The sequence below is a fragment of the Eurytemora carolleeae genome, unplaced genomic scaffold (genome assembly GCF_000591075.1).
Source record: "Eurytemora carolleeae unplaced genomic scaffold, Eaff_2.0 scaffold2, whole genome shotgun sequence".
NCBI classification, from domain to species: Eukaryota; Metazoa; Arthropoda; class Copepoda; order Calanoida; family Temoridae; genus Eurytemora; species Eurytemora carolleeae.
In genome coordinates this window covers 202,818-270,917 of record NW_019396051.1, presented here as the reverse complement: position 1 = coordinate 270,917, position 68,100 = coordinate 202,818, and the positions used below count along the sequence as shown (strand labels likewise).

At 34.2% G+C, this 68,100-nt stretch overlaps 5 protein-coding genes across 7 annotated transcripts; 3 read left to right on the top strand and 2 right to left on the bottom strand.

The window, feature by feature from the left end:
• The first annotated feature begins 19,722 nt into the window (after window positions 1-19,722).
• On the top strand, window positions 19,723-20,791 carry LOC111705422 (uncharacterized). The gene has a single exon (XM_023477971.1). It carries the CDS (start codon window positions 19,754-19,756, stop codon window positions 20,780-20,782), a length of 1,029 nt encoding a protein of 342 aa, XP_023333739.1. The 5' UTR covers window positions 19,723-19,753; the 3' UTR covers window positions 20,783-20,791.
• Window positions 20,792-22,274: 1,483 nt separating this feature from the next.
• On the top strand, window positions 22,275-26,197 carry LOC111705063 (uncharacterized). The gene is made up of 10 exons (XM_023477501.1): window positions 22,275-22,514; window positions 22,947-23,094; window positions 23,164-23,208; window positions 23,682-23,784; window positions 23,905-23,975; window positions 24,318-24,562; window positions 24,996-25,099; window positions 25,431-25,596; window positions 25,799-25,868; window positions 26,095-26,197. The coding sequence occupies exons 1-10, from the start codon at window positions 22,472-22,474 to the stop codon at window positions 26,177-26,179; spliced, it is 1,080 nt and encodes a 359-aa protein (XP_023333269.1). The 5' UTR covers window positions 22,275-22,471; the 3' UTR covers window positions 26,180-26,197.
• Window positions 26,198-27,786: 1,589 nt separating this feature from the next.
• Window positions 27,787-34,170, bottom strand: LOC111705074 (uncharacterized). Of its 2 annotated transcripts, XM_023477516.1 has the most exons (6): window positions 32,665-34,170; window positions 32,288-32,603; window positions 30,900-31,180; window positions 30,171-30,327; window positions 29,044-29,270; window positions 27,787-28,008 (listed from the first exon to the last, which is right to left on the bottom strand). In XM_023477516.1, exons 2-6 carry the CDS (start codon window positions 32,589-32,591, stop codon window positions 27,946-27,948), a joined length of 1,032 nt encoding a protein of 343 aa, XP_023333284.1. In that variant the 5' UTR covers window positions 32,592-32,603; window positions 32,665-34,170; the 3' UTR covers window positions 27,787-27,945. The 2 variants fall into 2 exon arrangements, with proteins under 2 accessions (XP_023333284.1, XP_023333279.1); XM_023477511.1 differs by having other exon boundaries at window positions 32,288-34,170.
• A 109-nt stretch (window positions 34,171-34,279) lies between these two features.
• On the top strand, window positions 34,280-51,856 carry LOC111705266 (uridine phosphorylase 1). Its single transcript, XM_023477775.1, has 9 exons — window positions 34,280-34,386; window positions 37,683-37,805; window positions 38,092-38,214; window positions 42,718-42,835; window positions 46,585-46,666; window positions 47,375-47,436; window positions 48,757-48,945; window positions 49,621-49,682; window positions 51,610-51,856. Exons 1-9 carry the CDS (start codon window positions 34,364-34,366, stop codon window positions 51,728-51,730), a joined length of 903 nt encoding a protein of 300 aa, XP_023333543.1. The 5' UTR covers window positions 34,280-34,363; the 3' UTR covers window positions 51,731-51,856.
• A 3,136-nt stretch (window positions 51,857-54,992) lies between these two features.
• LOC111704600 (SEC14-like protein 1) lies at window positions 54,993-67,917 on the bottom strand. Of its 2 annotated transcripts, none has more exons than XM_023476898.1 (9): window positions 67,823-67,917; window positions 65,789-66,071; window positions 63,775-64,244; window positions 63,111-63,455; window positions 62,702-62,942; window positions 61,046-61,348; window positions 59,857-59,987; window positions 57,366-57,644; window positions 54,993-56,498 (listed from the first exon to the last, which is right to left on the bottom strand). In XM_023476898.1, exons 2-9 carry the CDS (start codon window positions 65,913-65,915, stop codon window positions 56,190-56,192), a joined length of 2,205 nt encoding a protein of 734 aa, XP_023332666.1. In that variant the 5' UTR covers window positions 65,916-66,071; window positions 67,823-67,917; the 3' UTR covers window positions 54,993-56,189. The 2 variants fall into 2 exon arrangements, with proteins under 2 accessions (XP_023332666.1, XP_023332657.1); XM_023476889.1 differs by having other exon boundaries at window positions 67,803-67,903.
• Between the last annotated feature and the right edge of the window lie 183 nt (window positions 67,918-68,100).

Genomic DNA, 68,100 nt, shown 5'->3' with positions numbered 1-68,100 from the left:
CCCCCCCCCCTCTTCCCTTTAGATATTCCCTCTAGGCCCTGATGCTTTATAGGAAATTTAATGGTAGAATGCTACGGGTTTAAATCAATTTAAGATAAGTTCTACAGAATTCTTTAATGTAAATATATATAATATATATATACATGTTCAATATGTGATTGTTTAGTGTGCTTTTATAATACGGACATGTACATTGTAAACACTCTATCTAAACAAAAACATGTGCACTAGTGTTGGCTTGTATTATTAAAATGTCCCTAGCCATCAACTTGCTTTTTACCGGTGAGCCAGTGTATTTTGCATAATTTAGCACTAGAGTATTAGCATATTAAACTTTTATGCTTTGCTACTTTTATATTTTTAAATTCAACTTTTGTTTTATTAATGAAAAGTAAAAGAATGAAATAATATTTTCTTTTACAGAATATCTTTCAAATTTTCAAAAAAAAATTTGTCTCAATCTAAATATTTTTAGATCGTAAATATATCAAGTTTACATGTTTATAACGAATTCAATTCAAAAAACAAATTAAAAAAAAATAACCAGTATAATTATTTAAATTGGCCATAACACAATTTTGTCACATTTAAACTAATCATGGCTATTTTTTTCTCAATTTTTTTTAATTCGACGGGCAACGCCGGGCCCTTCAGCTAGTTATTTATGAATAGTTAAATGTACAGATCTAGTTTAGAGATGATGAAATGTACAGATCTAGTGTATAAATAAAGAAATGTATAGATCTAGTGTATAGATGATGAAATGTACAGATCTAGTGTATAGATGATGAAATGTACAGATCTAGTGTATAAATAAAGAAATGTATAGATCTAGTGTATAGATGATGAAATGTACAGAACTAGTGTATAGATGATGANTCTCCTGGTATTCTCCTAGTATTCTCCTGGTATTCTCCTGGTATTCTCCTAGTATTCTCCTGGTATTCTCCTGGTATTCTCCTAGTATTCTCCTGGTATTCTCCTGGTATTCTCCTAGTATTCTCCTGGTATTCTCCTGGTATTCTCCTAGTATTCTCCTGGTATTCTCCTGGTATTCTCCTAGTATTCTCCTGGTATTCTCCTGGTATTCTCCTAGTATTCTCCTGGTATTCTCCTGGTATTGTCCAGGTGTTCTCCTGTTTTTCTCCTGGCATTCTGCTGGTATTCTCTTTCGCAACCTTTTTATTCTTTTTCATATTTTATTTCATATTTTTCAATCAAAAAATATCTGCATGAGTAAGGTTTGCTTTATCATCTATCATTCCCATCTCATTATTTAATCCATATCTCCAACCCCCGTCGTTCAAAACTAATTATCCCTGAAGTCCCCCCCCCTCCACTCTTCCATTCATCCCTCCTCTTCATTGTTTTGGTTTGCATCTGTACCTAAAACAATGGAACTTTCCGTTTCAATACCTACTCAGTACTCATCTATATACTGGAACCTAGGATCCAGGACGCATTGATCATGGAGTGTTTGATATAGGAGATATGAGCCCAGAATTAGGGAGCCTGGAAGTATGGGAATTATGAATCTTTGAGGTATGAAGTTTAAAATCATGTATCCTGTAATAATTGATCAGAGGTTTATGTATCCTCGAGTTATTGATCCTAGGATTGTGATACAGGAGGTAATTTTTTAGATTTTTGGATCCTTGAAGTATTATTGATTCTGAAGTTATTTGTTCTAGAATTATGAATCCTCAAGATATTAATCTTATATTTTGGATCCTTGAGGTATTTGTCTTGGAATTATGGATCCAGGAGTAATTGGTCCTAGAATTATGGATCCTGGAGTTATCAATCCTAGAATTATGGATCCTGGAGTTATTGATTCTATAAATATGGTTCCTGGAGGTAATAATCCTAGAATTATGGTTCCTGAGTAAGGTGTATAAAGTATACTATGCTTGTAACATCCTGAGATAGGTTTGGTTAGGAGTAGGATAGAACAGGGTGTATAAAGAATACTATGTCTGTAACACCCTGAGATAGGTTTGGTTAGGAGTATGATAGAACAGGATGTATAAAATATACTATGCCTTTAACACCCTGAGATAGGTTTGGTTAGGAGTAGGAACAGGGTGTATAAAGTATACTATGCTTGTAGCAACCTGGGATAGGTTTGGTTAGGAGTAGGATATAACAGGGTGTATAAAGTATACTATGCTTGTAGCACCCTGAGATAGGTTTGGTTAGGAGTAGGAACAGGGTGTATAAAGTATACTATGCTTGTAACATCCTGAGATAGGTTTGGTTAGGAGTTGGATAAAAGAGGTGTATAAAGTATACTATGCTTGTAGCAACCTGAGATAGGTTTAGTTAGGAGTAGGATATAACAGGGTGTATAAAGTATACTATGCTTGTAGCACCCTGAGATAGGTTTGGTTGGGAGTAGGATAAAACAGGGTGTATAAAGTATACAATACTTGTATGGTCATTTGCTCTAGTTCCATTTGATCTATCAAGTCATTTGCTCTATACGTCATTTGCTCTATATTCAATCTGCTCTATACCTCATTTGCTCTATGACTAAACACGTCATTTGCTCTATAACCTAAAAATACACTATAAAATAGCTTTTATTGGAATTCCTAAGCGTAACTTGACTATGAGATGCGGGAATTTTTTTATGGAAAATTCGTAAATTGCAGTTTTAATCAGTTCTTCAAAGTTCATCATGACAGCGAGACTGCTCAATAATCAGAGGGGTAAAAAAACCTAATATGTGGTGAAAACTATATTTAGCCTGGTCTCACACTATGCACAAATACCAGACAAACAGGAAGTTGGCGGAATAATGAAACTGTAGGAAGAACTGTAAAATGTAAAATTGTAAAAATATAGTTTTCATATGATTAGATATTTGTAAAATATGTTTATAGAGCAAATGACGTGATTACTCATAGAGCAAATGTTGAGTAGAGACTGGTTCCTCGCTCTAAGTATAACCAATAGTACTGGTTTTACCTTGGAAATCTTTTTACGTCGGTTTTCATTTTAGTTGTTTTCTCATGAAGTTGTGTAATTTTCCTCCATTTAATTGCTATATATATATATATATCTGTTTATATCGTTAGGTTTATTATAGAAGTATATTTACAAGCATACAACATGAATAAAACTTAATGAAAAGAATCTGAGAAACATTTCCTTTTCTAATCTGACTCAGCTACAGGTTCATTACCCCCGGAGCTGAATAATTAAATTTCAGACTTTTATTTTAGAAAACTTTCCGACCTTGAACTTGGAAAAATCTAATTAAATATCTTCAAGTTTCAATTAATTTATGCAGAACAGAGTTAACAGAGAGAGAGTGATAAGAATAAATTTTCTTAATTTGAAATATTTGTTGAATTTTGATTTGTAATTGTAAGGATAGTACCTTGTATTGGTTCCAGGTTTTGCCGCCAAGAATAGGAAACTAGACGCGGTAAACATCTGGTTTCATTTTAGGAAGATACATCTTCATATTTTCATTGAAATTTTTTATTTTTGGTAAACTTTTTGTAAATGATGGATGCTATTATTGTAAAAATGTACAATCAACTATGTCGTAACGTGTACGTACAATCTTTTTAGTCTTTTCCTTATCCGCAAAATAATCCAAAATCACAAAACGGCTGAGCCGAATTGCCAATGTTCAGTAGGAAGCAATAAAGTGTGCATCTAGAAGAGATTTTTTTAAATATCTCAAAAAAATTTGCTAACCTAGTATGAAGAACATATTTCTTTGATGGACAGGCGCAAAGCGTCCTGTTGCACTCTAATTTAATTCAAATTTTGATTAATATTTTAGGTTTTAATAGAGTTAGATATTATCAACCCTGCTTCACCCTGATTATGGTCAGTTGGGGTAAAAAACTGCAAACTAGGACAGTTGAATAGAGAAGTGAGACCAGTTATCATTGGATCAAAAGGATTAACCCTAAACCTCGCTCATTCAGAGAAAAATTGCACCAGAACCCGGAGTAAGGTTGGATTTTTTTCCTATTTAATATTCACAACAGACAGTCATTTGAATATGAGTAGGGGTGGGAGGGGGGGGGGGGGGCAAAAACTAAATGCAGATCATTTTTTGCACTTCAAATATGCAAATCTAGTTTTTCTACATCACTTAATTACAGGGCATCTGCGAGGAAAGCTTATGTATAATTCTCTTTGTATAATTAAAAGAATAAATTTAAGTTTGGAGACTGAAATCCTGGTTCTTGATGCACCAGCTTCAACCTTGAACTTGAATTTTAATTTGTTGCCGAGAAATTTAATTCTGGGGAAATTAATTCAGACTTAGTGGGTGAAGGTCTCTCCCCCCCCCCTCCACCCCCTCGTTCTACAAACTTTCAAGATTTTTCATTCATCGTTTCAACATGAAAGAGAAACGGTGAATCTTGGTAAAATATGGAGAATCTAGAGGAGTTAGGGATATACAATCCGTTCTAGAGAAGTATCGAGATTAACCATGGATACAATCCGCTCTAGAAGAGTGTTTTATAGAGTAACCATGGATACAATCCGTTCTAGAGAAGTATCGAGATTAACCATGGATACAATCCGTTTAGAAGAGTATCTAGAGTAACCCTGGATACAATCCGTTCTAGAACAGTGTCTAGAGTAACCCTGGATAAAATCCATTCTGTAAAAGTGTGTAGATGAACCCTTGATACAATTCGCTCTAGAAAAGTGTCTAGAGAATAACTCTGGATACAATCTGTTTAGAAGAGTGTCTAGAGTAACCCTGGATAAAATCCGTTCTAGAACAGTGTCTAGAGTAACCCTGGATACAATCCGTTTCAAAAGAGTGTCTAGAGTAACCCTGGAAACAATCAGTTCTAGAAGAGTGTCTAGATGAACCCTGGATACAATATGTTCTAGAAGAGTGTTTAAAGTAACCGTGGATACAATCCGTTCTAGAAGAGTGTCTAGAGTAACCCTGGAAACAATCAGTTCTAGAAGAGTGTCTAGAGTAACCCTGGATAAAATTTGTTCTAGAAGAGTGTCTATAGTAACCCTGGAAACAATCTGTTCTAGAAGAGTGTCTATAGTAAACCTGGAAACAATATAATCCGTTCTAGAAGAATATCTATAAAAACTCTTGCTGCAATTTGTTCTTGAAGAGTATCTAAAGAAACACTGGATACAATCACTTCTAGAAGAGCATCTAAGGTAACCCTGGATATTAAATACGTTCTAGAAAAGTATCTATAGTAATCCTGGATATTAAATACGTTCTAGAAGAGTATCTATAGTAATCCTGGATATTAAATACGTTCTAGAAGAGTATCTATAGTAATCCTGGATATTAAATACGCTCTGATCTAGGAGAGTATTTAGAGTAATCCTGGATATTAAATACGCCCTGGAAGCGTATATAGAGTAATCCTTGATATTAAATACGCTCTGGAAGCGTATATAGAGTAATCCTGGATATTAAATACGCTCTAGAAGCGTATTTAGAGTAATTTCTTGATATTAAATACGCTCTGGAAGTATATATAGAGTAATCCTGGATATTAAATACGCCCTGGAAGCGTATATAGAGTAATCCTTGATATTAAATACGCTCAGGAAGAGTATATAGAGCAATCCTGGATATTAAATATGCTCTGGCAGAGTATATAGAGCAATCCTGGATATTAAATACGCCCTGGAAGCGTATATAGAGTAATCCTTGATATTAAATACGCTCTAGAAGAGTATATAGAGTAATCCTTGATATTAAATACGCTCTGGAAGTATATATAGAGTAATCCTGGATATTAAGTACGCCCTGGAAGCGTATATAGAGTAATCCTTGATATTAAATACGGTCTAGAAGAGTATATAGAGTAAACCTTGATATTAAATACGCTCTAGAAGAGTATATAGAGTAACCCTGGATATTAAATACGTTCTGGAAGAGTATATAGAGCAATCCTGGATATTAAATATGCTCTGGAAGAGTATATAGAGCAATCCTGGATATTAAATATGCTCTGTAAGAGTATATAGAGCAATCCTGGATATTAAATACGTTCTGGAAGCGTATATGAGCAATCCTGGATATTAAATACGCTCTGGAACGTATATAGAGCAATCCTGGATATTAAATACGCTCTGGAACGTATATAGAGTAATCCTTGATATTAAATACGTTCTGGAAGAGTATATAGAGCAATTCTGGATATTAAATACGCTCTGGAAGAGTATATGAGCAATCCTGGATATTAAATACGCTCTGGAAGAGTATATAGAGCAATCCTGGATATTAAATAGGCTCTGGGAGAGTATATAGAGTAACCGCTGATATTAAGCACGCTCTGGAAGAGTATCTAGAGTGACCGCTGATACTAAATACGTTCTGGAAGAGTATACATAGACACTGGATATAAAATTTGCTCTAGAAGAGTATATAGAGTAATCCTAGACATACAGTTCGCTCTAGAAGAGTACATAGAGTAACCCTTGATATATTCTCCATTGTAGAACCTAAATGAACCCTCCTGATGTATATATATATACTCCGTTCTAGAAGATCGTACCTAAATGAACCCTCTGGATGTATATATACTCCGTTCTAGAAAATGTATATATATATATATAATATTCCAGGGGGGATAAATGATGATCATTAAAAGTTTCTCGATTTTTCTCTGGACAGAAAATTATTTTAGATATGTAGAGGTTCTAGCTAGCGAGCTAGAACTAGAAGTTTAATATTTGTTTTATAGAATAGTATAAAGGTTTAGTTTATGTTAGTATTCTCTAGGTGTACGGAGGAAAGGGGGGGGAGTGGGCTTCATGGAGAGAAGGGTTTGGGGGAGCGAGTGTCTAGCAGAGAGAGCTGTATACCCCCGGGGAATTCTGTTAGAGTTGTGGAAGTGTTTGTGATTGGTTCGTGTGGTCAGTCTCGCACCTGTTGGATTGGCTATCCTCTATCACGTGACTCTCCCATTGGTCAGATGGCGAGATATTTTCCTATTGGTGTATTCTGATCACGTGACCAACCTGGCCGAGACGTTCAATTTGAAATCCCCTTGGAATTCCCCACCAGACACAAACTGAATTTATGCAAATAGAGTTTAGGGCAGGAGAGGGAAACTGAATGGTTGGAATACTTGCTCTATCCTTGTTTTCATCTTGAAATATCAGCTAAACTCCTTTATATACATTCTCATTTAGGGTTCTCTTACTTTCAGGATAATCAGCTCTACAGTTATTGATTAGGATAATCAGCTTTACAGTTCTTATTTTTGGATAATCAGCTCTTACTTTAACTTAGTATAATCCACTCTACGAGATATTTAGTTTTAAGCTTATAGTTTAAGCTCAGGATAATCAGCTCTACAGTTCTTATTTTTTGGAAAATCGGCTTTTACTTTAACTTAGGATAATCCGCTCTACTAGATCTTTAGTTTTAAGCTTTTCAAGTTCTTACTTTTGCTCAGGATAATCAGTTCTTCTAGTTCTTACTTTAGGGTAATCAGCTCTTCTAATTCCTACTTTAGCTCAGAATAATCAACTCGATAATCAACTCTTCTAGTTCCTACTTTAGCTCAGGATAATCAGCACTTCAAGTTCTTACTTTAGCTTGGGATAATCAACTCTTCTAGTTCCTACTTTAGCTCGGGATATTCAACTCTTCTAGTTCCTACTTTAGCTCGGGATAATTAACTCTTCTAGTTCCTACGTTAGCTCGGGATAATCAACTCTTCTAGTTCCTACTTTATCTCAGAATAATCAACTCTTCTAGTTCCTACTTTAACTCAGGATAATTAACTCTTCTAGTTCCTACTTTAGCTCAGGATAATCAGCTCTTCTAGTTCCTACTTTAGCTCAGGATAATCAACTCTTCTAGTTCCTACTTTAGCTCAGGATAATCAACTCTTCTAGTTCCTATTTTAGCTCGGGATAATCAACTCTTCTAGTTCCTACTTTAGCTCAGGATAATCAACTCTTCTCGTTCCTACTTTAGCTCAGGATAATCAACTCTTCTAGTTCCTATTTTAGCTCGGGATAATTAACTCTTCTAGTTCCTACTTTAGCTCGGGATAATTAACTCTTCTAGTTCCTACTTTAGCTCGGGATAATTAGCTCTTCTAGTTCCTACTTTAGCTCGGGATAATCAACTCTTCTAGTTCCTACTTTAGCTCAGGATAATCAGCACTTCAAGTTCTTACTGTAGCTCAAAATAATCAGATTTTTTTATTTCTTAGCTTAGGATAATTACTTCTTCTAGTTTTTACTTTAGCTTAGAATTCTCAGCTCATCTACTCCTTACTTTATCGCTAACTTTTACTTACTTACTTATTAACTATTGAGCATGAGTTAATGCAAAATGAACAATATGCAAAATGAACATGAGCATAGAATGAACATGAGTACAGAATGAACATGAGTATAGAATGAACATAAGTATATATTGAACATGAGTATAGAATGAACATGAGTATATATTGAACATAAGTACAGAATGAACATGAGTATAGAATGAAAATGAGTATAGAATGAACATGAGAATAGAATGAACATGAGTATAAAATGAACATGAGTATAAAATGAACATGAGCATGGAATGAACATGAGTATGGAATGAACATGAGTATAGAATGAACATGAGTATAGAATGAACATGAGTATAGAATGAACATGAGTATGGAATGAACATGCGTATGGAATGAACATGAGCCTAGAATGAACATGAGTATGGAATGAACATGAGTATGGAATGAACATGAGTATGGAATGAACATGAGTATAGAATGAACATGAGTATAAAATGAACGTGAGCATGGAATGAACATGAGTATAGAATGAACATGAGTATAGGATGAATATGAGTATAGAATGAACATGAGCATGGAATGAACATGAGTACAGAATGAACATGAGTATAGAATAGGGGAGGTATTCAAATATAATAGAAATGAATGGGGAGAGGAGGGGGGTTAAAGGATGATCCATGGCCTTGCAAAATAATCAATTTGATAACATCAAGTTTTTACAGTTAGAAATTTTAATTAAATTTGAGAAAATATTTAAAATATCGGCTTAAATAATTAAAATTGTATTCTTATCTTCGATTACACCGTTGTTTGGCATGTGTTTAAGAAAAATATTGTTCTGCTACGTATTGGATTAGTTACAATATAACAGATGCAGGAAAGAACAATACGTTCTAAAAGCTCCAAACGTTGCTATTTTTAAACCGGTGCTAGCATAGAAATGGGATTGCAAGTGGGGAGGGGGCTGGGGGGGGGTTTGTAGATTTTTAACATCCATCTTTTAAATTGTTAAGGATAGAAGCTCAGACGACTAACTCTTCTCTTCTCTTCTCTTCTCTTCTCTTCTCTTCTCTCCTCTTCTCTTCTCTTCTCTTTCTACTCTTCTCTTCTTGCCTCTACTCTTCTTTCCTCTTCTCTTCTCTTCCTTCCTCTCTCCTTTTCTCTTCTCTTCTCTCTCTTATCTTCTCTTCTCTTTCAACTCTTCCCTTCTCTTCTCTTCTCTCCTTTTCTCTTCTCTTCTCTTCTCTACTCTTTCTACTCTTCTCTTCTCTTTTTTTCCTATTCTAATGTCTTCTTTTCTCCCGTCTTGTCTTTTCTTATTTTCTCTCCTATTCTCGCTTTTCCTATTATATATCGGCGTGTGAAAAATGTATAATAGGAACCCAACAGAACTAAATATTCTTGTGAATAATATTTAAATAAAGTTTTTACTATTGTTTACATTGCACGTAGATTTTGCAGTTTTTCAACCAAACTTTTTACCGGACCCAGGGGGGGGGGTACAGGGGGGTGCCAGGGATGGAGGGGATTTACCAAGCCCCCGGGGGGTGGGGAAGAGGGTTTAGCCAACGGTTAGAATTTTTAGCTCGGATTTCAATCATTTTATGTTCCTCAGTATTTAGTTTATTTAACAAGATTAAAAAATCAATATTTAAAAAGATTTGTTAGATATTGCTGGGTGAGCAAAACAGTTTTGCTAGTAAAGAATATTGGAAAAAGTTTTTCAAATCTTATTTTACTCTTTTTTTATTTTGCAGGAAGAGTTTTGTATTAAAAAGGTTTTTTTTTGATTTATGCTAAACATTTAGTCAGTGATGGGATCTGTCAAACTGAGGAAAAACGTAATAAAGAATTTATTCATATATTTTATTTTATCTGGTAGCTATTGGATAGGTACTGGAGATAGCTTGTACGTTTCAATCCTGTTGATCTTCTTATTTCTTGCTGGGGGATAAAACCTCACTCTATCGATCCGCCAACCAGACCCGTCTCCACCAATCAGAGAGCAGGACGGGGAATCTGACCAATGATAGGGGAGTAGGTCCATCAGGAACCAATGGGAAACCGGGACCAGGAAATTGAATCTATTTGCTGCTAAATTGGATTTGCTGAAGGTTTGGCAGAACTGACAGGAAATTGGGAAAATTGTTAGGAACCAGGTTTTCTCTATCTAACCTCTCTTCTACATCATGTATCTATCTATCTTTATAACTACCTTTCTATCTTTCTATCTAAATTATATATGTTTCTATCTATAATTATCTATCTTTCTATCTAACTATCTATATTTCTATCTATCTCTTTAATTTAATAAATTGCCTACCATGAGATTTGTATTTACTCCTTTTGTTTTTGAAATAATTGTCCATACAAAGAAACCTTTTAATTTTTTCATTAGCATTTTGTAAAGTATTAAGAGTTTTTTTAAGCTTTAATTTTATCTTTTCAGAAACATAACTAAAGAAAAATTCAAAAAACTCTTTTTTAAAAATGTTAATAAAAAAATATTCATAAATGTATGTCTAAAAATATATATGTTTGTATGTAATAAATACATTGGCATATCCCATAGTAACCTAGATAAATTACGTTGTACATTGGTCCAAAAATCTAAATGTGCTTATCAGTAAATACGCAAATCTTGTATTTCGATTAACCTAACCTAGATATGTATATAACTCCGTTGAACCCATATTGGGATTAGCTTGACTACGTTTGAATATAACAACGCAAAATTTGTAATTATGTCTATTAACCTGCAATCTAGAATCCTAAATATACTCAGTTGAAACAGACTCTTGAACGATCACAAAGCAAGAGTAATTGTTCCTCATTTAGCAAACAAGAAACCCCTAAGATAACGTCCGAGTTGAGATATTGATAGTGTATAAGATTGTTTCCAAGTTGAGGCATTGATAGTTTACAAGATCGTGTCCAAATTGAGGCATTGATAGTTTATGAGATTGTGTCCAAGTTGAGGCATTGATAGTTTATGAGATCATGTTCAAGTTGAGGCATTGATAGTTTATGAGATCGTGTCCGAGTTGAGGCATTGATAGTTTATGAGATCGTGTCCAAGTTGAGGCATTGATAGTTTATGAGATCATGTTCAAGTTGAGGCATTGATAGTTTATGAGATCATGTCCAAGTTGAGGCATTGATAGTCCAGAGTTCAGAGATTGTGTCCAAGTTGAGACATTGGTAGTTCCTGGTAAAGATAGATATTGTCTGGTTTGACATTGATAGTAAAGTGACATTGAGTTATGCCTGGATTGATTTGGGCTTGAGAAACCTTTATGGAGTAAGGAATTTACTACAAAGTTGTAGCAGCCGGGAATATCAAAGAACTCTAGTTAAATGCCAAGAACTCTAAGGAAGAAAAATCAAGTGAGTAACTGGTTTAAAAGAGTACTGAGAGAAACAAGACGAGGAGATATTTGCAACAGCAACACTGGACACTGGTGAATCATTGTTTCCTAGGATTGAGTCATGCAATTAAACATGATGGAAAAACGAGCTTTAGAGGCAGTAGTTGGAGCAGTGCAAAAAGACGTAGAAGTAAAGAGGAAGAAAGTAAAAGAATCATTTTTGCAGACATGAGAAAGTAATGCTGCACCTGAGAGTAATAGCAATGCTAGAGAAACCCAAGCTTGTTGATGCACAACAGAAAAGTAAGGATATCCTGGATGCAAAGGTTATAGATGGGTCAGCAACAGAGGATACCTATGAGGAACTATGCATATATGAGACTACTCTAAGAAAAGAATACTGCAGGCTTTCATAGAAAAGGCTCTGAAATAAGGCGGAAATCCAAAAGGAGTGTTCAACTGGTGTGAGAAATAAGAAAACCATTTGTCCAACCATGAATGGAAAACAATCCCAAACAACACAGTAAAAAATATGTTATTGTTATGTATCACAGGAGGGACTAGACAGGTGATAGTGCTGCTGCAGCCTACAGGAACAGGATTAGCATTTGTTAACTATGAAACAAGAGAGTTCTTTTCTGGGCTCTTGAAGAAATTCTTATAAGAAAAAGACAAGGAAAGCGGAAACAGGAATACATCAACAGGAGACAGGCAAGAAACAAAGCTCCCAGGAAATATTACACTGACAAATTAAGGCTATGGACACAACCTTATGCACCAGCCAAGAGAACACTGTCAGAGTTTAAGAATGCAATGATTTTGAATTTGTACCATTGTGAACTGCGGAGAACATGTCTACAGTTTATGCCTAAAGTACTGCAATATGAGAGCAAGGTCATGGCAATACTGGATCATCAGCTGGTCAACCTGAGAACAATCAACACAGACCCCGCGGCTACTTCACATGAGTTGGCTGGGTTGAAAAGCTAATATAATTTTACAAGAAAGGATGAAATGTGGAAAACAGGGCAAGTTCTAATGGAGGTAAACGCAATGCCTGGGTTAATATCAGATGAATCAGAAAGAGAAGAAAGTTATGAAAATGTAATCGCAATGCAGTCTGGAGATTTTTGTTTCTTCTGCAAATTTAGTGGACATCTGAAGAAAGATTGTAGGAAGTTCAAAGAATGGAGGAATAAGAATCTAGCTGATGTTTCCTGTTACACTTGTGGAAAACAGGCCATTACTCAAGAAATTGCAAAGAGAAACCAAGGAAACAGTGGAGGCTGAGGAGGCGACAGGAATAGAGGAGGCGGAACTGGAGAAAAAAGTGGCATACATGCAAGAGATGTTTTAGTAACATATGCAGAACACAGTTTTTCCGTATAGAGTTCCTTCCAACAGTGGACACCTGGCAACTCTAGAGATGAAGAAACCCAATTAAGAGAAAAATAATAATGATGAATTAATAAACGTTTCAAATCTTGTAAATGTCCAACATAATAATGATGAGTTAACCAAGAACTTAAAGCCTCAGAGTGGAATAGTTAAAGGAAGACAACCATCAAACCCCATATGTGAAATATAAGTTATTCAAGCGTGAAATTCATGGTTTAGCATTAGTCACTACTGGAAATCTAGTGACGAGTACTTTAGTGTCCAAAGAATTTTGGGAGATGATAAAGGGAGAAATATCAGGGACAAGCAACGTTCGTGTAGGAACAATAGAAAAAGGACGAAAAGGACTTATAGTATTTCGGATATAGACGGATTGGACCAAGAGTTTGTAGTTGAACATGAGATCATATAAGGGAATGAGTTAAGAAAACAACAGGAAGCTGATAAATTCTTTAAGGAAGTTATCAAAGTAAGAATTAAGAGGCCAAGTGCAAGGAGTAATGAAGATGAGACAGATTTTCAATCCTATGCTATTCATAATGCATTATGGTGTTTCATGCCAAAAAGCACATGTATCCAACAAACCATATAATGCTCTTAATATATAATGAACTTTTATTTGTTGACAGTGCAAGACCGATTCACAAGATTTGTCAGTGCTTATCCGATTTGCAACTCGGATAATGGCAGGGAGCTCCTAAACCAGTTATGGAAAGAGTTATTTCAAGAGTTGAAGATATTAGATACCAAGACACCACTATACAATCCATCATAAAATATCATGGAGAGATGGCATTGAACAAAAGTGGGTATTTTTATAGCCATGGGAAGGGAGATGTAAGATGAATGGGATCTGGGTGTAAAAGCAGCCTGTCTAGCTTACAATGCCACTGTGCATTCTAGCACAGGTCAGACCCATTCTTTGCCATGTTTGGACGGGAAAGCTACACTTCCTGTGAATTGGATATATCCCGTACTTAAAGCTGACAGGGATGTGGAGTTATCAGACTGGACAGAAGTAATGCAAGAAAGGTTCCAAAGGGCTTATGCTAGTATGAGAGAGAATCAACAAGCCACAGTATGCCAAAATGCTCCATACTACAAACCAATCTTGTCATGGTTTGATCTTTGAGAGTGGGTTTAAGTTTTTGATTCGAAGATTATTCCTGGAAGCTGTGACAAGCTAAGATCATATTGGGCTGGAACGTAGAAGATTATCAGGAAAATACCTACAGCTTTAGCAGAAGTGCATGATGGATGTGTATGTGAAAGGAAAACCCAGGCTGGTCAGCATAGATGTATTAAAAGAGTTCAGATCCATCACATTCTGCAATATTGGAAATTGATGACATGAGAGAAGTTCCAAATATCATGCCAATGTCAACAGCTGTGCATGGTGGTCCAACAGCTGTAATTAGCACAGGAACTGGCACATCTTCATACAATGAAGATAATGGAGAAGTTAATCCCCTTCCTGAAAACCAATCAGACAGTGATAGTAGATTTATGGAGAACAACACATATGGAGAAGTAGAAGCACCCCCTTCCCACCCTATCTGAAGATGAAGATGTAGATATGGAAACGCAGAATAAGTTCATGGAAACCCAAGACGTAGATGGAATCAAACCGTCAATTTGAATTCAAAATTATAATATCACTCTGGAACTAGACATAAACTTGGACACATCAGCTGTTACGGGTGGTACACAGAAACGACAGAGATATCAGCAACATGGAGAATCAAAGTGGTGACACAAGGAAGGGATCAAAAGAAGTCAAAGCGATATCCCTATTGTATCCTACGAAGAACTAGAGGATGACCTGGATGACTCAGATCAGCCTAAATGTTGTAGATACGGAGCCAATTGCATATTAGGGCAGTGCAACTGTATTGAAAAGAGAGGGGAACAAATTACTGTTATCCAGTCCCTGGTGATACATACAAATGATGAAACAAGACAGTCAGAGGATCACATGAAACCTGGTCTGTTCGAAATAAGGAATTTCATGAACTCTCGGTTTGCAGCTGAGAAAACAGACTGGAAACAAAACAAGAAAAGATGTGGCTGAATTGTAGAAAATAAGGGATAGATATCCCTAATTTTCAACATTCCTTCCCCCCCCCCCCNATTGTAATAAAAACAGTGGCATATCCCATAATAACCTAGATAAATTACATTGTACTATGGATGTAATGCAAGGAAAGTTATTTCAGAAGTGTACACATCTTTTGTACTGCAGTTTACTCTCTCTGGGCGGTAATGTAAACACAAAACGGATGTCAAAGCCTGACATGGGATCTATCTTTCACATATATACTCAGTTAAAAAGACTAATTGAACGATTACCAAGCAAAAGTAATTGTTCCTCATTTAGCAAACAAGAAACCCCTGAGATTGTGTCCGAGGCATTGATACTTTACAAGATTGTGTCCAAGGTTGAGGCATTGATAGTTTATAAGATTGTGTCCGAGTTGAGGCATTTATGAGATCGCGTCCAAGTTGAGGCATTGATATTTTATGAGATCATGTTCAAGTTGAACCATTGATAGTCCACAGTTCAGAGATCCTGTCCTGGTAAAGATAGATCGTGTCCAGTTTGACATTAATTGCAAAGTGACATTGAGTTATACCTGGATTAGTACGGGTTTGAGAAACCGTTATGGAGTAGGGCATTTACTACATGTATAGATATTTGTAGACTTACAATAATGTAGCTGCAGCAACGGAAACTGAAGATTTTAAATTGTTAAATCTTGTATCATCAGAAGTTGTAGAGAAAGACGGTTGGTTGATAGTAGATAGTAGATAGGTAGAGAGTAGATTGTATAGTAGATTAGATAGAAGATACAGGATTAGACTTCAGAGAATTTATACTCTGTATATAACTTTAAACTTCTTTCTTTAAATCATTGAATAAGTCATTGCAAGACCATATTTAAGGCAAAAGACTTCATTTAAACTTGAGATCGTCATATTTGAAGAATTTTATATAATCTTTACAGTCTTATCCTTTGTTAGTTCCCTTGAAGTAAATTAGTGAGCTGAGATAAAAAAGAATCAAGGTTTTGTAAAAATTGAAAACAAGTTTTTTCATAGAAAGGTTTTCAAATAGATTTAATTTGTTAACATGTACCTAATTATATGATTAGGGATCCTAGAATATTAGAAGTATGAGGAACCTTCTCTTTAAATCCAATATAAATAATATTGTTCGATGGAGGACGCTAAAACTTAGAAAGGACTCCTAAACACTTTTCTAGGGGGATTAACTTCCCCCCTCTTTATCAAAGGCAAAGAGGATTTAGATATCATTAATATGAATCCTGAAGATTGAATACATATTTCTAACCTGATCCAACCTTATCCAACCTGATCCAACCTTATTCAATCTTATCCAATCTTATTCAACCTTATCCAACCTTATGCAATCTTATCCAAACTGATCCAACCTTATCCAACCTGATCCAACCTTAGCCAACCTTATGCAACCTAATCCAACCATACTTTATTAAACCTTATCCAACCTTATCCAACCTTATTCAACCGAATTTAAAGAATTTTTGCCGTGGCTTAAATATAGTTCGTTCCATATAAAAATGTAATCAATGTTTCAAGATTTAAGTCGGCGCTCAATTGAAACCGGTTTTTGGAAGATTTGAGACGCGGGTCAATTTCATTAAGTTCGGACTCTGATCCAACCTTATTCAACCTTATCCATCCCTATCCAGCCTGAGCCAACCTTATCCAACCTAATCCAACCTGAGCCAACCTGGTCCAACCTGATTCAACCTGATCCAACCTGATCCAACCGTATCTAAACTTATACAAACTTATCCAACCTTATCCAACCTGATCCAACCTTATCCAACCTGATCCAACCTTATCTAACCTTATCCAACCTTATCCAACCTGATCCAACCTGATTCAACCTGATTCAACCTAATCCAACCTAATCCAACCTGATCCAACCTTATCCAACCTGATCCAGCTTGATCCAACCTGATCCAACCTTATTCAACCTAATCCAACCTAATCCAACCTGATCCAACCTTATTCAACCTAATCCAACCTAATCCAACCTGAGCCAACCTTATCCAACCTTTTCCAAATATACCTAATCTATCTAAGCCTGATCCAACTATATCAAAATATTAAACCAGATTTAACCATATTCGAAAATTAAACCTGATCCAACCATATCCAAATATTAAAGTTGATCCAACCATATCCAAATATTAAACTTAATCCAACCATATCCAAATATTATACTTCCAACCATATCCAATTTTACAAATATTAAACTTAATCCAACTATATCCAACCGGATGCAATCTGACAGGATGATGGAACTCTAGTCTTACAACCTTCAAGATTCGATCATCCTTACTCTCAGATTTAAACTGAAATTTATTCCATGAAGTGAATGTTCACGGTTTAAAACATGGGTTTCATTATAAATTAACATCTAATACCCCAAAAGAATTAAGGCTTTGCAACAAACTTCTGAATTTCTCATCCCTATATCTTTGCAACCCATCAATGTCGTAGACCTTAGATATTTCAGACTATTAATTCTGTTTATTAATGTTAGGATTAAAGGATTCAGAACATTGAATTCAATTCAATTTAAATTGTAGAAAGCAGAAGCAGAATAAAGTTGTGGAGTGTAAAGGTTTGTTTAGAATGTAGAATATCGAATTGAAAAGATGAAATATAGATTGGAGAGTCTACACATGGTGTTTGGAAGTTATAATTATAAAATAGTAAGCTAGTGAGAAGTAAAATGTAAAATACCAGGCCGCACCCATCTTCTATTTCAAATGTTAATATTTTTTTTTTGTATACAAGGTAAAGCGAAACCAAACAAAAAGTTAATGGATTTTCTAAAAAAAAATCGTGGATTTCAAAATTTAATAAAAATTGAATTTTGTTGTGGTTAATTTTTAAAATTTTTTGGTCATCCATATACCTTTGTCACAAACTCCAATTTTTTAATCCCTACATCTTTGTAATTAGTTGGTGTAAAACTTTAATATTTCAAACCTAGATTATTTGATCTAACAAAATTGTTAATTTGAAATATCTAAAGTCTACGATAGAAAATCAGAGTTTTTGGCAAAGACCGAATTCCTTTGAATCATATAATATAATAAATTTATTACGGCTGCATAAGATGCATAGGATGCATAGATGCATAGACTTGTATAGGAAAATATATACAAGTTTATATACGGCTGCATAGGATGCATAACTCGTTTTTAACTCCAATGGTCTCATATCGTGCTGGTATCTATTTACAAACTAGTTTGGGAACCCAGCTTTGCCTACACAAGTTAGCCTTCTTAACATAGAACTTTTTAAATTTGAGGAAAATCTGTAAAGGGGGTGCCTGAGTTATGATCAGATTCTTTTAGCCAAATTTTCTGCTTATTAAACCATCTTCAGGCATAAATGACATTCAAAATAAGTCACTTGAATAATAGGTATTTTTAAATTAAAAATAGGTCACTTGAATAATAGGTATTTTTAAATTCAAAATAAGTCACTTGAATAATAGGTATTTTTAAATTCAAAATAAGTCACTTGAATAATAGGTATTTTTAAATTAAAAATAGTTAAAGGATTGATTAACAATATATAAGAAATAAATAAACACTATTCAAGAACTATCCCATATTCACTCTCGAACAAGGATAAAGTACATCAAGTTTGAGTTTTGTAATTGATTGTGTGGGGGTATTCAAATATGTGTTCTGCAAATGTAGATAGATAGATACTAGAGTCCCATGATATTTCTACTGTATATGAGTTTTAAACAAATTGACGTCAGCCAATGACGGCTCATGTTATCTCTTATTTGTATTTCGAATATAACTTGGATGTAAATGATATAAAAAGTATTTACAACAGTTCAACTAACCTTGGGATTGAGAAAAATAATTATTTGTCAAAAAGTAAAGAAAAATTTCAAATAAAGTTTTCTTTTTCCAGCAAACAGAAGCTATTTCTTTTCAATATTATTATATTGGGTGACAACATCGATTCTACAGGATGTTTTTTTAAATGTCAATTTTCAAACGTTAATAACTCCGTAATTTTTAAAGATATCTAAGTTATCTAACAAGCTAATTAAACATGAGATGGGCAATTTAAATAATAAATAAAGAGATTGTTTTAGAATTCCTCTGATTGACTTCGGTCCTGCAGCCTGCAGCCACCTAGAAGTAAAAAACCAAGGGGTTCAAGTCCGGACTCTTAGCACACGCCGGACTAACCAGATTGAGCAGCATTCGGTTTCTTCTATTTGAGATCAAACGTATTTTGTTCTATAATTCAACAATTTTTACCTTACGGATTTGTTTATTCTATACTTTTTCATTCAAAATGCATTTGTCGACAAAAAAGTAGTTAAGAAAAAAGGCCAAAAAATATGTTTAATGGGTCAAATTATGATAGAAAGTCACAGCTTTCTTCAATATTGACAGAACCATTAAATCCACGTGAGCAGGCCGACTGATTCGAAATAACTCATCCGTTAAACTTTTATAATATATTATTTAAAGTGGCAATCTTATCTTTAATTATCTTTTACGAGAGCTTAGATCTTTAAAAATGATGGAGTTATTAGTGTTTGAAAATTAATACTTCACCCTGTTTATAACATTATACTTTACTCTTATCTTCCGTCATATTCAGATTTAGATTAGTTCCTAGAAAACAATGAGAAGAACAGGACTCCTAGTTCTCCTGTTTACTCTGCAGGTTGGAGAGATCTTCTCCCAATGCAACTCCTTACCTGATGGTTCATCCTGCCAAGGCCAGGATGATAATATGTATGAAGATCCTGAAGAATGCAGTAACTACTATCAATGTAAGAACGGATGCGCTATTCTTAAAACATGTGAGCGAGAATTTTTATTTGATTCCTTCTATGGTTACTGTAACTATCCCTTTGATGTAAACTGTGGAACCCGACCTTGTGAAAATCAAGGTCACTGTTTTACCACAACTAAACGCCCAACCACAACCACAACAGCAGACTGTGGACACTGGGCTGAATGTTCTGAGCTGGGAGAAGGAGACGGATATTTCCCAGATCCTTACAACTGTAGGAAATACTGGCACTGCTATGACAATGAACCTGAGCATATCACATGTGCTGATGGTCTGGTATTTGACGAGGTTAATATCTGGTGTGATGAACCTGGTCGTGTTAACTGCGGTGACAGACCTATCTGTGACGACTGTGACTTGAACTGCTACGAACCGAGCACTCCTAAACCTGACTGTGGTCACCAACTGGACTGTAGTAAGCTGGAGGATGGTTATTATGCTGATGATTATAACTGTAGAAGATACTGGCAGTGTACTGGAGGTCATGGTATCCACAACTCCTGCGATGGAGATCTCCTTTATGATCCTGATCATGTGTGGTGTGAAACCAGTGACAAGGTGACCTGTGGTGACCGACCTATCTGCGGTGAATGTGAGGAGGACTGTGCTCCTCAACCTACTGGACCTCCAGACTGCGGGCATATCATGGATTGTACTGGAGTACCTACAGGATACTACCCAGACCCGTTCAACTGTAGGAAATTCTGGATCTGTGACCAGGATATAGGAACCCATGTCACCTGTGATAAGAACTATCTGTATGATGAGAAAAATATAGCGTGTGATCTTCCCGATAGAGTTAACTGTGGAGGGAGGCCTGTTTGTGATGAATGTGATGAAAACTGTGAAAATTAAAATGATTTCATATGATTTTTATAAGTTTAAATAACAATAAAACATTTATAAGAATATATTTATATGTATGTGCCTAGAGAGTGTGAAATTGTAGAAAATGAAAGTGAGAGAAAAAGTAATGAAAGTAAGCAGTTCATCCGAATCCTTCTTTAGGTTCGGTTCAGGTCTCCAGGTTCTCCAAAGTAAAACTGAATGAAAATCTCCGTATCTTTTAACTTAGTTTGAGTTCTTTTCAATTTTAATTTCCTGTCACGTCTTTTATTTCCACAACTTTTTCCAGACATTCCTGCAATATTTTATCTTGAATTTCAATCTAACAAACCTAACTCATATTTCTAGTTCTTCCTTCATCAAACTCCACTCCTATATATCTTCTCTAACCTAGCTCTACTCCTATATATCTTCTCTAACCTAGCTCTACTCATGTATATCTCCATCTTGTCCTTCTCCTTTAACATAGCTCATCTTCTATCCTTCTCCTTCAAGCTAGCTTCTCCCCTTCCATCTCCTTTAACCTAGATCCAATCCTATCCTTTCCTTTAACCTAGCTCCCCTCCTATCCTTCTTCTTTAACCTTGCTCCCCTCCTAACCTTCTCCTTTAACCCAGCTCCACTACTATTCTTCCCCTAAAACCTAGCTCGACTCCTATCCTTCCCCTTCAACCTAGCTCCCCTCCTATCCTTCTCCTTTAACCTAGCTTCACTCCTATCCTTCTTCTTTAATCAAGCTCCACTCCTATTCTTCTCCTTCAACCTAGCTCCTTTCCTATCCTTATCCTTTAATCTAGCTCCACTCCTATCCTTCTCCTTCAACCTATCTCCCCTCCTATCCTTCTCCTTTAACCTAGCACCACTCCTATCCTTCCCTTCAACCTAGCTCCTCTCCTATCCTTCTCCTTTAACCTAGATCCTCTTCTATCCTTCTCCTTCAACCTAGCTCCTTACCTATCCTTCTCCTTTAACCTAGCTCCACTCCTATCCTTCTCCTTCAACCTAGCTCCTTTCCTATCCTTCTCCTTTAACCTAGCTCCTCTCCTATTCTTCTCCTTCAACCTAGCTCCTTACCTATCCTTCTCCTTTAACCTAGCTCCACTCCTATCCTTCTCCTTCAACCTAGCTCCTTTCCTATCCTTCTCCTTTAACCTAGCTCCTCTCCTATCCTTCTCCTTCAACCTAGCTCCTCTCCTATCCTTCTCCTTCAACCTAGCTCCTCTCCAATCCTTTCCTTCAACCTAGCTCCTTTCCTATCCTTCTCCTTTAACCTAGCTCCTCTCCTTTCCTTTTCCTTCAACCTAGATCCTCTCCTGTCCTTTTCCTTCAACCTAGCTCCTTTCCTATCCTTATACTTTATTTTAGCTCTACTTCTATCCTTCTCCTTCAGCATAATTCCACTCCTATCTTCTTCATATCACTTCTAACCTTCCCTCTCTCAACTCCACCAAACAGTATATCTACTGTCTTTTATTTTAATTATTTACATTTTCAGAATTGTTAGACATGTTAGTTTGTAATATTAATTTTTAATTATTTCATTTTAGATTATTTAGTGTCCATTGAATATTGAGAAACGCTCTTTTTAAATTCGACAGTATCCGTTTAGCCGTTCATTTTCTCCGTTCCTTCTTTTCATATTGTTTCTTGTACAGCTGTAGTGGATTGCGTTTTTATCTTTTTCTAACCTTGATCAATATGATTCTCATCCTACTGTTCATCGGCCTAGGATGCATCTCAGGTGGGAAAATGTTCTTTAGTACAGGGTGTCCCAAAAAACATGGGAATTCAGTGACGAATTCGATATCGTCTTTTCAAATAATTCTTTGATTTAGTATAGTGATACCTACTGAAATTCGTCACTGAATTCCCATGTTTTTTGGGACACCCTGTATGTTAGCCTCCTAAAGCTTTGTGTTAAGACGTCTATACATATAGAGATTGTAGCACAATTTCTAATTCTAACTAAAAGCTCTGCGTGTGTTTGTAGTAGTATTGCGTGTTTGATAAACCTGGTCAAGTAAGTATTTCTATTTTTAACGGTTATCTTTGTTTGATACTAAATATTTTGTGGCTAAAGTATGTAAACAAGCACAGAGAATTTCTACTTTTAATCAATTAAAAAAAATGTAGTATTTCTACGTGGAAAAAAAACAAAGATCATCTCAATTAGGATTTGAAATAGCTGGACTGGATCCTGACTGTTGCAAAGTTATCCTGCTCCAGGTCCCGGAATCCACTTATAAAATAAGAACGGAGAGGTTTGGAGTTTACAATATATCCGGTGAGCTAAACAATAGGCCTGTATACAAACATGTTAGGTAAGAAAGATAACCTATCTAACGAAGATAAAATCATAATAATGTAAACTAATAATATCATACTTTAAGTGAGGAGAAATATGTTTATTACTGGGCTTTTGAGAAAACAAATAGGTATGTATTGTTTTTTTTGTAAAATGTCTTTGGAGAAACAAAAATTAGAATTTGGATTAAAAATGATAAGATATAAAACCTTGATGGAGGATTTAGATACAAGAGGGGAATTGACAAGGATATCTTGTAGAAGAAGGTGGGAGACGAGGGGGAATCCTTTTTGGAGAGAGATCTTGGTAGAAGAGAGGAGGGGGACTAAATTGCTGCGTAAGGGGAATAGAAGAGGGAATATTAGGGGAGGTGGCCAAGGACCAAGGACCAAGGATATGAGGAAGAGGGGGGAAGAAGAGGAGAAGAGAAGGGGGTGGTGACCATAGACCAAGGACCAAGGGTATGAAAGAGAGGGTGGGAGGACTATGTGAATTGAAAAGACAGGTTAGAAGGGTTCTTTTTAATTAACTCTTATTTAAATATTCTAACAATTTATAATCCTAGATTAAAGATTACAGTAGGATTATATTCTATTTATCCAGGTGGGTAGGAGGGTACAACCCAACCTCACCACTTCATTATCTAGAGGCAGGGAGGGATAATACTGGACCATGCTTCGAACCTCAGAAATCTGAACCATTCAAGGTGAGTTCTATTCAACAATTGAAGTTAGAATGAAAATAGGAAGGGTCATTCCAGCTAAAATTTATACCAGACAAAATTCTGTATCTAAGTGTATAATCTTACCAAAATATGAATTTGAAGATATGGAACGGAGAAAAGTGGATAAAAGATGAAACTATAAAAGTGTCTTGTATAGAGGAGAAATATAAAAGGTAACAAATTAGTTTAATTCAATTTATTCAAAGTTTTCACCCAACAACTAAGTAAAAACTTATGAATAGTTAAATCGTAGTAAAAATCTGAATTTCTTTTGAAATGTTAATGGGATGGTTAATAGTAGCATGCGCCGGATCCGCCCCTTACTCCAGATACTGACCAGAGCTTAATTCTATCTCGGAGCTCGTGGGAACCTAAACTCAAGCTAGAGTAAACATCAAACAGAGAAGGAAACAGGGTGGTTTTATGGGTTCTTAATAACAGGGGTATTTTAAAATTTCTTCCTTACAGTTTCAAATTATTACTTTATTAATTGAAACTATTAAAATGTACTCCAGGTTCCCGGAGATAGATCCTGGATTTACTTCCAAGAGTAATTTTAATCAAGAGTTTGTTCTCCCAGTATCTCCGACTGTGCCTGAACCTTCTCCGATATTAATCAGTAATCCTAGCCTGTCTCCAATCAGTCCATTAATCCCAACGGATTTAGCTCCAGTATCCCTAACTAAACCTGGAGACTGTTGTGCTGAACTATTGGTATCTAGCTCCGGACACGGGGTAGAGTTTCAACCAGGAAAACTAGGTTTGATAATATTTTCTAAAAAATAAATTTATCTGACATTTTTAAATTTTCAAAATATGGTTTTACTGTTCCACGGCCCGGGGGGAGAGAATAATTCTTCGCTATGTTTACACAATCATCATACAGCCAACCTAGACTTTAAAAATGTATTATTGAAAGATTGAACTATCCGAAATAAATGCTAAAAATCTCACATAAGTGGAGAAAGGATAAACACTTAAACCACACTAATATCCTATTCAATACTGGGACAAACTTAATTTACTTTCATTGAATTTTAAGAAGAAATTTAACTTTAAAACTTGAGAATAAATCAGAAATTAAGTTGTTCTTTCAAACGTCATATTTAAAAACATGTCACTTAGTCACAATCACAAAGGAAATTGCTCTTTAAAAGTTATATTTAAATAAATTCTAAAATACCATGTATCAGGTGTGTACAGGTGGGGTGGAGAGAAACCATCAATGAACCAGTTTCCAGTTTACTACGGAGACAATAGTCAGATCCTGTATTTATGGGATTGGGGTCCAGGACAGGTTTATTTTAGTTAGGATCAGGGTTTCCTATTTATCACCAGCTGGGAAATTGTGAATGGATTTAATGCGTTAAATCCATTCTCGCCTCGCCAGAAGATCATCTCATTTATTCAAAAGTTTTGACCTAAGAGGGATAGGATGGAATGATTCAAATTTTCAATTTAAAATTGTTCGTCTTAAATTTCAAATTTACATATCAAATGAAAAAACTACGCGTTTTTCAGTGACATATTATTTTTTTTCAATGCAGTTTAATTATAACGTAGATTCTGGGAGAAATGAGTAAGTTTCATAATAAAGAGTTGTTAATATTCAAAACGATCTTTTGTAGGGGATGAATTGGTTTATTGGATCAGAGCTGGGTCCAGCTCGAGGAGTCGAATCTCCGAATCTAGAGAAGGTTAAAGACAGGTGTCCTGAGAAGATTAACAAGAGTCAGATTCCATTCCAGGTTTATACTCAAGCCCGTCCCTCCTCTCTTCTCTCCAGGGTTACAGGTTCTCTATCTAGGTCTTTTAGGGGCGTTGAGTCGGAATATGAATAAATAATATTATCAATTGTCAAGAATTTTAAAGAATTTAAACAAAAACTCATAATCCTATTTCTCATCATTAGCTAGATGAATGATAGATTTTGAAATAAAAAATGGAAAAATAAATTGAACTTTTTTCACTTTGATAATGAAACGAAAATGTGCAGGATGGCAACCTGACCCTGCACTCAGAGTTGAATGTTTCCAGACAGCTAGAAACAGTTCCTGCTGTGACAGGTGCAAAATATAACGACTTTTGCTGAAGAACGTAGCGTCCATAAAAATTCAGAAAGTTGCAACATTCAACTCGGATTGTAAAAAAATCAATTAAACAGTTAATCAAAACTATTGTGTTATGTCTGATTTACAACGTTACCCCTGAATTTTAATTAATAATTTTTATATAACGCGTCCCAGCTTGACAGAAAAATATTTTGAATTATTTTGTAAACTTTATTTGAAGGTTGGAGCTGATATCGGAGCAAGGGAAAATCTGGCAACCTGAAAAACTTGGAATCTACAGGAACCAATCAAGCTGTTGTTTATAAAAGAATTGAGTCTTTGCAAAAAAACTCATATTTTTCCCTATATCTTTGCAACATTAGAATATTTAATCTGACAGAATTTATGGTGTAAAATATCAAAGGTCTACAACATCGTGTTGCAAAGATATAGGGATTATAAAACCAGTGTTTGTGGTAAAAACTCAATTCTTTTCCAATCCAAACATTAACATTTTTTAGCTTTCCATTTATTCAAAATACATGAATGGGGTTACAGGTGAAAAAGGTGGGGGAAGACGACTCCCCATAAAACTGTGGAAGACGACATTTAATCAATTTTCCGAATAGTTGATGTTGATTTACATAAAATGGTTTAATCAGTAGTTTGAAAATCAACTTATTCAGTGTCTGTGTACAATCGCGTTACTTGATGCTCTTTAAACTTTATTCTAACAGTCGTCGTCCTTCTATTCCATATTGTTATGGGTATCACTGTATTAGTCTTTATTAACGAATTTGTTTAGCTTGAACGGAACGTTGAACGGGAGAAAGGTTTGGAGACATGAATCCCGTCAGGTTTACATATACTTCTGGAACTGGGGAGTAAACTCAGGACAGGAATGGATGGTCGGACACAGCCCTGGATCCGCGGTTCGTGGGATCAGGGATCATAGAGAAACCAAAATAAAGGCATTTAAAACCATCCAGGAGTGTATACATGGCGGGGGGGGGGGGGGCTATCGGGGCTAGAGAAGCGAAATCTTTGATTCCCTGTTATTTCAAAAACGCGTTAATACGTTGAATACGCTCATGAAACCCGCTGAAATTGATTGAAACAAAAACAAGATGATTTAAAATATAATTCTGGTTTTCTTGATTAAGGAGTAATAACCTAGAGAATGCCCGGAGTACAGAGTGTGTACTAGACCGAGAAAATAAAGGGAATGTGTGATTATTAAACAAAAAATTCAATTTTGCAGCTTTCAATTCAGTACAGTGATAACCAGAAAACTCTGGAATAGGTTAGGGAATTTTCAGACTCAATTAATGACTCTAAATGACAATGAACAAGAGACAACACAATTGTGCGTTATAAAAAGGCCCAAATGACTTAACAACTGATTTTAAAATTTACTTGAAAAACTATTTACTTAGTACTATTTATTATTGCTTTTAATGTCGTCTTCCTGTTCTGAAGTTTTCTGGTTATCATAAAAATATCATAAAAGACATAAAATTACCATGACAGCCTTCCCAAAATCCTATGAAACTTGAAACAAATACATTGACCGATTTTAAAGTTATTAGAGAATAGTTAAGAATAACCTTTTAAACCTAAGATGCTATAATATAAGTGTGCAAACACAGTGAGTACACCTTAGTACTACAAGGACCCAATCTAAGTGTACCCCTAATATATTAAAAATACACACTTCCTTTACAGATTGGAGTCTCTACACAGAAGATAATATTTGGATAAAAGATCCAACCTTTAAGCTTGTCTGTATTCAATAAATAAATAAATTTATTACAATTTAACAATCAAGATGTAAACAACAAATTATTCAGAAATTCAATTAATTAAATCTAATCTTAACATGAAATATTTTGAGTTTCTTTTTGTTTAAGAATTCATAATCAATTCCTTTCTATAATTTTTAAAATATTTTATTTAATGAAATTTTTCATAACTTTTAAAGAACTATGTACATCTTCTTCACATATTACTGCAGATTCAGATAAAATAAATTGTATACACGGCGTGAGGTATCCCCAGTAGAATGAAAACCACGAGTACACAATTAAATATTCTATTCCAATATTTCCTCTGCATTCCAGTTGTATTTTCTTAGTTTGGCAGGAAATTCTTGAAGCTGAAAAATGTTTGTTATTTTAAATGTTTTCAATGTTTAGTTTCTACATATATACTTTATTTGTTTGCGCTTTGCGTAAAAACGACTGAAAAATTTGCCCAGAATTTTTTTTTGAAAATGCACCAATTAAAACAAAAAAAATCCGCGAACATTTGAGAACCATTGATAATGGTGATGTCAGAGTTTAAAACCTAGTTATCTGAAAAAACGAATTCGGAATTTTCAGTGAAATCTATTATTACTACTAATTATATCGTCTTTGATAAACTGAACCTTTAATAAACGTTTTAATAAATTATGGGAATCAAATGACGGATTTGAAATGCTGTTTATCAAGAATTAATGCTGTATAATGCCTATTTCGACGGCCAAGTTACGCCTGCTAGAGTAAATTTTATGTAAACGGGAAAAAGGTTTTTTTACTCTTCAAAACATTGTATATGATGTATCCGTAACATTCTGCAAAATGAACATTAAAGAGAAACCGCTGCAGTACCTTAATTGATTGTAAACAGGAATTTTTTTATTTTACTAAGGATAACCTAAAGCAATCAAAATATAATAAAACAAAATCTAAACTCGAGAAAATTGTTCTAAGGATTACAGGTTTCCTAGCATTAAACACTGTTTATTAGGACACCCTATACGATCTCGTTAATACAATTACAACGAAAACTTTCCCAAATATGGTGTGTCGTTTTTTCCCTTAAAATTGACGTTGAAATGTAATGAAAGAAATTGAGTTTTTGCTACCAGTTCTAATATTCTAATCCCTATATCGTTGCAACATGATGATGTAAACCATTGATATTTTAAACTTATTATATTTGATCTAACAGAATTCGTAAATAGAAATATTAAACGACATCGGGTTGCAAAGATATAACGATTATGAAATCTGTAATATTTTCATCAATCTTTAAAGGGAGTGTTCGCGAAAAGATACCTCTTTTGGAGAGTTCATAAAGCATACAATATCAAGGTCGTCTCTAAATTACTATATTTCTGGGACATCTTGTGCAGTGTACAACCTACCTGGATAGGACAGGACTGGAGTAGAGGATAATCAGGTTGGTTTGGTGAGGTTCTACTGTGTACTCCAGCCTCTCTCCAGTTGTTGACGAGAACCTCCCTGCTCCCTAGGTTTAGGTACAGGGTGAACAGATTCTCTTTGTTACTATGGAACACGTGCCACTGCTCCCAGGTCATGTGACGCCTGCCCTGTCTGGTGTGGATGTGCAACCAATCCGAGGTTATTAAACCTAGAAATCATTTTTTCATAAACCTTATGAATATATATGCGTGAATAAAATAATATAATAAAATGTCTAAAATATTCTGAGGTTGTGGATTAAACATGTTATGAAATCCAAAAAAGTGATTTTCCATTTGGATAATTTGGAGCTTTTTGAAAAGTATCTTTAATCTTTTAAACCTTTCCAGAAGTCAGAACTTTTGTGTTAATCAAGATTTAATCCATCCATTCAATTTGAACCATCCTATATTATGCAGATCTACGGATTCATTTCATTTCTCTTCGATATTCTGATATTCTGTGATGGTCAGTGCCCCTGGATATCAAGATCAAGTGTTAAACATTACAAATATCCACACAAAAAAAAACAACCCTTAACAATTTAACAAGCCCGTTGCGGTGACAATTAGCATCAGAGATTTTACCCTTCAAGGTTATTGTAGATAAAAGCTCGTGATCTAAAGGAGTTGATTCTTTGCCACAAACTTTGATTTTTAAATACCTATGTCTTTGGAACACAATGTCGTAAACCTTTGATATTTCAAACTTATATTATTTGATCTAACAGAAGTCATAGTTTGAAATGTAACAGGTCTACGACATTGGAATCCCGAGATATAGGGATTAGAAAATCAGAGTTGGTGGCAAGGACTCAATTCCTTTTTAAGTACGAAATCTCTTGACGTATCTTTGTAACACAATGGTATACAGAGCTATGCAAATTATTTAGATCGGATCAATTTTAAAATGTCGGCAGTCCTCGACTTTTGATTCTATTTTTCTTTCTTTTTTAAGTTTTGAATGAGTATTTGGTAAAATTCCCATAGATTTTTGCGCCAAAATGTTTAAAAGTTTTTAAGATTTAAAACTCATTTACAAATTAGTTTTGAAATAATCAATTTCTTACCTGGAACGTATGGATCGAATGTCTCCGAGTCCAATGAGTTGAACCAGGTGAGGAGCTGAACCCAGCGTGCAGGATGAGGAGAGAATCCCCAGGTTCCAACCAACCTGTAGAGGAAAGGAACTCCGTCGTTCTCTATCTCGAAATCTCTGTCTGGCTTCTGAAATATCAATCAATCAATGAAATCTTGAAAGAAGTCTTCAGTGGTCATAAAATGTACAAAAAGTAGTTTCATACATGTGATATATCTTAAAACAGAAAAACAAGAATTAAACATGTATTTTGTAATTGTATAGGAATTGAGTCTTTGCCTCAAACTCGGATTTTCCAATCTTTATATTCTTGCCAACCGATAATTCACAGACCTTAGATATTTAAAACTGTAAATTCTGTTAGATCAAATTATCCAAGTTTTAAATATTAAAGGTTTACACAATAAGGTTGCAGAAATATTGGGATTTTAAAATTTGAGTTTGTGGCAAAGACTCAATTCCTTTGACTGAAAATAGGTTTAACAGACAGAGTGTACATATCCCAGTCTTGGGATTTTCTACTGAAGAATATGTAGCAGGATAAAAGGATGGCCATTGTGGAAATATTTGTCAGAAATCATTTAAATATGATTTTAAGCCTAGTCCTGTTCTCAGGAGAGATGTATTCCCTGAAAATGATATTTCACATCACATTTAAGATCGTCTTTGAATTATCGTTCTTATTGTGTGTACACTGTACCTGTACAACCATATACTGTCTTGAGAGAGCTATCCCTGCCAAATCCGTCCTGTGTCTGTAGGTTAACCAACTTCTCCGCAACCAGGAGAACCAGAGAGGAGAAACCTCAAGGTCGTCTTCTATGATGATTGCATGGTCGGAGATAGAGTTAGGAGTCCAGCTCTCGAACCAGGCAGCTCTTAAGCCGTGGTTTTTAGAAAATATTTTTGGTTTTACTGTTCCACGGCCCGGGGGGAGAGAATAATTCTTCGCTATGTTTACACAATCATCATAAAACCAACCTAGACTTTAAAAATGTATTATTGAAAGATTAAAATATCCGAAATAAATCTTTTCAAGTTTCAGAAACAGTAAAAGGAAAACTAACCAAAGGCTGTATTAGTGACATTTGGAAACTGGGGTAATCCATTAAAGGGACTATAAGCGTAATTTCAAGTGACCCTCCATGCAAAGATGGCAAGGCCCGATTTACAACGGCACCCTTAAAAGCTTTGTCTTGTCAAGTATTGAAAAGCAATGGAGAAAGTCACAGAAATAAAGCTTTTTTGAGTCGAAAAAAAACTTCGTTATCTTCCATAGTTTTGATCAGTTTAAGGTTTCAAGGTTACCGATATAAAAAGGGCATTTCATCTTTGCATGGTGGCTTAATTAAAATCATATACTTACTGCAGTCCCTTTTAGAAGCATAAGGAATTTAACACACCCAGACTGATAAAACTACAGCTACAGGGTTACCCACAAAAGATGAAGCGTCAGAAACGATCGTGCAGAATTAATTTCTTCTTTTTCTAGCATTCTCGGTTCCCAGCAAGGTTGTTTAATAATAAGGTTGGTTAAGCTCTCGATGCGCTCCAATTTACGGAAAATGTCGTCTTCTAAGATAGATAGATAAATACCTAATATGACTTCACTGATTATAGAGACGAGAGTGACATCATATTAGGTTTTTATCCAGCTATCTTAGAAGACGACATTTTCCCTACATTAGAGCGCATCGAGAGGAACCCGACTTATTATACAACCTTGGTTCCCAGTACCTGTTTCTATCTTTGCCTGATCACTTAATGTCACTAAAAAACTTAATTTAGCCAAAAAGTCAAAATTAAATTATTAAACCTTCTTTTATACATATTAAATATGGCCAGGTTTAATTCATTTTGTCCTGTGTTGGTATCCCTGTACTAAAGGTTTTATTTTGTTCAAGACGACATTTAAAACCATAACTAAATGCTTTTGCCACTGATTATTTGAAAACTATCTATAAATATCTAATGCTAATAAACACAAAAGGGTAAATAGTCAAAAGTCCTGGAAGTAATAAAACTTCGACAGCGCTTGGGATAATCTATGATTTAATAAGGAAATAAAGAAATTAATAATTATATAACCTTGAGACTTATCCACATGTATCTCCAGGTTGAGTTTATCCTCAGAAAACTCGAAAAAGGTTTTATCAATGCTATCCAGCAACCTTCGGAGAGACTCAGGACGATTCATTGTTAAGATTATCACAGTCAGGTTAAACCTAGAGCTTCTCTCCAGTTGAGAGAGCTGAGACAGGTTCCTCCAGGGAACCTCATCGTTTAATAAAGTATTGTCTCCGTTCCAGGTCAACAAATCCGTAGTTCCAGGACTTATCTCCAGGTTCAGAATAAATAATAATGTAAACACAGTAGTATCCCGGAGCACCATATCAAACCGACACTGAGAGTTTGTAGTATGTTTAGAGGTAAAGATATAGATATAGATAGATAGATAAACTTACCTGAACCTTACGTGGTAGACTTGAATTGTGTGCAAAGAGCGAAACCAGGTTCAGGAGTCGGAACGCGTCTTTGCAATAAGAGCAGAGATTCAGAAGTAAATGGGAAATCGAGAGTTAAATTGATTAAGTAAGTGTAAGGAGTGGAATAGATTGGATGCGAAAATTTCACTTAAAAGTAACAAATGCATATTATATACTCCTTTCTTCATAACCTAACTGATAACTTAAAGTTAAAATGATTTCTACAATTTGTTTCCCATTTCGCAGTGTAAACCATTACTTCGACCAGGGGCGTATATAAGCCCCAAATGTGTCCCCTGAAAAGGTAATTAAGGTTAAGGCCTCCTGGAAAAAATCCTAGGTATACGCCTCTGACGTCAAATGTCTGAAGCCGGAAATTTAAGAATTGATGAATTAAACACAGTTTGGGAAACCATTAGTTTGTACATTGCCACATGTTTCTTCGAAATAGAAAATCAAAGAATATTAAACGAAATATTTTACATGAATATTATACATAATGCGGAGCTGGAAACGGCAGGATAATTAGGACAAAAGATAACTGGGAAATAAAGGATTAGAAGGATTAGAAGGAATTGTTTAAAGGAGGATAAGGATAATAAGTAGATTAAGGGGAGAACCAGTGGGGAAAAGGGAAGATGAATAAGGATAAAAAAAACGGATTAGCCAGATGAGTAGCATAGGTAGGACAAGGAGAAAGATGAGTGAATGTTGGATGAGTAGCATAATGGGAAATGAGAATAATAAGATGCGGAGAGGAGAAGGATGATCCGGGTACAATGGTTTATAATGACGAGAAGAATTATTATGAGAATGATTAGGATTGAGAAGGTTGTGAAGGAAGGAGGTTGAGAACTGATTAATGAGTAGGTTGAGGAAGATGTCTTATTAAAGGTGAGGTGGGTAGGATGAGAAGGATGAGGTTGGAGAATGAGGAAAATAAGGATTATAAGTCGAGAATGAGGTGGGTAGAATGAGAAGGATGAGGTTGGAGAATGAGGAAGATGAGGAATGTAAGTCGAGGATTAGGTGGTTAAGTTAAGACGGATGAGGTTGGATTTTCCCAATTAAGTGGCAACTTCCCAAGTGTGCACTTTCCCAAGCGGCAACTTCGCAAGTCTGGCCTAGCTGCAGTGCTCGGCCCCAGCCTGTTCTATCGGTGGGTAGGATAAGGAGAATGAGGAAGATGAGAATTATATGGAGCATGAAAAGATCGAAGAGGGTAGGAACAGGAAGATCAGGGGATGAGGAGGATAAACTGGGTGGGATGAGTAGGAGTAGTCTCTGCTTGATTAAAAAGATTGATATAATTAATGTTGCCAAACCTTGGAATTTAAGACGTGAAAGCTGGCTGGCGTTTGCATAAATATACTGCAAAAAATTTGCATATCAGATAGCATACATTGCGTAATTTCACAACAGCAACACAGAAAAAATATTATCTTCAATAATTTACAGATTTTGTGAATGACTTCAATCTTGTAAAAATGTTTAGGGTTGAAATTTGGTAGAGCCTGTGTGGTGGATTTCTAAAGATTATCCTCCTTACTTGATGTTTATTATGCCAGGCTCTATAGCTGATATAAAAACTGGTCTTTGGTATATATATCTGTCGGATAGATGGAAACCTGATCTGTCAGTTTCATATTGGATTCCACAGGGAGAAGTAATATAAGAAATGGCTGCCAAGGGTAGAACTATGTAAGCTCGGATCTAACCTTCTTCATCCGCACAGACCCCCCGGCCCTCCTCACCACTCCGGCATAAACCCCTTTATCAGCAACAAAATCAATTTGAATCCTATTTCAGTTCTCTTACCCACAACAATTCTTAATTTTTTTCTACATATTTTTCAATACTTTGTCCGACCAAACCCTCACCTCGGTTCACACAGTTTTGAAAACAAATTATTTAGATCGCGCCAAGTGTAAAGTGTATCAAGAATATAGTTTAGACCTAAGCATCCTTCACTGTTATTTTTTAATCCTTGCTTTGACGATTACAAAGCTTCAAAGCGCATGATGATTGAGATTGAAGAATTAAGTTTAAAGTGGCATACATTTTTTTAAATATTTTATAATGATGTTTTCATGTTTGTCTTTCTCTTTGGCCTCATTCAAATCTTTCCTTAAACCATAATTCAATTATCATCCTTCTCTCTAAACTCTGTGATAAAAATTCTGATGTCTTAATCTTCTTTTCCATAATGAATTTTAACATTAACATTCTTAAAAATATTTCCCATTTGGATTATACTGTGAAATCATGTATGATTATGAATAGTAAAGAATTCGTGGCTACAATCCTCGAGATTTGAACCCTTTTTCAAAATCTAAATATCTGGCCTTATTTTTGATGTTCTAAAATTTACAACTCCAAGCTCTCAGTTTAGCGCAATAAAAACGCATTCCAGGCGTGGAATACCTCAAACTATTCCGAACTATGAAAACATTTAATTTTATCGAAAACGAAAAAATTGTTTCACAGGGTATCGACGTAAAAAAGACTTCAATTTTTAAATTTATTAAAGGATGAGCTAAAGAGCTAGTTCAGACGAGAACATGAGAATGTGAAGCAGACGTTAAAGTTTTGTGACTTTTCTTTACATCTTTACCACGATAATCTAAAACACGGGACAATTTGTTCCTATATTTGCAAAAGTCAGGGGTGCACAAAAGAGATGGGGGGGGGGGGTACTTTCCTATATGGATAAGTAAAAACTATGGTCACGGCGGCTTAGTCCCTTCTGGAAATTCTTAACAAAGGTTTCCCCCCCCCCCTCCCCCCCGGACAAATTACTGCATACGCACGCCCCACTATCCTGCCCTGCTGTTATAAATGACAAAAAAAAATCAAGAAAATTAAGATTCTTATCATATATCTCCACATTTATGTAAATTAAAGGAGAACATATTATTTACAGGCCAAAGTGAATATTATTTCATTTTAAATAATATTTCTACTCAATATTCTTTTCTGAAGATTGTTTCTTTAAACTTTTTTCAATTTCTTTCGAGAAGTTTTTCTATTGATCTCAGAATTTTACCTTTTATTCTTTTTTTCAAGGAATTTTTTCAGTTTCAAGCAATATTTTCTGCAAACAACAAGTTTTCAAACTCTCAGGGTTTTGTTCATCATACTTTTATGTATTTTAATTTAAATATTTATATATGCAGAGCTGAAAACTTTAGAATTTTTTTAAAATCTCCATATTAAATAATGCTTGTTATCCTCTTGTTATTAATCTTCAGATTAATTAACCGATCGGGATTAAGGATATTTCATTCTAAAGTTTTCAGCTCTGGTTTCTTACTTTTCTTTGTTTATTCTAGTAAAAATTATAAATAGATACATAGATAATCACTTCTAATCTTAATAGGGTTAAAAACCTAGGCTTAAAACCCTCCATTTTAAAAGTGCTGTCAATAATTTTCTTTTAACCTTGATCATTTGAATGCTTGAATGTGAAAAACAGTTGATTTATTTGATTTGAACAAGATTACGAGGTTTCCTTCAAGCGATCAACATTTAAATCATGTAGTCAATTAAATATATTTTACAAGTAAAGAGTACAGCTCAGTTTCTTTTTAGGAGAAACGTAAACAAAGTTTAACCTACAGATATATATAAACATTAACTAAAAGGGAATGTGAGCGTAATTTATTGTGACCTTCCATTTAAAATGACAGACTTTCCCGATTTATTGTAACTACAGAAATGGTAAATTGTAACTGATGTGTTCCAAGCTGTTTTATATTCAAGGAATAAATAAAATATTTACTTTTACAGAATATAGATATTGGACATTGATTTTTTTAGATTTTCCAGGAATAAATGTAACGTCATCCGTGTTGAGTTCACACAGTGCATTAGCGTACACTCCAATTTTACGGCGATAAATTTGTGCTCCTACCAGGAACTGCAGTACACGTTATTTGTAAACATAGATATTGAAAGTTCTTGGTATATTCATATGTCAAAGCTATTCCCACAGACTACACAGACTGCTCATACACGACATACGCTCTACCTGGATAGGCTGAACAGACCTATAGTGTCCCGGCACGCTATGCTATGGTTCCATGTAATGTTTTTTTGACTAACATTTCTCGGCCAATTGTTGCATTCAGGGGTTAAGTTTTACAACTTTTAAAGAAATACTTCAACTTAAAACATAAAACATAAAGTTTATGAATATTGTTAATTTTTAAAGATTTTCCATTTCCTATTCAAAATATCCCTGAATACAGATGTCCTCTGATTGTCGTGTACAGTACTTGTACACAATAGAACATGCTGTGTAAAATATCGCATATTATAGGTGTTAATCAATCTCTGTAACTCTCTTATCTCTGTCTATTCCACAAAGGCCGGTTGTTAACTACTAAGAATGAGACTGGAGAGACGACCCAGAATTCCAAAAACTATGACGATTTGAAACTTGATTTTTTGTTTCTGCATTCAATAGAGTATTTTAATGATTTGCTAAATAATTAATCACAGAAATAAGCCGGTTTTGGCCATCAGGAAACCCTGAATGCAAGAAAACGGACCAAACAAATTCCGTACAATCGTCTCTGAAGTCTCATCCTCACCCTGTATATTATAACCATACGCAATTGTTCCTATGTAAAGTTTAGTACGAATTGTTTGCAGATGTACACAATATCATGATATCCCATGACGCATTTATTAAAATCTTAATTCTGCCCCGCCCCCCCTCAATTGACATAAAGATTTATAGAACCTTAACCTGATAAATAATCCTGTTTTTAAACAGCGTAATCCAGATTGTATCATATAATCAAATGAAGTCTTATTTGAAAAAAATACCGTAGGATAAAAAATGGGTAATTTGTTTTTGTAAAAAAATCCTATTTTTCAATTTTACGATTTCCCCTGTATTCCTGTCTCCACCTTTAAGTTCTAACTGAGATACCATGTCCAGTCTAGAATAGGACCCGGAGAGTAACCATGAATAAACCCGAATCTTGTAGAAGTGAGAGGGAGGGAGTAAAGCTGATGAACCCACATATCCAGGAGATGGAGGAGGATGTTCTTTATCATCTTGCTCTAGGATCAGGTTCTCATGATCTCAGGCAGATGTTCGGAGATGTTAGGTAAACAAATAATAATAATAATAATAATAATAATAATAATAATAATAATAATAATAATGATAATAATAATAATATTAATAATAATGATGATAATAATAGATATAAGAATAAGAATAATAATAATAATAATAATGTTTTCTTCTTCGTCTTTATATAAAGTTTTTGTTTGTTGTCTCACTCTTGTGTATAAAATAGAAACTAGAGGAGTGACAAAGTTGCAAAGTTGTAACTGTAATTCCACGTAAAATAAACGTCTGTATTGCTAAGCTTTAAGTGTTTACTCCAGGTTTGTTTGTATGGGAGGAACCCCGCATAGGATGCAGAGCTTTGCTGAATATATGGTCAAGGAATTAGGATATATTCTTCCAACAGGAACGGATCTAGTGGACATCAGTGCTAGATCACACAGGTTATAAAACACATCAAACACAACAAACGTGGAAACTGGTTAAAAACACAACAAACAGGTTTACAAACATGGAAACTGGTAACCTGGTAACAAATACAACAAAAATGTAAACTGGTTAACAAATACAACAGAAATGTAAACTGGTAACAAACACAACAAACATTGATACTGGTAACAAACACAACAAATATTGAAACTGGTAACAAAAGCAGCATACATTGAAACTAGTAACAAAAGCAACATACATTGAAACTGGTAACAAAAGCAACATACATTGAAATTAGTGACAAAAAGCAACATCCATAGAAACTAGTAACAAACACAACAAACATTGAAACTAGTAACAAAAGCAACATACATTTAAACTAGTAACAAAAGCAACATTCATTGAAACTAGTAACAAACACAACAAACATTGAAACTGGTAACAAAAGCAACATACATTGAAACTAGTAACAAAAGCAACATACATTGAAACTAGTAACAAAAGCAACATACATTGAAACTAGTAACAAAAGCAACATACATTGAAACTGGTAACAAAAGCAACATACATTGAAACTGGTAACAAAAGCAACATACATTGAAACTAGTAACAAGAGCAACATACATTTAAACTAGTAACAAAAGCAATATCCATTGAAACTAGTAACAAACACAACAAACATTGAAACTGGTAACAAACACAACAAACATTGAAACTAGTAATAAACACAAAAAAATGGGCAGTGTTAACAAGTAAACAATAAACAATACACAATACTCAGTACACAGTTCACAGATTTACAGAACACAGAAAATTCTTTGAAATTTATTTCCAAATGTCCCAAAAGATTGTAAAAAATACTATTATTTATCAAAATGTTGAATGTTCCCTTATTTAATCTATATATATAAAGTAGTAATCTCTGTTTGTCTGTCTATCTGTTTGTTTGTGTGTCCGATCATAACCCAGGAACTTCTTGACCGATTTGCCTCAAATTTTGATTGGGAAACTAGGTAGAACCACGGAAATGTAAGCTCGGTTTAAAAATTCTAAATTAAAGGGATTGAACTTTGCAGAGAAAGGTTAGTTTATAATGTATAACGATAGCTGGCTTGAAAAACAAATATTAAACATTTAAATTGGTAATTATTTTCAAAATAAAGCTGAAACCATTTAGATAAAGAAATGTTTTGAATGAATTTAACCATGACAGTTCTCGCTTAATTTAAATCTTTCTAAATATAATAAACATTCGATATCAATATCCTTTCTTACATCATTTCAATTTTCAACACTAATCCTCAATTTATTTTATAAAAACTTGAGCCAGCAGTATATCAAGCTTTTGGATTATCCCCCCCCCCCCATCCCCGGCGGAACGGAAAAGTACATAAAATGAATCATCTCCTTTTAAATTAACAAAAAATCCCTCCGTTTAAATGTTCAAAACTGGAACCAAAAAAATTTAATCTTTGAATAGATATGGAATTTCATTTTTTAAATCAGATACCAAAGAAAAGAAAATCCGTACACCGAGTTTTTTCTCAAAATAAGTTTTTAATGTTGGGCATGGCGTTGAGCCATAAGATTTTCCCAGATCTGTAATATATTATATTCTCCTGTTTAGCCCTAGGGAAATACAAAAAGGTAATGTTGCTATACCAACATTACTTGAATACCAGATAAATGTAACAATATCTTCATAAATATATATATACATTCATATATTTATTCAACTACAAAGCATGAGATATTACAAATAAGCAATCACAATTTACTATGCAGTTTGGACCCGCCTAACCAGGGTTGGTTGTTTTGAGTGGTTGGCCCGAAGTTATTTAACGATACTGAATATAATTGGTTACACATATCAATATGTTTTTGGATAGGAAAGGAGTTGATTGGAAGGAAGGAGATTGTCAGGTTATCTGTGGCAGGGTGAGATCAGAGGGATTTTTATGTAGAGATAAATTAAAATACAGGGTGTTAATGATGGTAGTTACAGAAGCAGAAATAAGCTAATAAAGTTAAATAAAGTAGTAATCTCTGTTTTTCAGTTTGTTAGTGTTTCCGATCATAACTTATGTTTAGATTAAGTGTAACGTTGTAAATCGGACATGACCCACTTTAAATGACCGGAAGGTGACATGAAATTACGTTTTCCTCACTTCATCAAAAACATTTCAAACCTAGGAGAATGAAAGCATGGTTTGCGAGCTGAATTCTCCAATATTGTTTCCTGTCACATTCTATTCTTAAAATTTTGTATTTTCAAACAATTTCTTGGGATAGATGAACAACGATTAAAGTTCTGCAGAAAAAGCAAAATTTAATAAAATTCTTATTATTGAAAAAGCCATGAACTGTAATTCAATGTTTAAAATTTAATTCCGTCAGAAAATTTGGATTTAATTACTGAAAGAGTTTAACGACCGCCCCAGAATAAAGGTTCAAAAATCGCGTGGCATAATTACGTTTGCAATTATATGTTCGCTGTAAGAACAATTGCCATAAATTACGCTTGCTAAATATTTTCCCGGATTACATTGGATTACAAATTTTTCTGAGGGGTTGCAGTCCAGAATTTTTGCCGAGCGCCGTGGCTAGGACAGGATATGGTGCCCTGATAAAAAAGAGATTTTTTTTTTACAAATTACAAACATAGCAATTGTAAGGGTAACTTATTGTACTACTTATGGAAAAAGTAATAAAATTCATTATGGAAAATGTAATTATGCCAAACCTATAGCAAATAAAACGGAGCCTTTAGTTTAATTTTCCATCCAAATAAAAGACCGTAATATAAAATGTTGAAAATTTTTTACTCGTAATAAAGAAAATAATAAAAGACAATGAACAATGGATTTGTAGGGATGTTTATTTAGTTAATCGTTTATTGACCAACCCTGTATTATTAAGTTTTCGGTAATGTTATAAAAGCTATATTTTAATACAGGGTTACCAAGGAAGACGACTGTACGGAAATAACTCAGTCTTTTCCTTAAATTCCTGAAATACCCTGTAGCTGCAAACATGTTTCTGTTTCAATCTGTGCCAGAACATATTATATACCTTCAAAAACTTAATTAGATATAAATTTAACCTTCAAATCTTAATTGTTAAGAGTTTAAGATTGTCATTAAAGTTCTCATTCTTTGTGGGTAACCCTGTACACAACTTATCACGATATAGTAATTGTGGATAAATTTTTGAACCCATTTTTACCGTTAAATGAAGATCTTTTATACGCAAAGGCTATTTGTTACGTTTTTGTTGGAATTCATGTTTTAGACATTAAAGTATAATTAAGTGTTTTACGGTATTTTCGACGAATTTTTAATTAGAGTTTAAAAATATGTCGATATTAATTGGATGAACTTCGTTGTAGTTAGTTTAAAGTGATTTATTATTTAAACGATCATTGTACATTCATTTAACATTTTGAAGAAATAACATTATTCTGAAGCATTACTGAACTAACTGTTCATATTGTTAAAAAAATAATGTCCGAATCTTATAATTATTTTGAAATACTTAACATTTTTGCAAACTCTGCAGCAAGACTGAAGCCTTGCAAAACCTCTGACGTGACATCTTCAATCAATAATTACATTTTTCCGCATCAATTCTTTAACTTAGAACCAGGAGGAAAATATAGAAAAATAAAAAAAAATTGAAATATGTTTCTAACTTTATTGCATGGCGGTATAGTCTTCAGTAAATCAATGAGTTTCACTAAAATACTGCGGATTGATTACTAACCAACCTACTAATCAGGATTGATTACTAACCAACCTACTGATCAGGATTGATTACTAACCAACCTACTAATCAGGATTGATTACAAACTATTCTACTAATCAGGATTGATTACAAACTAACCTACTAATCAGGATTGATTACTAACCAACCTACTAATCAGGATTGATTACTAACAAACCTACTAATCAGGATTGATTACAAACCAACCTACTAATCAGGATTGATTACAAACCAACCTACTGATAAGGATTGATTACAAACCAACCTACTAATCAGGATTGATTACTAACAAACCTACTAATCAGGATTGATTACAAACCAACCTACTGATCAGGATTGATTACTAACCAACCCACTGATCAGAATTGATTACTATAAACCCACCTGCTAATCAGAATTCATTACTAACCAACCTACTGATCAGGATTGATTAATGATTACTAACCTATCAACTGATCAGGATTTATTACTAACCAACCTACTGATCAGGATTGATTACTAGCCAACCCACTGATCAGGATTGATTACTAGCCAACCTACTAATCAGGATTGATTATTAACCAACCTACTGATCAGGATTGATTACTAACCAACCTACTAATCAGGATTAATTACTAACCAACCTACTGATCAGGATTAATTACAAACCAACCTACTGATCAGGATTGATTACTAACCAACGTACTAATCAGGATTAATTACTAACCAACCTACTGATCAGGACTGATTACTAACCAACCTACTGATCAGGATTGATTACTAACCTTTCAACTGATCAGGATTGGAACATGTGGAGGGATTGGACTGCCTCCAGGTAGTGTTGTAGTTACAGAGGAAGCATTTGATGGTCAACTTCGCCCTGTTCTAGACACGGTTAGTAATCTAGTAACCTAGTAATCTATTAATCTAGTAATCTAGTAATTTAGTAATCTAGTAATCTAGTAATCTAGTAATCTAGTAATCTAGTAATCTAGTAATTTAGTAATCTAGTAATCTAGTAATCTAGTTATTTAAACACTAAAGATCACGATTTTAAAACTTATATCTGTGTTAGAAGCCGTTATCTTAAGTTTAACGATACATTTTGGAAATGGTGGGACTGGGGCTATTTTGTGATCATTGATTCAGACATGCCGAATGCCGCAGGCTATGTCAAAGTTCAAAGACGATTTTGAAGTGTTAAATCAGTTTAAACTATTCCGGTTTTTTAGAAAAAGGACTGTGCATAACTTTTAGTATGTAAGTTTACTCTTATTTTTTATGACTTTAATTACCCTAAAACGGATTCCAAAACTTAAAAAAATAACTGATTTTCTTAATATTTTTCGTATTTTCATGTAAAATAAATTTGTATAAATATTTAAAAGATCTCAGATGATTTCCCTTGATTAAAAGAATTGATTAAAAGAATGCTTAGAAAACAAAAATATTTATCAAGTTAAACAAAGAAAAATATTTTGTTGGGAATAAATGGATAAAAAACATTAGATTTGAGAAATCATTGATAAATTTGCGCAGTATTCATTAGAAAACATTATTTCAAAATATAAAAATTGTATTACATACAGTGAAACCCTTAATAACGAATACATCGGTAGAATTTATCAAATGTCGTCCTGTTTAATTCACGAAATATGACTTGTTGTCTTTTCAGAAGAATTCAAATCTTTATATATAATTAGAAGAGGTTTATCAGAGATTGAATTAGAAAAGAATTTGTTTAGAAAAAAATTAGCTTTTTGAAAATGTTCAAAATCCATCAATGTATACAGAAAAATTCCTTGAGTTTGTTTGAGTACGAAGAAGACATGGCAAACCGAAAAGCAAAGTTTAAAGAGTAAAATTGTTACTAGAAAGATTTCAATATTTTCCCTCCTTTTCAAATAAGTCGAAACATTCAGATTTTTAAAAATCTGAATGTATCATTTAAAATGTAACACAATTAGATCTTTCTTTGAATTTTATGATCAGAAACATACAAATTAATTTTTAAGTATATTTTTTGGGGTCTTTCTGTATTTGAATATCATACATGAGTTCAGATTTCCTCCAAAGCTCCCCATGTACTATAGACTACTGTATAAAGTTTAGAAAAGTTTGTTGCTCTGTTCTTGTTTTCTACAGAGAGTAAAAACTTCTGGGACTAATAGCTTTCAAGTCTGTTCGTGATTATTCTTCGGTAAAAGATAGGAGAAATAGGAGAAAAAGGGAAAATAGAAGAAATAGGAGAAGTAGGAGGATATGAGAAAAAGGAGAAATAGGGAAAAAATTGGTGGAATAGGAGAAATAGGAGAAATAGAAGAAATAGAAGAAATAGAAGAAATAGGAGTATTAGGAGAAATAGGAGAAATAGGAGAAATAGGAGAAATAGGAGAAATAGAAGAAAAAGGAGTAATAGGAGAAATAGGAGAAATAGAAGAAATAGGACAAATAGGAGAAATAGGAGGAATAGGAGAAATAGGGAAAAAATAGCTGGAATAGGAGAAATAGAAGAAATAGGATTAATAGGAGAAATAGGAGAAATAGGAGAAATAAGAGAAATAGGAGAAATAAGAGAAATAGAAGAAATGGGAGAAATGGGAGAAATAGGAGTAATAGGGAAATAGGAGAAAAAGGAGGAATAGGAGGAATAGGAGAAATAGGGAAAACATAGCTGGAATAGGAGAAATAGAAGAAATAGGAGTAATATGAGAAATAGGAGAAATAGGATAAATAGGATAAATAAGAGAAATAGGAGAAATAGGAGAAATAGGAGAAATGGGAGAAATAGGAGAAATAGGTGAAATAGGAGTAATAGAAGAAATAGGAGAAATAAGAGAAATAGGAGAAAAAGGAGAAGCAAGAAAAAGAGGAGAAATAGGAGAAAGAGGAGAAATAGGAGAAATAGGAGAAAGAGCAAAAATAGGAGAAAGAGGAGAAATAGAAGATAGAGTATAAATAGGAGAATAAGGAGAAATAGGAGACTAGTTATTGATGTATAGTCGTGTTTTATCTTAATCTCAAATTATTAAAAAACATAAAAAATACTTTAAAGTGGCTCTTTACACATTTTAACACACTTAGAGAGATGCATTTACAATGCTAACCTAGCTTTAAACCTTTGTAATAAAGGAGATTTTGTTATTTTCCTGAAAAGTGTTAAATTCTGGGAATTCCCTTCTTCGTCTTTGCATTGAACAAATCCGCAAGTCATCTTATAAAAATATTGTAAATCACAATTGAAATTATAGATCAGTTTTGCTTAGACTAAGATTTAGATGCAAATATCTAAATAGAGAGTGAACCGTCCGTTTGATAATTATAACTAACCAAGCTATTTTCATTATTATCCTGTACATTTTGACACTAATTTTCTTTATCCGGTAATAATTTGAAAGAAAGTTTAATGCGTTATTGTCCTGTCCTACCGGGTGTCCCAATAAACATGGAATTTAATATAATTATCTTAAATTTCTATGTTTTTTAACAACCAAAAGTATATCAGCTAAGATATTTACAGAATTTTTTTATCAGATTTAAATCTGAACAGAGGAACTGAATCCTTTACAATCCTTTGTATATATAAACCTTTGATATGTCAAAATTTGAAATATGGTTTCCTTATCATGTTGCAAAGATATAGACATTGGAAAATTAGATTTTGTAGCAAGTGTTTAATTCCTTTCTTAAGGATAAATGTTTCTCTGGTTAACGACGATATTCAAGTTTACCAGTGTTTATTGGAACACTGCGGTAGATTATCCTGCAGTAATGAGAACTATTATTTACTCAATCCTGTTCCAGATTATTATCATGAAGAAGTATTAATAATCATATTATTCTGTTTTGAATTATCATTAGGAAAATGTGATAATTATAATATTACAGAATGTTATCGTGAAAATGTATCCCGACCATGTTATCCTGTTTCGATTATCCTTGGTAAAGTAGTATCCCGACCATGTTATTCTGGTTAGATTTATCCTTGGAAAGGTTATATCCCGACCTTGATATCCGGTTTAGATTATTCTTGGTAAAGTAGTATCAAGACCATCCTGTTTAGATTATCCTTGGCAATGTTGTATCTCGACCATGTTATCCTGTCTAGATTATCCTTGGCAAGGTTGTATCCCGATCATGTTATCCTGTTTAGATTATCCTTGGCAAGATTATATCCCGACCTTGTTATCCTGGTTAGATTATCCTTGGCAAGGTTGTATCTCGACTATGTTATCCTGTTTAGATTATCCTTGGTAAAGTAGTATCTCGACCATGTTATCCGGTTTAGATTATCCTTGGCAAGGTTGTCTCCCGACCATGTTATCCTGTTTAGATTATCCTTAACAAGGTTGCATCACGACCTTGTTATCCTGTTTTGATTATCCTTGACAAGGTTATATTCCGACCTTGTTATCCTATTTAGATTATCCTTGGTAAAGTAGTATCTCGACCATGTTATCCTGTTTAGATTATCCTTGGCAAGGTTATATCCCGACCTTGTTATCCTGTTTAGATTATTCTTGGTAAAGTGTTATCTCGACCATCCTGTTTAGATTATCCTTGACAATGTTGTATCTCGACCATGTTATCCTGTTTAGATTATCCTTGGCAAGGTTGTATCTAGACCATCTTATCCTGTTTAGATTATCCTTGGCAAGGTTGTATCCCGACCATGTAAGCTGGATCAGAACCTTGCAGATAAATTAACCAGTATGAGTGACCCAGGTGAGCTGACCGGAGGAATTGACCTCAAAAAGTCTGATAATAAAGGTATCTCTCCCCCTCCACTAAGCATTAGGCCCTTTAAAGATCATGATATGCGAGAGTGGGGAAGGGGGGGGGTTGACTAAATTTTATCGTCATAATTAATCCAAGTATTTTATGGTACTCCAAAAATCAGAAATTTGTTGACCTCGCCTGAAAAGTATCCCTTTAAAATAAAATTTTACGGCGTCTGAGCTTTCCAAAATGCGACTTGTGTTTCTTAAAAAATGACAAAATTTTGTAAATTTTGACATTTTACTCCTATTTGATTAACTAAAACTCCGTATCAATTTCGAAGATACAAAACAGGCAGACAACATTTTATAAATACCCCCCGATATAAATTAAAGTTTACAGTGTATACCCCGACCTAATTACATTATAAACTGGCAATCAGGAACTTTTCCCAATATTCCATTATAATCCTTGTCGGCTTGTTAAAAGGGAAATTATGAAACTTTCTTTTACCATGTAGAATCAATATGGGTCCCACCAAAAAATGTACTTTTCGAAAAGGCGTATTGCATACAACTTTATCGCCTTTTGAAAGTAAAAATATCGATAGGCATTTTTCGAAATTCCGGCCCCCCCCCCCAAAAAAAAAGATTTTTAAAGTTGTCAGTTTTCAGTTTGAAAGATGAAGAAAAATCTTATGTTATAAATGTTTAGAGGATGAATTTAAGACCGTCAAAGGGAAAACTATCTCCACTGATGATTTCTATGAAGGACAGGTACAAACCCTCATGGGGGGTATAGTACCCCTCCCCCCACCCTTTCTTTATATGCAAAATTATGTTTGTTACTAAGTTGTGCCCTATCCACTGTAAGGTTGAGGGCTATGGAAGAGCTTGCATATCATAAATAGCAAAGTAATATTTTGCTCGGTTTGCATAAAACTGCAATTTAAAGATTAAACATTAAACCAATATCTGCCAATTTTTAGAATTTATGTATTCTAGAGTTTACTCGATTAGGGAACCTTCATAGAATATATTTTCAAGAGATTCAAGAGGAGAATCCAGGGAGTCCAGGGGCGGATACATGAATCCAGGGAGTCCAGGGGCGGATACATGAAATATTTAGATTTATTTCGGAACAAATATCCAGATTTAGGAACCAAGAGACGCGTCGCATGCTAATTTTTTTTTGGCTTTTCTGTTTTGTACTAGGTTTTCTTTCCCTTTTAAGTGCTATTGAGAAGCTATTCTGAAATCTCCGGGGGTGCTACGCCCCCCCCCCCCCCTGAATCTGTCAGGGGGTGCGAAGGTCCTGTAGCCCCTCCCCCTCTACCCGCCCCTAGGAGAATCTACCATTTTTTTTTCAGAGGGTATATTACAGGGTGTCCAACATTTACCTTTACGTTTCTGTTCAAATTCTCAGTTTTTTTGTGAATTTAAATATTTTTCAACTGTATTCATATTTTTTTTTGACGTTGCAGTTCAATTTTACTTAAAGTAAACGCCGACAAAAAAATGTTGCGTTATATATGATCTAGAAAAAAGAAAAATAAAGAATAAACTACGCGTTTTATTTTGAAGAATATGTGGTTCTGTGGAAAGAACTTGAATAGGGTGGTTGCTTCAATAAGTTTCTAAAACATATATTTTATAGAATTTTCTCCGGTTAAAATTCCTTTCAGATTTCTTTATTAATTAATCAGAATTGTTTTCATCTAAAAGGATCGATCACTAACATTTCAAGAATTTTTTTTTCTCTAAATTCCTAGAAGGTTTCTTATTGTTTCTAAAGAAAGTTTAGACGATAAGTGCATTGAGAAGAGGCATTTTGCTGACGCGAGGGCCACAAGGAATTAAGTCTTTGAAAAAACTCTGATTTTCTATTCTATTTTATTTGCTACCCAATGTTAGATAATTAAAACTGTGAATTCTTTTGAATCAAATTATCTACATTTAAACTATCAAAGGTTCAAACCATCAAGTTGCAAAGATGCAGGGATTAGAAAATTTGAGTTTGTGGCATTAAACTCAGTTCCTTTAAAAGATATAACTTCTTAAATGTCTTGAGATTATAACATAATATTATATATATAGGGACGTCTTGATGGAGCCATCTGCGAGTACACAGAGAAAGACAAGATGGCGTACCTGAATCACGTGTCGGATAATGGAGTCGTGAACATGGAAATGGAGGCAACTGTATTTGCGGCAATGACGCATATGGCCGGTATACGGGCAGCTGTTGTTTGTGTTACACTTCTAGATCGTCTGAAGGGTGACCAGGTGAGGAAAAGAAAATACAGGAGGATCCACACATAAAGCCTTAAACTATACTTTTTTATTTTATAATTATAGATTTAGTATTCAAGTATAAATATGACATATCTGCAAGTTTACAGCTGTAGGAAACCATGTGAATCAAAGATTGAATAATTCTGATCTGTCGTCTCTGAAGTCTCATCTTTTGTTGTAAACCCTGGTTCTTTTGTATTTAATTTTTCATTGATATAAGTCAGAATTCAAGAACTAATAGGATTGTTAGAGTAATTTCAAGTGACCCATGAAATTGTGGGTTTACTAAAAAGTGACTCTAGAGTATTTCTATTGCAGGAAGATACAAAGGAATTATCCGAATTAAACTTTTTTACCTAGAAAAACAACAATATCTTCCACATTATTGATCAGATAAAAGGTTTAAGGGTACCACTGTGAATCGGGCTTTGCCATCTTAACATGGAGGGTCGCTTAAAATTACGGTTTTAAATTCATTTCTTTAACTTAAATATTATTTGAAGGTTAAGGTTGAAATGAATACTAGATAAGTTTTAACGGATTAGCTGCATCAAGACATGCAATAAAGAAAACTTAAATATCTCCTTTTAATGAAGAATTCTATTCTGCCATGGTATTTTCAAGGTTAGTTTATGTCGTTTCCCTTAATTGCTTCTTATATTGCAGGTCCTCACTCCGAAAGAAGAATTGATTGCTTGGCAGGAAAGACCGCAGAAAATCGTTGCAAGGTAGTGTCGCTAATTTATTCAGTTTTCTTGCTACAGAACCAGTTTTAAAGTTTCTTCTTCGTAAAAAAGTTCAATATTTATTATTGGAATTCTTTGATGTTTAAATTCTACGAACTAAAGTGCCCGGCGTTGCCCGTGGAATAAAAAATCGATTGAAAAAAAAATTAGATTATTGAAAAAAAAATATTTTGAATTTATTTAGCCTTTCATACCTCCAGAGTGTCCTTGGATTTCCTCTAAAAATTTCAGCTAATTTGGTACAACCGTTTGGCCAGCCATAACCAATATATTTATGTATATATGAGCGAAGAATAGTTGAGACAAGAATTTCATCAGTTGATTTTTGTTTAAATATTTTTTTAAGTAGTTTCAATGGACATTGAAATTTGAAGTTATGTCTAAGGTCGACTTTTGTAATTTGTTGTCTTAGCGTTTTTATATGATCGAAACCTGGTGCTAAATGTTAGATTAGACGAAATATGATGGTTAATCTATATATAAATTTGGCTTGTCTGTCTGTCAAAACGGCTGAACCGATCGGGCCCAAATTTTTTGCGGGACATCTAGGGACCCCAGGGAAGGTTTATGAATGATCGAAATTAAAAAAAAATTGCGTTTTAAAGTTTTTTATTTTTGTAAAATTTTGAAATGCGCGAAAAAATATTAAGAAATCCGCAAACTTTTTGTTTGTTTTTGTTTTATACTGTACAACGAGAAGATGCTCACAGATAAAGCCACAATTATAAGTTTAAATATAAGATGGGCGCGAAGCGCCCTAAAAGCCTAGTGTTTTAAAATTTGACTAGACGAATGGTTTGTTAAAACGATTTATCATCGAAAAATGGTGGATAATGGTTAATAGGACTATCACTTCGAAGTTAGAACATTCGTCGGATTGATATGTAAAACCATGTTTCCGCACAACATATATCATTCATACGTGTGAACAAGTCACCTATATATAAATTTGGCTTGTCTGTCTGTTTGTTTGTATCCAATAAACGTCAAAACGGCTAAACCGATCGTGCCCAAATTTTTTGTTGGACATCACGTGACCACAGGAAAGGTTTATGAATTTGATAAAATTAAAAAAAAAAATGTGTTTAAAAGGTTTTTAATTTTGTAAAAAAAATTTAATTCTTAAAAATCCGCGAATTGTTTTTTAAAAATCCGCAAAATTTTTTCTTCTTTGTTTTAAAAGGTAAACAAAAAGAAAATATTCACAATTTAAATAGAAGATGGGCGCGAAGTGCCCTAAAAGCCTAGTAATGTTTTATTTCTATACTTTTTAACTGTAACGTTGGGAAAAATGTTTGAGTTTTGTTTAAAAAAAGTATATCCTTTATAAAACAGTTATAAAAGGTATATCCTGTATAAAACAGTTATAAAAGGTATACCCTGTATATAACAGTTATAAAAGGTATATCCTGTATATAACAGTTATAAAAGGTAATGATGGAAAGGATCTAGCTGTTAGTTGATACATGAAAGGATTTAATGATTTGATTGTTTTGGTTAAAAAACTTACGCATCAAACACTATAGAGTAGACACAAGGTTTAAATCAAGATGTATCATAATTTATTGAAAAGACATCGTTCATCAGTTTTGGATTGAGCACCCTTTCTTAAACACACCTGTATTATTTTGAGACATCCAATATTTTAAACACTCTGCTCTTTAGCTCCCTGCAATTTCAAAAACTCTATTACCACTTTATTACCGGTTTTGCTTTGTGACCTCGTAGCTTCACTAGTTTTGATCTTACGTCCTTGTATAGAGAAAAGCTAATTCATTTAGAAATTTAAAATTTAATTATTCTTCTTAAACGCTGTTTGCAGCATAAGAAGTTACAGATTAAAGAAACATGTAAGATTTCAATCTAACATAAAATTTACTTGAGTTTGAAGTGAAATCCTGTATTCTAGATTTATCCTGTCTGAGCTGAGTATGGAAGAACGCCAAGCTGCTACCCCTACCATGAGTAAACTAGCCAGGATCAGTTCAAACCTATTCGCAAAATCATATTCTTGCTTCGAGGATGCATAACTCTGATGCTTGTTAGGTGAATATAATATAAAAATCATCGAACCTGGATCAGTTCGTCCTTTAATTATACTCATGTAGTGGATAGTTATTTTATAGAATAAGAATAAACATTTATAAAGAAAAATATGTATGACTGAAAATCTTAAAAGTAAACTAATTTTACAAATATTGTATATTTGGACAGTCCGAACTTTTTCAATCCGTTTTTTAACGATTATAGAAAATAATTTAAACTAATAACTGATCTTTCAGTTTGTTTGGTCAGTCAAATTTTACATTGTAAAAGGTCGATTTTACTAATATTCACTACATTCACAGTTAACATAATTCCAGTTTGTTATACTACTATCTAATAAGAGGGTTTGGCGACTGAATTTCAGAAAATACTGATGTTGACATTTAAAAACATATTAGTTAATGCCTTTTATGCAATCTAAACGATAAAAATTGACGTTTGACATGAATATAACAAAAATAAATAGATATTCCAGTTCAAGTTCATCGAAAATTTGAAATTTTAATGATGAAGTGTTCATTGTACATGTAACTTCCTTGTTTTTATAGTAAAAAGGTTTTATACAATTTTTTTTAGCAATTTAGTCCTTACATTCCAAATGCGTTAAGAAACAAAATCCCAAGAAACTATAGCAAAGTTGTATCGTGTTATTCTTATTTTTATCCAAAAAATTTCCAATAGATTTTTTTCTTTCATGAATATTGATGTTTTTATTTATTACTGTATGCGCAACAGGATGAGATGAGATGCCAGGTTTTACTTGAAGTATTGTTTATATAAACGACAAGGTTGGCAGGATATATATTTGATGAGAGGGAATGCAAGGATGGATAAAAAATGAGTAGTATTCTGTTTATCTGGCAGTATACAACACCAGATACAATCAAATATCCAGTTTCAACCAGAATCTGGAGGAGGGAAGGCAGGCCGCTGCCAGCCATATAATTTCTACATTATTATTTGTTTCTTCGAACATTTGTAGTCGGTTTAATAGGATTTTTTTTGAGGGAACAATTTTAACCCCTGCACTGACTGGCCTTAAACAGGGGTAGGGAGAGGGTGCAGAGCATCCATGAGCCCTGCAAACTGACCTCCGGAGCCTCATAATTGGCAGAATGACCTCCAAGTCAATTCCTAGCCAATTAAAATCGTCTCCGAGCCTCATGTTACATCATCCAAGCTTCCCAACTTTGTCTTCACTTCCGATATCCTTTAACAAATTTTTGGCTTTTACAGTCACCAAAAGCATTTTTTTCTCGAAAAATCTCTATTTCTTATTGGATATCGGATTGCTGAACGTAAAGACAGAGTTGGGGAGCCTGGCAGACTTAGCATGAGGCTTGGAGACGATTTTGATTGGCTAGGAGGCTATTGTGCGAATCATGAGGCTCCAGAGGTCAGAGGTCCAGGGCTCATGGATGCTTATCACCCCCTCCCTCAATGGGGTCGTTAATGGGAAATATTCAGACCATCAAGAGAGATACGATAGGAATATATTCTTTAAAATAGTTCCACAGATGTTGAAACTACAGGGTTTACTGCGTAAAATTCATAAATAAATAAATGATCAACCATCATTCCGTAAAAATCAAGGCCGAGACCCCTTCAAAAACCGGCAAAGGACGGAAATTAATGTGTATCCGATGAATGACACAAGTCTAGTGTCAATCGTGACATCAGGGGAATCAGGGTCTAGGCCAGTGACCGAAGCCGGCTCCCCACTGCACACTAACAGTCCCCTAGATTAGTCCAAGTCCATTTTTTTTGCACATTTTGGGTAGTAGGGAGAAAACCTCCGGCCAACATAATCCTCCCAGATTTGCTATGCAGCACCGAGCCTCCGCTATTCAGTACCGCTTAAATCAAAGATTTTTAACAAATCAAATCGAATTAGTTTATAATTTTTTAAAATATCTTCCTTTCTGCGTAAAAAACTTTTGAAGTTATTGTATGAAATTTGTACTGCAAAGAAAATCTGGGAGGCTCATGGCGGTTCCCTCCCACTTCTGTAAGGGAGGGAACCCCCGGACGCCATGAGCCTCTGCTATGCAGACATGACCCTCACAGATTTGCTAGACAGATCGAGACTACGCTATACAGTAAATGAGCCTCCGCTATACAGAATAGCCTCCTTAAAACTCTTGGTTTTTAAATGTAGAAAGAATTTTTTGTATTTTTTTCGACACAGTGGAATAAACAGTTTATCAAAGAGATCAGAAGCATTAATCCACTACTATAAAAAGTGACTGATTATGACTAGTAAAGTGGTTTTTAAAACTTGAAATATTTTTTACGCAAAAATGAAAACATTTAGAGAACATTTTTTGACTGAAGTAAAATTTTTGTGCCACTATGTTAAACAAATGAAAAAAATCTTTATTATATGTTAAAATCAAGAATTATATGGAAGCTTGGTCAGCCTAGCAAATATGGGAGGCTCGTGTCTGCATGGCGTCCGGGGGTTTATACTCCCTCCTTCTGGGTCAGATAAAGTAAAAATTGTTAAGCTAAACATTAGGTAATATTTCTAGAATCCCCCGTCACGGCATATTAGAGGTCCTGTGGTTGTCTTCGAGCCTTATCTTTTGAACCCATTTTCACCCCTTAAATTTTTGAATTTTCTTTTTTAACTCTTTTGTTCAACTATAAATTTCAAAGTATTAATTCCTGTTGGTCTGTCCGATTTAGATTTGGGAACTCGGGAATGTTCTTGGCTTGGTTTAAAAATTCAAAGTTGAGTGGGTGGACTTTTATAGATAATTTAGTTTCCAGGCAATGCTGGGTTCCAAAGCTACTTATACAATATTCATATGTATCTTTTACAGATTTAGAATTCGAGATTAAATTATGACTGGAATTATGTCCTAGTAAACACTCCTTAAAAAATGACTTGGCAAGAATAATTTAAAAAATTGATCTTAACATTTTTTCTTCTCCTTGGATCGTCAAACTTAGTAAATACAGTTACAAAGGCTGCATCCAAAGTATTTCCATACAGCGTACTGCTGGCCGAAAAGAACTAATCAAGTATATCCGCCTAAATATCAGCATATTTCCAATTGTGTCGAGTACCAAAACCGATTCAAGGTCCTGATCCTTAGCTATTTTAACCTAAATGATCAACTTTTAAAATTTTATAACGTGTTTATATAATGGTAATTCTGAATTAGAAATATTTACTGAATCTATTAGTTTATCCTTTAAACGGAACTACAGAAGTGTCAGTTGGGTGTAAAATAATAAAACTAGCCGTATAATAATATATTTCATAAAAACTAGGGGGTAAATATTATCAAGTAAGGGGGGGTAATCATATCACAAAATAGTTTTCTCTTTTGTCGTATTTCAAGTGCGTATCTGGAGAAAGAATAATCTCCTGACAGTGTACACAGCAAGAGAATAAAGAAAATGAACTGGTTTGGAACAGGATAATCTAAACATGTGAAACCAAGGAAATAATATTGACCATTGTCGTAACTATCTTAATGTCTAAAATTTTGATGAGTATAAAGACCCGACTCGGAATATATTATCCATTTTAACTGTACACTGTACACAGGGTTATAGGTATGCATTCGCGGAATAGAACAGTACAGTATACATTTACAAAGTTACAATCGTTTATTATCGTACACAAAATATTGGATAGCTAGGTTCACTTGAAATTTCAATTTATCATTTAGTCCAACTGAACTGGAAGAATTATTTAAGATTTAATCTCATTGTTCAGTGTTCACTCTTCTATATATATTAGTTCAGTTCAGAACCCGGAGCTGAACACAAACATTGTGTTAATCCCTTCGAACGGAAGGTCAACAGGATTAAACATTAACTTATAGACGTAACATGGCGCTATCACACATGGGGATATGATCGACGGGTGTAAACAAGGTTTAGGATCACAAAGGTATAAGTTTAAGTGTGTTACAGTGATAACCAACTAACAGCTGAATGATGCGTGTTTTCGTCATATCGTCTTTCATCCTTTATTATTATAACTCTTAAATTTCTAAGAATATGCCCTGAGGCCGAATTTATAGAATTTGAGCCGCAGCAGTTTGAATTTAAGCCGGCGTTCAATTGAAACCGGTTTTGTGGGATTTGAGATTCATTAAATTCGGACACTGAACATTTTTAAAAGCTACAAATACACAACCCTAAACTCTATTTAAGAGAAAGCGGGAAGACGACAATTAATTTTGTTTGTATTGGTTGCCACTGTTTAATATTAACGAGTATAAAGTGTGGGAGAGGATTCTGGCCGGTTTAGCAGTAGATTGAGCAGAATGTTGTCAAGGATGCATATGTAGTGAGAAGTATAGCAGTCTCTTGTTGGACCAACACACAGGAGGAATATTGTCAAGGCATAGACAAGGTATTGTCAATGTGAACTAAAGAAACAGGAGGAGGGAGAAATCTTTTCTTGATCAAACCCATTCCATGTCATGACTCTTGTTCTCCGTTCCTTGTTGTGGTTTCGGAAAGGTTTCCTGAGATACATGAGCTGACCCCGCTAGTAGAATGTTGATTACTAGCTTTAGATATAGTGGAAAATCCAGACTGTGAAGACTGTAGACTAGTCATAGATCCTTTGTAGTCTAGACTGTTGAGAACCTCGTAGTAGAACATAACCTTAGCTTTATGTTGAGGATGTGTGATGGTATCCCACATATCCTGATTCCCAGCCACTATCTTGTCAAAGTAGCTCCAGTGTAGAATATAGCTCCCAACATATTGGGTCACGTGACTCCCCTAAACATAAAACAAATTAAGGACTGGTGTAAGGGAAAGAGAACCTGGGAAAAGTTAAATAGATTTTTCTAGAAAACTTTCACAGATAATTATGACTTGACACAAATAGTCTTCCATGTACTCCACCCCCACCTCCTCCCAAACCTAAACACACTAAAGAGGATATATATCTAGAATACCTGATATATAACAGAGTAAAGAGGACATTTAATATATCTAGAATACCTGATATACAACACACTAAAGAGGATATATACCTAGAGTGCCTGATATATAACACACTAAAGAGGATAAATATCTAGAATACCTGATATACAACACACTAAAAAGGATATATATCTAGAGTGCCTGATATATAACACACTAAAGAGGACATAATATATATCTAGAATACCTGATATACAACACACTAAAGAGGATATATATCTAGAGTGCCTGATATACAACACACTAAAGAGGACATATAATATATCTAGAATACCTGATATATAACACACTAAAGAGGATATATAATATATCTAGAATACCGATGAAAACTGTATACATGGTTAAGTGAAGTAGGTTAGTGTGGTTAATACAAGTATATAGAATATAGATTAAATTAGATTAAGGATACTACTCAACAAGATAACATTTTAATCAAATATACAAGTGACGATTTGGGCAAGTAAAAAATATTTTCTAAATAATTCTTCTCAAGGACAAATTTAAAATACAGGTTCACGTCCTTTCCTCTCAACATTCCAACATCAGAATTCTTTGTGCGAGACATAAAATTTAATTTAATAAATATTCGACAAAAGAGGATTTTGTTCGCGAAACATTTAAATTTTTCAAGTTGAATACTAGATTTAATATTTAACCAACCTGAATACTTTCTCCGTCATGACAGACAATAGGAGCTTCGACCCGGAAATAGTCTGTTCCTTCCTTCCAACCCCGTCCTATGGACGTAAACTGCTCAGGGTCTGTGTTAACACACATATTGAATGCTGCAGAGCTGGGTTGATTAGCTGATGAGAGTTTCTTGTTGAGCAAAGGATTCTTGGTTCGGAATACAGAGAAGACGACGTCATGTCGCATCACGTCGAAGTCCCAGGTGATGACGGACCCCTTGTCCGTGTTCTGGATCAGGACCTCGTGGGCCTGCAAATTAAATTAAGACTGTAATTAATTATATTCAAAAACAAGAGTACAAAAACTTGCAAACAGAGATTGAATATTTTGAATGTGAGAAAGAAGATGAGATTGAAGAAAATAAAAATGAAGAAGATAAAAATAATTAAAGAAGATGATTAGTGGAATACTCAATGTAGGGAATAAAATGAATGATAGAAAGAAGTCCCATTCAAAAGCTCCCCGCACATTAATTGTAGAATATTTTACTTATTATTAAATGCTCAAATCTTTTTGGACACGTCAAACTAAAGTAAAATGCAAGTAAGATTGACACTTAAATGTTTTTGATCATAACTTCTGTTATTGAAGAGCTATTGAAAAGAACAAAAATGTTTTGAATTTATAATATGTAACCGAATAAATTAGCTTTTCTTACACTTGTGCGTAAAATCAGAACTAGATGAGCAACGGAGTCACAAAGCTGTGACAGTAATGTCAATTGAAATTGACATTCGCCTTCTGGTTAGTTTGCAGTGGTGAGCATACAATTATGGTTGATTTGAAATTAATGATTGGATGAATTTAATTGGTTGAGTATGAAAAAACAAAAAAAAATGAAAATCTTATTAACTACTAGCTGAAGGGTCCGGAGTTGCCCGTGAAAAAGTTGCCTACAACACACCCCGGCCACCCTTGAGTGTCCACAAAAATTTTCAGCCCATTCAGTCCAGCCGTTTGGCCGGCTATAGGCAACATATATATGAAAGTCTTGTTTTGTTTTATAGTTTTTAATTACAAAATACTTTTGAACAAAATATTTAACCATAATTATTTCAATGTGCTTTTCTAGTGGTCATTGGTCAAAAAAAAATTCTAAACCTATTTTTAGTTTAATTTTTATTAGATCAATTCCTTAGCGATTTAATTTTTGATTAAATGTAAAAATAGTATAAAGAAAGAAATGAGCTTGATAATGCGGGCCAGCCGAGTTTAATTTAGTTTTTAAAAGAAAATATTGTACAAGAGGGAAAAAATAATTTAAAGGGACAACCGGCCATATAAGGTAGTTAAACGGAGTATGCAGTGTTGTGGACAAATTCTTTAGGATTCATTTGAGACATATAAAACTTTTCCACGGTGTATAATTACTGTGCATAGTCGACGTTCAAAACCATGAATTTGGGTGGGTACGTTTTCAGTATCGTTTTTTTTTAATTATTAAATAACGACGACGACAAATAAAGTAAAAATTATACAGTTAACTAATTAGATGGTTAGGAACATATTTCTCAAAAGAAATTTGTCCATAAATCAATGCTAGAATCAATTATTTCGTTTTCATCATTACATTGAATTTCTTTTTTTCTTTCAATTTATTTGCAGATTTCTACAAATTCTTCAAATGTCGTCTTTTCAATAATAATTCTAGAAAACCTACAGAAAATCTTTGTGAATAATAAGAAACTAGAATAATGAGAAAATAGAAACTATTAATTGAACAAAATTTTCTTTTTTTCGATGATAAGATTAATTTTTATTTTCTCGAACCTGTCCTAAACAACTAATTAGTTTACTGTAAAATTTTGTTTACATTTTTTGTCGTCGTTATTTAATAATTCAAAAAAAAAACAATTCTGAAAACGTATCCACCCAAAAGTACGATTTTGAACGTCGACTTTGCGCTCAAACTCAGGATTTACAGATCTTTAAAAAGTTTTATATGTCGCAAATGAATCCTAAAGAATTTGTACACAACACTGCATACTCAGTTCAACTACCTTACATAGCCGGTCTGTCCCTTTACTGATTAAAATTGTTGAGTAAATATTTCCCGTGAAGTGTGTTAGTGAGTACTTGGTACTTTCTTAATTATATCCTTACACTCGATTCCAAACCCAAGGCCACAGATAAAACTTTTATTAACAGAGGCATATAACTAGTGCTCGCAAACATTGTTAAAGGCATTGAAAACCTCTATAAAAAACTGAAGGGGGCCAAAGGAGTACTTTTGAGAAAATAAATAAGCTTGAGACTCAAGAGTTCCTAAGCTTGTAAGCTGAAAATCAAATTTTCATCCACCCCCCCCCCCACAAAAATACAAAACTTAGCTAATAATAAAAATGTTTAATAATATTTAAAGTCCTAAAATAGGAGAACCCAATCTGACGATAAACCGATTCTCTTCCGGTAAATGATTATTTGCATAGCAAGTGAAGAGAATAAACTGTTCCCTATTCACCTGTCCTTTATGTAGAGATATAGAATGGTAGCATGAATTATCTAGTAGATGAGGACCAGGAGATTGATCTTTCTCAAACTCTTGAGGAGACATGTAGAAGCTCTTAGGTACTAGTCCACCCTCAGGTATACCTGGATACAGGAGATATTACTTGAAGGGACTGTAAGCGTAATTTCAAATGACCCTCCCTGCAAAGATGGTAATGCCAGATTAAAATCTTTGTCTGATCAAGTATAAATAAGAACCGCATTTCCAGCTTATAAGAAACAATGAAGAAATTCCCAGAAATAAACAAAGAAAACCGACATTATCTTCCAAATCTTTTTATCAGATTAAGGTTTGGGGTACTGATATGAATCAGGCATTGCTATCTTTTAATGAAGGGTCGCTTAGAAAACACTTACAGTCCCTTTAATTAGATTTATACAAAACTAGATTTATACAAAACATAGATTATTAAAGGGACTGATGACGAAAGTGAACCTCCATTTAATTTATAAAAAGAGTAATTTTCAAATTCAGCTTCTCAAAAAATGTGACTTAAATTTATTCAGCAGACACAAGGAAGAAACTTGCCAGATTTGGTCTCTTTTCAAAATAGATAAATGGCGATATCTTCTTCATTGTTAATCAGGTTTCATGATTACTCAAATAAAGGTTTAATGGTGGGGCTAGGGTTTCCGATATTTTTTCTAATGATTACTTCTATACTTCTATACATATATATATATATTAGCTAACAAGGATAAATGATAAATAGGTTCTAGACTGTAATCTAACAAATAACCATAATACAAGAATATTATCCTAGTTTTATATAATATCTTCATTTCTATTCAGAGCTTGGACCTGTAAAATTTGGATTCACTGTCCTAGCTTACTTATTCAAGTAGACGACAGATTTGCTTTTGTTTTGGTTTATTAGAGCTCTCAAGAACTTAAGCTAGCTACTTGGAAATGATCTTTCGGTATTGAAGGTGTACGCAGCATCTTCTTCAGTTTATTTAATCAATTTAAATTGATATCAATACCGAGTTTTTGTATTTCTTATTTCAATAATCTTTGTGATTCTATTCTTCTCCTTAATCAAACTAATATTGATTATCAGTTTATTCACGAGAAAATCAAAATCATGAAAGATAATATTACTGATCTACCCCCCCCACCCCCATTATATCCATTATCCAACCTGTATTAGCTGTTCCACCCAACCAATCAGGAATATGTTCCTCTGGTATATAATCCCTGAGACCGCCAGGATGAAGAGCAAAGTTTTCTCCACGTCCATCCGATACTGCATAGAAGAGAAACTTGGATCTACTCGTCTCGTCTATAAGGGGACACACTAAAGTCCAGAGGATCGGGAATACTCTGGGAGCACGGATGATAAGAACGCGTCCTAGGGTCTCCGGGTAGTTGGCTTCACATATCTCGATAATATGTAACAGAGCTTTCACTCCAGGTCGCCATAAATGCCGCATATTCAAACCCTCTAAAACATTTTTATATCAATTATATTTCAAATACTAATAAACATGGGAAAGCGGGAGTTTAAGAGAAATGTTACTCGTTTTAAATTTCCCCAAAAATGGAAGAAGAATTCTAAGAAAAATTGCACAATTATAAAAGTGTCAGTATTAACAGAAAATTCTTTGTTCTTCAATCATTTAAACTTACAATGTTTACAAGACAAACTTATAACAAGTAAACATAAAAACAACGCCAATAATCAGTGCTTAAGATCCATTTAAGTTTGATGCGGATCCGGAACCAGGTCATTTCTTTAAGATTTACTGAATTTTTTTAACAAAAAATAATTTTCAAATTTTTTTTATTTTTTTTGCGGAAATTTTTATAATCTCCCTTTTTTCAAAAGTTCAGATAGATTTGGGTTTTAGGAGTAAAAAAGTTTTTTTTTTGCAGTTTTTGGTTGATATTTTACCCCTTGAATCCGGATCCATCGATCCGCATATTTTTGCGGATCCGGATCCAGGAAGCCAAAATCTTGCGGATCCAACAGTTCCGGATCCGAATCCTAAGCACTGCCAATAATATTGATTAGCGGAGAAGATCTACAAGAAGTTAAATGGACTGTAAAGCGAAATTTCTAGTGACTTTCCGTGCAAAGATGACAATGTCAAATTTTAAACACTACCCTTACAAGCTTCGTCTGATCAAGAACGAATTAGATATCCACGTTTCTGTTTATTTAAGTTTTTTATTTTTCATTCGTGGTTTCTCTGCAAAAGTGGAACAAACACATTTCCAGTAAAAAAACCGACATTATCTTCCACATTTTTGATTAGATTAAGGTTATATGGGTTCTGTGTAAATGGGGAATTGCTTACTTTGCTTGGAGGGTCAAAAAAAAAATTAATATCATTAGTAAGGTTGGGACGTATTAAATAAATAATAATGTCCAAGCTAGTATCCGAACACTCAATATTTACAAGGTTTGTAATATATTGATGTTGGTGAATCCAATATTTCTAAATGAATATTATATTAGTCTGGGTTGTGTACTAGGGTAGAGAAGGTTATGAGGTTTATAATATCAATTATTACACCAATATAGAGTAGAGGAAAAGTGTATGGAAAGGTTGTAAATATTATAAATGTTATTCACATTCACTCAGCTAATAAATATAACTTTGAATAAATAATAAATAATTAACTGTCAGCAGCTATATTATTCAAAACAATTTCTTGACCGAAGTTCAGCTTTTTAAAGTTTTCTTGATAAAACTCCTCTCAGTGCAGTGTCAATATTTTTGTAAATTAAATCTAGAAACCATGATCGATAATTTAAATAATAATAGCCCTCGACCACTTAGCTAATATTTACCTAGATCAAGAATCATATTCCAGGTCGAGATCGGTTTATTTAGTGCATGAGAAGATTCTTCACTGAGTCTTAATCCTTCCTCACAGATATGTAGGCAAAGCTTAGTCAATCCCTCTTCTCCTATACTTCGAACTATACCCTTCACGTCCATCTGTCCAAGACGTAGATGAAAGACGGGACGTCCGTCCTTGTCATAGTGAAACCAACCACCTGGAAAATAGTTCCTAACTACCGCTGGAACCTGAAATTATAAAATAAAAACTGAATGAAAAACATTGACGTCAGAATTCTTTATTTTAAATTGCAATTTCTTGGTTAACTGTTCTGACGCCGGGAATTACTGAGAAGGGGAAGTGAGAACTATTGATTAAGAAACTGGAGAGGACAGATCTAAGATGAATGGTGTTACCTGATACTCGGAAAGAATCTTGTCAACGCCGTGCTGTTTCCTCCAAATGAGGGAAGCGGAGAGCATCTCTCGAGCCTTCTCTACGTCAAAGTTTCGAGCTCGGAGAAATCTAAGAACAACGGGATCCGAGGGAGCTTTACCCTTCTGCAGTTCAGCCATACACTGCTTCAGCTGAACCAGCCTTGACTCCTGCATGGGTTCAAGTTTACCCAAGAACATCTGGATATAATCCTGCTCAAGCTTGGTCACAGGATCCTGGTTCTCATTCAACCCTGTCTCCAGGAGATCCCGGCCTTTAGCACTAGACTTACGTCGGAGCTTCTCCGTAGGATCAACTGCTTTCTCCTAAAACATATCTTATAAAACCAATGTTTGTATGAATTGACGGATTGTAATACATTCTTGTATTCTCCAGCACAATTGAGGTCACAATAAGAAATATGAAAATATTCTTCAAGTTTCAATCTAAAATAAATTGGGATTGGCAGATGGAATACAAAAACTGATTTTATTCCTTATTTCTCCAGTTTGGATTGAATTTTCTATCTGGATATTACAAGGGGTAGGCTTAGGATAAATGAACCTGGTATCTAAGACAAATGTTCCAAGAAAGAATTGTTTGCCGGGCCGGAAAGTGTAAAACTGTAATTGGATTGATTCTAACCTGGACTTCTTGTGAAGTTTCAGGAACTTGATTAATTGATTTTTCTGGTTCTGTCCAAGGTGGCACCTCGGATATTCCTTGCTCCGCAAGCATTTTAATAAAATGCTCCATAATATCTTTGCTCTTCTCGATGCTCTTGGAGTACTCCCGAATCGCAATCTTCTCCGCTGTTCCTTCAAATCCAAAGAAGTTTTTAATATCGAGCTCGGCGGACTGCTCGAAGCAGGTCCAGTCCGGGTTCTCCGGGTGTACACTGTAAACACAATACTCGTTAATCTCTACCCTGCTTTCAAAACTCTCATTCCAGGCTTCAATACGTAGAGTCCTTGCCCGGTTATCCTTAGTGTTCCTCTGCCTGAAGAGAAGGTACTCAACCCCCATAAACTTCTTGAGAAGGTAGGGAACCTCCACATTCAACTTGGCTCGCCTGTCCACCATATGGACTGCACCATCCGGGCACAGGTTCTCCTCTGAAAAATAAATATTTAGCTAAAAGAGGAGTAAGCAGTCCACTTATTTTCAGTATTGTTTGAATTTTTTTAACAAATTATTTTTTTAAATTAAAAATTTTAACAAAATTTTAAAAACTGCAGTGAATTTTCCCTGACTTGTGCGTTGTTTTAAGCTGATTTGCAGTTTCCATTTTTTCAGGAATGCAGACTCAACTAATTGAAGGTTCAGGTTCAAATTCATATATTCTTACACAGGTTGTATAAAAAAATTTCACTGCACTGAGCGGGGTTTGAAAATTCTGAGGATATTAATTGTCTAAATTCCGCCTTAATAATGACAAATGGGATAAGAAAAGTTAGATGTATACCGATTATTTTAAGTATTACTTTTTTCCACCAATCTGGATTTTGCTTTTAAACGTTGATTTTTGAATGCGAATAAAGATTTGAGAGAAAATTTCTTTAATTCGCTGAATGGCGATTCTTCACTTAGATGCTCTACTTTATGTCGTTAAAAGAAAACCAACTGAAAAAACTTTGATTTATTAAGAACGATTAGTTGACCAAATAAATCTTATCCCCAAACCTGCTGGCGTGTGATAAAACTGAATTAACATCGGTATTTCCTCCCTCCCTCCCCCATTAAACTCCACATCTCTATAAATTCCTTAGGAATCTAAGTATAGTCATGATATAAATATTTATAGTCCAATGTTATATGGCCTCTTACAGTTCAAGTTGCTACCGGGTTTTAAAGAACGTTGAAAGAAGACACGACGGTTGACAACGAAAAAAAATCTCAAAAATCCTAGAATGGAGAATGTTGGTGGGTGGAGGGGGGAGCGGGGAGTATTTAAAGCCATAAACCCTTCTATCAGGGGAAGAAATATTAGATATATCCATGAAACTGAGTAAAAATAAAATAAAGCCAATAAGTAAGATTGGTGGGGTTCTCTTTACAATTAACAGTGCTTAGCAGGAATATCATTATTACACTAGCATTAGTAATCATATATAATCCGTTTCCCTTCAATAAATCTATTTATGTATCCTAAACATAATAACTAATTTTACTAATCATATTCTTAATATGAGTATAAAAAAAACCGTCCGAAAACCGCCCAAGGCCGCCCTCCCCCCAACTGCGGTAGTTGCAACCAACAATAACCGTCTTAAAAGATTTAGAGTGAACTGACTCAGCAGAAACTATCATGAATGATGAATAATGAATATTGAAAAAACTTCAGCGTCGAATAAATTATCAGATAGTTACATAAGAAGAAAACTGTTAAAATGACTGAGGATGAAACTTGATTTATTTTTGGCGTTGAATCAAGAGTTTAAAAAAATGATTTCTATTATTTCTTTTAAAAGCTTCAAAAATTAATTATAACTCTCATTAAAGTAAAAATAAATTCCACGCATTAAATTTTCGATTTAAAGGTTTGTAAATATCTCTTCCAAGAATTTCAACATCAAACTATTACTTGCAGTTTTTCTTTAATTTGATTTGTTGAATGACGGAAACATTTCAAGATGAAATCCTAAAATTGAAAATTCACCTATAATCTCAGTCTCTTTTATGATAGGAATCATGTCGCAGGTGGGGAACCTCATCTCGTAGGCCATCATGAGGAGCTCGAAGGGGTACTTGTAGACCCTCACAGGGGATTGGTACTTCTGCACCATCTTTAGGCTTTATAAGAATCTTAGCAGAAACTATTAGTTTATCAAATTATCCATTTTGTTATTTTCATTAATAATAAAATGGTCCTGTACGGTTCACTTGGTTCACTAGATATTGGAGGAATAGCTCAGTATTGTTCGTTTACATGGGAAGCCAACCTGAAATAAAGAAAACATTGTTGAATACAAAAAGATGGATTTTTATGATTGCAAGTTAACAAAACGTCAGACAAACTCATTAGACCATTTTTCTATATAACATGGATTTTAGGAAACACACGTCGGTTTCATAAGTCTAGTTTGTTAAGGTTTAAAACTAAGGTTTGTTTACACAGAAACCAAACAGAGACTTGATGATTATTCATTATCTTGTTCTGTAAGTACAATATATATTTCTATGGACACCTTAGATAAAGTTGTAATCTCTGTTTGTCTGTTTATTGTATGTCCGATCATAACTCATGAATCCCTTTTTTAATTTGCCTCAAATTATGATTGGGGAGCATGGGAGAACCACGGGAATGTTCTTAACTTGGTTTAAGATTCTGAGTTGATTGAATTTAATTTTTATTAGGAAAAATAGCTAAAATCGTAATTTAAGACCGATCGCGGGAAAACGGCGGGAGTAACTACACCCTGGGCAAACAAAAATCTCCTAGTACTGGCATTTCCTAAAGCTAGTCCTGGATATATTTGGAAAATGATACTTCTTGTGTACATACTCTGGATACATAAAACGATGATATTCTTTATATACACACTCAAGTAACCAAGGGAATGATATGTCCTGCATATGTAAGATATACACACAAGTACATTATACACATATAGATATATAGGATTGATGAACCCTGGACTCCTATCAGACTGAATCAAAATAAATATTTATTCTGCAGGAAATTGAATAACAAGGATGTTTCATCAGCTTTACTGGGTGTCCCACAAGACTTAACAGTAGCAAGACGACTTGGATGGTCGTCTTAGATCGTATTTGCGGCATTTGTTCGTCAACCCACTTTGACATGTAATGATGTATGATTCTTGAAGCAATAACCACAAAAATCTCCTAGTCCTGGCATTTCCTAATTGTGATCGCCTTTTTGGTGCCAGAGATAATAAAAATTTCGTACCGCAAATTATCTTAAAGATCAAAGATGACCTTTAAGTCGTCTTGCTACTGTCATGTTTCGTGGGACACCCTGTACATATAAATAGTAAAGAGAGGAAAACAAATTTCAAGGATATTGCTTTAGAAAATTCTACCGAATGATATCATTGTTCCTTTTCCTTTTAAATGTTGGGGTTTTAGTCTGGGCTTGCTTTAGTATAAAAATGGCTTTTTTTTACTTGAATTACGAAGGTCCCAGCAAAACAACCAAACTTGTAAGCTAAAAAAGACGGGGATCTACCTATAAATGTGTTTAACTAGGTTGTATACCTTAAAGTTTATAAAAACTCATTAATACACTTTTTCAATTCATAACTAAGTCAAGAACTATTTCAATCGTCTCCATTAGTGAACAAAACATCAAAATTGCATTTTTTCTCATATAGATTTCTTCGTAATTTTTTCGTTTCTCTCAACGTAACGAAAGTGCAAACAATTTATAAACCTAATAATAAACCTAATTATAAACCTAATAATAAACCTAATAATAAACCTTATATAAAATGACCTTAATATATGCCCTGTATAGTGAATGAGGCCTGAATGTAAACAAATGAATAAAATATCACAATATTATATTTGCTTTGTTTAGAATAAATACACTGTGGATAAATTAATATGATGAGCCCTGAGGTCTGGATTAATAAAATATACTAGATATATAGTTCACACAATATTATATAATTCTTTCAGTTTTTGGCCATGTCAAACCCTTCTCTTACCGAAAAATATTTGTAAAAACCTTTGACTGAAGCGTTAACTGTATACGAACTATTTAAAGGACGAGTGTAGAAGTAGACAGTCCACTTCTCTGGTCACACAAAACAAAAATTAATTTTCCCGCATTTTCCTTCAAATATTTCAGGGATTTTAACGTTTAACACACACCTTGCATTCCTTTATATCTCTTACAGCCGATCCTTAAACCGGTGTAGCGTTAAATAATTCATTTATCCACTTCAAATGATTCAATCTGCTCTTAACTCTTTCTTTAGGTGAGAGGCAATTCATGGACTCTTA

Bases quoted from the DNA above. Each gene is read 5' to 3' on its own strand.
- LOC111704600 (XM_023476898.1), bottom strand. From the start codon at position 65,915: ATGGTGCAGAAGTACCAATCCCCTGTGAGGGTCTACAAGTACCCCTTC. The intron at 63,456-63,774 runs GTTAGAATCAAT...GATATGTTTTAG, and splicing joins AAACTTCACAAGAAGTCCAG to GAGAAAGCAGTTGATCCTAC. The intron at 59,988-61,045 runs GTTGGATAATGG...TCCTGTATCCAG, and splicing joins GGGTGGAACAGCTAATACAG to GTATACCTGAGGGTGGACTA.
- LOC111705063 (XM_023477501.1), top strand. From the start codon at position 22,472: ATGATTCTCATCCTACTGTTCATCGGCCTAGGATGCATCTCAG. The intron at 22,515-22,946 runs GTGGGAAAATGT...CATCTCAATTAG, and splicing joins CGGCCTAGGATGCATCTCAG to GATTTGAAATAGCTGGACTG. The intron at 23,976-24,317 runs GTAACAAATTAG...AATGTACTCCAG, and splicing joins ATAGAGGAGAAATATAAAAG to GTTCCCGGAGATAGATCCTG.
- LOC111705266 (XM_023477775.1), top strand. From the start codon at position 34,364: ATGGCTGCCAAGGGTAGAACTAT. The intron at 38,215-42,717 runs GTTATAAAACAC...TGATCAGGATTG, and splicing joins ATCAGTGCTAGATCACACAG to ATTACTAACCTTTCAACTGA. The intron at 46,667-47,374 runs GTGAGCTGACCG...ATAAATGTTTAG, and splicing joins AACCAGTATGAGTGACCCAG to AGGATGAATTTAAGACCGTC.
- LOC111705422 (XM_023477971.1), top strand. From the start codon at position 19,754: ATGAGAAGAACAGGACTCCTAGTTCTCCTGTTTACTCTGCAGGTTGGA.
- LOC111705074 (XM_023477511.1), bottom strand. From the start codon at position 32,591: ATGGTGCTCCGGGATACTACTGTGTTTACATTATTATTTATTCTGAAC. The intron at 30,328-30,899 runs GTACAGTGTACA...TTGATATTTCAG, and splicing joins GACAGTATATGGTTGTACAG to AAGCCAGACAGAGATTTCGA. The intron at 28,009-29,043 runs GTAGGTTGTACA...AACATTTTTCAG, and splicing joins TCCAGTCCTGTCCTATCCAG to CTTCAAGAATTTCCTGCCAA.